The 64,232-nt window shown below is 33.6% G+C and overlaps 3 protein-coding genes across 3 annotated transcripts; all 3 read left to right on the top strand.

Annotated features, from left to right (window-relative positions):
• The first annotated feature begins 5,093 nt into the window (after positions 1-5,093).
• Positions 5,094-10,527, top strand: LOC137828350 (protein YLS7-like). The gene is made up of 4 exons (XM_068634875.1): positions 5,094-5,358; positions 5,549-6,463; positions 8,026-8,300; positions 9,538-10,527. The coding sequence occupies exons 2-4, from the start codon at positions 5,695-5,697 to the stop codon at positions 10,339-10,341; spliced, it is 1,848 nt and encodes a 615-aa protein (XP_068490976.1). The 5' UTR covers positions 5,094-5,358; positions 5,549-5,694; the 3' UTR covers positions 10,342-10,527.
• Positions 10,528-24,319: 13,792 nt separating this feature from the next.
• On the top strand, positions 24,320-29,394 carry LOC137828538 (65-kDa microtubule-associated protein 3-like). The gene is made up of 13 exons (XM_068635155.1): positions 24,320-24,592; positions 25,251-25,337; positions 25,433-25,639; positions 25,887-26,132; positions 26,250-26,459; positions 26,562-26,717; positions 26,806-26,965; positions 27,047-27,198; positions 27,304-27,391; positions 27,794-27,867; positions 28,011-28,085; positions 28,199-28,472; positions 28,781-29,394. The coding sequence occupies exons 2-13, from the start codon at positions 25,266-25,268 to the stop codon at positions 29,254-29,256; spliced, it is 2,190 nt and encodes a 729-aa protein (XP_068491256.1). The 5' UTR covers positions 24,320-24,592; positions 25,251-25,265; the 3' UTR covers positions 29,257-29,394.
• Positions 29,395-53,022: 23,628 nt separating this feature from the next.
• LOC137828349 (AT-hook motif nuclear-localized protein 3-like) lies at positions 53,023-61,047 on the top strand. The gene is made up of 5 exons (XM_068634874.1): positions 53,023-54,587; positions 56,530-56,597; positions 57,395-57,526; positions 59,869-60,030; positions 60,374-61,047. Exons 1-5 carry the CDS (start codon positions 54,248-54,250, stop codon positions 60,665-60,667), a joined length of 996 nt encoding a protein of 331 aa, XP_068490975.1. The 5' UTR covers positions 53,023-54,247; the 3' UTR covers positions 60,668-61,047.
• The last annotated feature ends 3,185 nt before the right edge of the window (positions 61,048-64,232 follow it).

Below are 64,232 nucleotides of genomic sequence, written 5' to 3'. Positions count from 1 at the left end.
AGTTTGAATATACCCGGTCATAATTGGAGATATGTACATAAGTCCCCTTAGCTCGAAATCCGAAAAGATGTACAGGGGATCAATTTGAAGGATGAACGAGTTCAGCTTGGACCCGTTTGGATTTGGTTTTTAGCTATGCTCGTGGTTGAACATGCTTCGTTCTTGATTAAACTTGCATTATTTTTCTTTGCTCTTGGTTGAGCATGTTGTCGTGCTCTTGGTTAAGTGTTCCTAATTCTTGATTGAACTTGCATTATTTTTCTTCGCTCTTGGTTGAACAAGTTGTTTTTTCTTGGTTGAGCGTTTTAGTTCTTGATTAAACTTTCGTTATTTTTCTTTGTTCTTGGTTGAATGAGTTGTTGTGCTCTTGGTTTAGAGTTTTTATTGAACTTGCATTATTTTGCTTTGCTCTTGGTTGAGCGTGTTCTTGTGCTCTTGGTTGAGCATTATTAGTTATTGATTGAACTTGCATTATTTTGCTTTGCCGTTGGTTGAGCGTGTTGTCGTGCATTTGGTTGAGCGTCTTTTCGTGCACTTGGTTAAGCGTTTCTAGTTCTTGATTGAACTTGTATTATTTTTGCTTCGCTCTCCCACAGGTTGTTAGAGGCTAGGGATGGTAAGCGTACCAACTCTAAGTTGTAGGCCTCTTGTAGCATAATCTCCCTTGAAGCGTTCAAAGGGTATAATTTTCAAATCTCCCCTGCTTTCTTTTTTTGTGGCCGAGAAAGTCGTCATGGTCGGCGTCTTCATTGACTTCCTCCGTGCATCGGTATTTTCTTCGATGTTCATGTAGTTTGCTGCTCTGGCCCGCCACTGATCCATATCCTCGGGAGGTTCTGCATATAAGGTGTCCAAGAATTTTCCTGGGCATAGCCCCACCAGCAGTGCATGCATGGATACCGCTAGGTGCAAGTTAGGAATGTTTAAAGTGGCCTGAGCAAATCGAGCCATGAAGTGTCTCAAGCTTTCTGCCTCCCTCTGCATGAAATTTTGAAAAGATGTCGAGGTTGCGGCCACGGTCTTGCAATTAGCAAACCTAACGAGGAACCTGTCACAAAACGTGTCAAAGGAATTTACTAAGTTCCTGGATAAAGAGTAATACCATTTCAAGGCCACCCCTACCAGGGTGGTGGAAAACAGTGTGCATTGCATGTCCATGTCCTCTGAGAACAGCTAAGCCAGGGTTAGGTAGGCTTTAACGTGTGCCTCAGGATCTAAGGTTCTCGAGTACTTCTCCAAGCTAGGCCAATTCCACCTTTGGGGCATATGTGCCCTCGTGACCTCACTCGTGAAAGGGTGAAAACCCCTTAAGTTGGCCCTCATAGTGCGATTGAGCAATGAGTTAAGAAGCGTCCTAAAAGGCTGGTGCTCGTGCCCATGAGTCTCCTGCTTTGTCCCACCTTGCATGGAACTCGGGGGAGTTCCCCTCCAAGATGACCTTTTGGTGGTAGAGTGAGACTTTTTCCTCTTTTGTCGATCTGAGTTTTCGAGGGGACTTTTTGGGACTCGGCGGTACGTTCTGAGTGACCTTGGTTATCCTGGGTGTTGTTGTTGTTGTCCATACGAGCTATCTGATCATGTAGTACCAACAATTTTGCCCTGTGTTGCTTTCTTAGGGATGCCACATCTCGTTCCATTTTTCTCGGATTTGGCCCAGGACATCTCTCACAGTTCTAGGTAGGTTTTCCTCATTTGTTTTGGGGGGATCCCCTATCGTTTTCCTGTTGGATACTCATATTGAGTGTTGGATACTCATATTGAGAGTGTATGTCTGGATTTTTATAGTGGTCCAGGGAAAAGTTTTACCAAGGCCCCATGGTGGGCGACAAATATTCCCACCGGAAATGAACTCGGGGATTGCAACTCGGTAAGGACTGTGTGTTCCTCGGGGAACGAGTTTTCAATTGGTCTCTGATGAGAGAGGAAGGTCCACCTGCAAAAGACTCTACGATGTTTAAGTATGTTGGAGCACAAAGATGATGACAAATTCTTAACAAAAAGCTAAGAGCAAGAGTATAGAATAAAATTTTGTGTGTCCTGTTACTGAGAGAGTCGTCACCTATTTATAGGTCTTGCTGGACTCAGATCATTAAGAAAAACATTGAATGGTTATCATGAGATATAAATGGATTTTATAACAGTAACATATAACCACTTTATGGTCTAATTTATGTGTCTTAAATATAATACGGTTAGTTTTTGTCTGATTTATGTGCCTTAAATATTATATTAAATAAGCAATTATTGGTCTAAATGTACCAAATCTAGGATGGACTAGCAAACTTTAAACTTGTCTTCTGAAAGGAACTTGTCCTATCTTATATCATATTCAATCATCCCTTTCTCTTAATACTTTTTTTTAATATCAATTGGGACATTGTTATTAGATACATGATTTAATAGTACTTTGGTTGATAATTTTGGCATTGAGTTTGCCTTGTATAAATATCTACATGCTACTACATCTGATTTTTGTTATACATTGTACATTCAGTGTGCATGTTTCTATTTATAATAATAGAGTTTATATTTTTAGACAAAATTCTAAAATTAGTTATATATCAAATAGCTATGTTTGATTTTGTTAAGTGGATACTTTTGTTAATGGTCAATTCATTGTAAAAGTAGTTTATTATTGGATTAAATATTTACCATCAAATTAGAACATCACAGTTCAATTGGGAATTATTGAAGACAATCTTGAATAATAACTTGATTCACCTAACTTTTATCACATGATACTAGATACAACAATAATAATTTTTTCTCATATTATTAATAATCAAATTTACGACCTTAACTCAAAAGGAGATCTAATCAGAAAAAAAAATAGCTTTAGATTAGGCTGCTTTTATAGCTTCCAGAATGATCCCAAATAATGTAAGCGAGTGTAATGTCTTTGATGAATGAAATACTCTTCTTTCGTGTATGAATAAAGCATGTATTTACAACAAAAGCATCCATGTTACTGTTGAATGGTATTTTCGAAAGATAAAAAATGAAATTAAAAAATCCAGTACTATCAAAATATATTAGAAGTTATTTAATAAATTGTCCAAAAGTTACTTAATTTTTTTAATCGATAAAAAATTAATAGATTAAAAGATATAAAAAAAAGAACTATCTCAAAAGCACCAAAGGAGTAGAGTACCCTCCTAACACACAAAAAAAAAACCCTGACGAGAAATAACACATCTAAAAATCAAAGGAAACCAACTTGGTAGCCTCATAAAATTGCAACTACCCCAAAAGTTACTTAATAAATACATTATTGCAGTTAATAATTAAAAAATCTAACTGCAATTTACTAATTTAATCAAAATTAAATTAAGGCAATAGAATTTTCAAAATATAAATTTTATTTGATTGTCATTTAGTTATTTTAGTAATGTTGCTTTATTTTATGCAATGAGTACATCCATTGTTTATCTTAAAAATATAAAAAAAGTCATTTATATGTGATTTGTAAATATTTTGCTTAATTAAGTAAGATAAAATATTTTAAAATTTCTTTATTGTTCGCTAATATATTTGTAAGACAATAATTATTTATATATTAAAAAAATCCAGTAACTTTACTCCGAATAACCTTGAACTCAGATAAGTATTTTCTCTTTCAACATTTATTTCGTATTTAAAATGGTTGAACAAGAAATCCAGCTTAGATATATAATATGATTGATTGAGGATACAAACTGATGTCACTTTTGTCCATTAATTTCAATACACATTACAAGATATTTAATAAATAATTGTAAAAACATTTTGACAAATATACTATACTTAGGATTTTAAAAAGTTAACAATGAACCAAATCATAAAAAAAATCTAAAAGAAATTTAAACAGTTAAAATTATAAATATTTAAAATATCAAAATTCTGGCTAAATATATTATTTACTCGTTATTAAAACGTTCTTTTATTTCATGTAATGAAAGTAAATGAAAATAATTAACATATTTTAAAAAAAGAAATTTTAAAATAAGATCGCTCATTAAATAAGTATAATTTAAAAGAAATTAAATTAGAATTATTTAATAGGACAGCTATACTAGGACACTGTGGAGAATATATATTTTGTATGGTATATTGGAATATATATATATATATATATTCCAATATACCATACAAATAATTTTCATAAGATTTGTGTGAATAACCTAACACAGACCCAATAAAGCATAACAAATAAAAGATATATAAATATGAACAGCAATTAGAATTTAATAATTATATATTTTCAAAATCCAATTCATTTTGTGAAATCTAACATTTCTTCTTTTATATTACGCAATTCAGCTGTTACTACAAGTAAGTATAATTTATGTACATTTAATAGAACTTTCTATATTATTGTTATAGCATTCCAAACAATAATTAAGTTTATCTTTTATATAAGTACCCATTATCTTATTATCAGCATTAAGACTAAATACTCATAGAGTTACTATTCATTACTTATTTTGTTCCTTTTTAAATGTTCTTCATTACTTATTATGATGTAAAAATGAAAATAAAAAAATCTTATAAATATTTTATTAAAATCAATAAAATTTATTGTACTTTTTTTAATTTTTCAAAAAATCTTAAACAACACTAAAATTTAATTCAAAGAAAAAATAGCAAGAATTCATTAGTAAAATTTGCATATAAGATAAAACAAAGTCATTCCACTACCTCATCCTAACAAAAACAAAACAAAATCAATTTCACGCAGTTAAGCAATAGATTATTTAAAGAATTTGAGTTAAATATTACTTAAACCAATAACTTAATGGATAAAATTTTATTAAAGAGAAATAAATGAAAGATAAAAAACTAGATTCTGTAAATTGTCAAACATAACCTTAACGGGATATTTGGCTCCATTATTCCTAGTACTTCGAATTTGAAAAACTTTGCTATATATATTTTTATAAAATATGTTATGGATTTTTGTTGAAATGGTTAAAGATATTTTCTTTTTTTAATTTTTGGTTAAAAAAGAATGCATTTTAAAGTTGGAGAGATTAAAAATGGATTTTTTTTTAAATATTAAATTTAAAGTTTTAAACTTTTTTAAAGGGGAAAAAACTCATTTGACCTCTTTTCTTATTATGAAGAAGCATGGGCAGGTAAAAAATCAAATGTAACCTAGAACTTAGAAGTTGGCATGAATTTTAGGTAAGATCCTGTTGTCGATAAATTACATCTGAGACTCTTTCTCTCTCTTTGTCTTCTTCAATTACCTTCCATTCCTTGCGCACTGCGTCTAGCATCAGAAACACAGCCAAAACTTGCTGTTATTCCTTGTTCTTTCGGTGATCCAGCACTTTTACCATTCTCTTCACTTTATACCCGGAAAATCTCCTCACGAAGGTTTATGCTTTTCTTTCATTATGTGTTCCAAATCTGTTTTTCTTGGTACATTTTCTTTTTAGGTATGTTCATTTGCTTGAATTCTGTTTCCTATTTCAAAAACAATATTTTAGGTATTTCTGCTGCCTCTTCATATTTTCGGTCACATTCTTCGTATCCTATTGATTTGTTTTTTTTGCGGTTATGACAGGATTTCTTCGGGATTGATCTAATCTCGGGCACTAGTTACCTAATCTTTGTGTTTTTCATCGCTGAAAGCTTAGATATTTTGTATGGTTTTGAAAGATTTCGTGCTTGGGAGTTTAGTGCTGAGCTTGATTGTATTGATTGAATGACATGGCTTGGACTCCTCTCAAAGGTTCTCCCAGAGCGTCTTCCCATCCAAGGCCTCTTTCTTGGATTGCAGTTGTGGTAGGAGCACTGGCTGTTTTCTTATTTTGTGCTTCCTGGGTTCTTGTATCATCCCCAATTGGTGCCACGGTTCAGGGTTATTTTTATAGTGTAGGTAGTTCAGAAAAGTTAGATTTACCTGTGTCTTCAGGGAATGAGTATTCTATTGATGATGGTCACTTGAATACAAGTTTAGATCAGGTTAATAATAAATCTCCGTCGGAGAATCTGCAGTCTTCCTCAATTTCCAATGAGGTGTCTAATGATAGTGAGAAAGAACAAACTAATACTGAAACAAACTCGCAATCGGACTTGACTGAGTCTACTCCAGTAAACCTGCCAATGACCGAGGAAGTGAAACAAGATCCCGCAGTTTCTAGTTCAGGAGAACCAGTGACTACGGTTGGCGACAATGTGGATGTATCCAATAGTAGCTTACCTGCTCAAGAAAGTGCAGATATAGCCAATAGTAGCTTGCCTGCTCAAGAAAATTCACAAATTGATTCGAATTCAAGTGAAACTATGCCATTGGCAGGTTCCAACTCTTCCAATGAGACAGATAATATTAGAATGCAAGAACCTGCTCCGGTGGCTTTGATCAATCAGTCCACAGTTGTAAGTACCGCATCAAATGAGACCTCTCCGTCTTCTGATGATTCCAGATCAACTGCTGTTCCAGCTTCCATAGAGAAGCAAGAAAGCACATCTCCTGTAGGTAAGCTGGTTTGGTAAATTCAGGTTGCACTTGTAATCTTTAACCTACACTAGCTTGTTGTCCATGTGTCAATGTGTATTAACCTTCCTTTTATTTTGATCTGTGTGGATTTTCAGTAAGGTTAATTAAGAGTGAAGATTTTTTCCAGTTTGCACGATTCATAACTTGGATGATGATGATTCCTATCTAGGAAACTTGTATTTGACTTTTATTTGTATTTTACTTGTATGTTTTGTTTAAGACGCATGATTTTATATTGTTAGTCATAAAATGATTGTTTTATAGGTTTTATCATTTTTAAGAATTTATTGTATATAGATAGTATAAATTATACGGACTGTATGTCAAATCTTACATTAGCAACTATCTTGCTATCTGCTATCTTGTAATAGGGCTTTTGGTTTCAGCCACTGTGTTTCTTCTCAAGATTTAAAACACTTTTTACTGCTAAATATTGTTGTTTAAGGATATTTTTGGGTAAAATTTTGATTTTTCCCTAATTTTATGTGCAATTTGTTGGATCAAATAATAAGTGTGATGTTATTTATCACGAGTTTCTTTATTTTTTAGTATTTCTATATGTAGTATAAATTATGTATCTTTTGTTGTAATATTTAAAGTAACAGCCATCCCACTTCCTACCTTAGAGTTTTTAGGGTTGGTTAAATATGATGGGGAGCATAAAAGTGATTATGTTGTGAGTTGGAATTTTGCCACTGTGCCTTGAGTAAGAGAGTGCTGTCTGAATCATAGTATTATGGAGCTCCAGCTGTCAATGACTTTACCATAGTGGTATATCGTTATACTGATACATTAGAACTTTACTCTTTTAAGGAAAAGGTGATTATGAGGGCTTGCAGTCACATGCATCAGATGCAAATTGTTGAACTCAATGGCCCATTCATTCCCATGGAGATTCATCATTCAGTTCCAGCCAATTTTACCCTTTTTATGGTTACAAGGTTATATGTTTAGACCATAATTATTTTCTGAGTTCCCATTAATTTACCAGCTTTATTGGGTGGTAGTGAAAAATAGAAGGATTTGAATCTCATTGTCAACAGCACTGAAATGCCTAAAAAGAACTTACCAGAATTCTCATAATAAGAATGTAAAGAAAGTGAATTGTTGGAGATCAATGAATTAAAAATATGATCAAATTATAATATATAAGTGAATGTAAATTTTATCTTGCAACTCACTTTTGTAGGGTTAAATTAAGACTAAATTCATTTTCTAAGATAACATCAAAGTCTTATTTGGGCATATCATATTACTTGATGATGGTCCACTATAGGACTACCCACAAATATTGGTCAACACATACAGAGAGACATAGAGTCCGAACCATTGATCTTGCTCTTGTACTTTTTGAAGTGAAGATATTTCATTTGTGTTGCTTCATGTTTTTAAATGTTCTCAAATATATTAATTGTTGGTTATTGGATCTTGTTACTACAATTCCTCATATATATAGGGATAACCTTTTTTCTCAATAATATCGTTTGGTATTACTGTATATTGTGTATTTTTTAATTGTTCCACATTCTTATGTGTTGTAGGTTGCGATCTGTACCACGGACATTGGATACATGATCCATCGGGACCATTATACTCAAACAATTCATGCCCTGTATTGACACAGATGCAGAATTGTCAGGGTAATGGGAGGCCTGACAAGGATTATGAAAATTGGCGATGGAAGCCCTCTCAGTGTGACCTCCCACGGTTTGATCCCAAAAAATTTTTGGAGATGATGAGAGGGAAGACCTTGGCTTTCATTGGAGATTCAGTAGCCCGAAACCAGATGGAATCAATGTTGTGTATTCTGTGGCAGGTTATTTTTTTATTCCTTATTGATCTGATTTGTGTGGAAAATAAAATGATTCCAAGATGATACATATTTTCAGTGTTTTGTTGACTTGTCAGATTAATATCTTCTTAAGGGTGCTACATATTTTTTGTGATTACAATCTTTTAGATACATGTTACTGTATGGACCTAGGTCCATCTCTTTGTAATTCAATGTACATTCTATATATAATATGTTCCTTGGTTGTGCTTGTGAGATACAAGTATTCCATCATATGACTATCTATCATTTATTTATACATGGTAACTAGAGCCTAGTCGAATCCTTGCCCGCCTGGTGGACCTTCATTAGTGCCAAAATTTTTTCTTTCCAAAAATCATGTTTCTTTCTGATTTCTAGCATTCTCTCATCACCGAGACTCCTTTTTTGGCCATTTTACACCATTTCCACCACATCCCTGTCGCAAGTTATAGACAATCTAAAGGCAATAAACTCTTTCAAGGGAAGGACTTCAACATAATAATTCTTTAAAGAAAGATATGGATTGGATAGCTTTAAAGAAATTTGTATCTGGAATTATTGACTTAAACATAATAATTCTTTAAAGAAACAGATGGGATTGTATCATCAGCATGTGAGCATAGTTTTGAGTTTATATTTGTTTGGTTTGGGGTCACCTGAAGAAATAAATTGTCTTTCTTATTGTGATAGATGCTTAAAAAGTCATACAATACTAGTTTAGATTTTAAAATTTCAAGAAAATCTCGCGGCACTCTTCAAATACATCCTTTTTGCATCTTGAAGCAACACCTGATTTCTTTTATTTGAGAAATCTATCTGTGATGCTTGTCCTTGATAAAAATATTTAGAAAGTAAAACAGCTTCAAGTGCATGGAGTATATTTTTCCGAATATTTTTTTGTTTATAAAATTTCAGGAGATGGTCCTCCAGTCCTTGGTTTCGTCCTGACTTTGTTTTCAACTTTTATGTCTTCCATAGTCTTACCCATCCAAATAATATTAAAATTAAAAAAGAGACCTTTTTGCGCACTAGTTGAAGAATTGTCATCGTTTGGTCGTGGTGCTGCACCTGCACCATGCCATGTTCATGATAAAAAATGGTTTGTTGTTGGCAGTCAGTTTCATGCATTTCATCTTTATATATTCATATACACATACGTAGGTTTCTGGATATCGGGAATTATGTGTTAGCCATCCATTTTATGACGGTGAGAAGCTTAACTAAAATTTTGTACTTTCAGGTAGAGACACCGAAGAATCGGGGAAATCATAAGATGCAACGATATTACTTTAGGTCCAGTTCTGTTATGATTGTCAGGATATGGTCCTCGTGGCTTGTAAAACTAATATCCGAACCATTTGATTATGCTCCAGACGGTGTAGATAAGCTCCATCTTGATGCCCCAGATGAGAAGTTAATGGAGCACATCCCAAACTTTGATGTGGTGGTTCTTTCTTCTGGTCATTGGTTTGCCAAGAAGTCTGTGTATATTTTGAACAATGAGATAGTGGGGGGACAGTTGTGGTGGCCAGACACGTCTCGGGAGATGAAGGTTGACAGTGTTAAAGCTTATGGTATATCTGTTGAAACAATTCTAACTGCTATTGCTACCATTCCAAATTACAAAGGGCTTACAATTGTGCGTTCCTACTCACCTGACCATTATGAGGGTGGGGCATGGAACACTGGTGGATCATGCACCGGGAAGGTTAAGCCTCTTGCACCTGGTGAAGGGGTGGAAAACGTGCACACAAACATAATGCATGAGCAACAGGTGACAGGTTTCAACCGTGCTGTTGAAAAGGTGACAAATGGATCGAAGTTGAGGCTAATGGATATTACTGAAGCTTTTCAGTTCAGGCATGATGGTCACCCTGGCCCCTTCAGGAGTCCTGACCCAAATAAGATTACAAAACGTGGCCCTGATGGAAGGCCACCACCACAGGATTGCTTGCACTGGTGCATGCCAGGCCCTGTTGATACCTGGAATGAACTTGTGTTTGAAATTATTAGGAGAGAATATGAAGGTGGAAGTGCATCATGAGATTTTTTATTTTATTTTTACTATTAAGCTGTGGTGTGCTTCTGCACTCGAGTCAATAGGGTGTGACTTGTGTAGAAATGTAACTGTCTTTATTAGAAGGATAAAGGTAGTTGTACCACCACTGGAATCTTTTCATAGAATGATATATATATTTATTTATTATACATAATTTAATTTATTTTTAAAGATTGGGATGTTTCCATGCTGTTTTGAAGGTCAAATCTAAATATTGTTCTTCTTTGGAAAATTGTCTGAAGGGCGAAGAGGAAAATGGTGAATTTCCAATAACCTTTCAAAATATTTTGCTCCCTTTTTAAGCTATCCAACTTTTCGATAATTTGGCAAAAGAAGCCAAATTAAGTTATTCCTTGGTAGTGTTTGATATAATCTATTCTTTGTTTCTTTTCAATAAAATGAGAGGTGAGATCAGGTAAAGGTAATTTGTTTTATGAGAAAATGAGTACTTTTTGTAACAATTTTTTTATTTTTAAAAACTAATCTTAGGAGTTTCTAACTTTAATGTTTTTATATTTTAAATCTTGAGGTATAAAACCTTTACCCAGTAATTATAAAATTTAATTATATATTTATATGTATTAAAATTATCAAACATATTTTTTTAACTTAATTTCTTACTTTTTAAATATAAGTTTCAAATTAAAAAAGAAGTAAGTCAAACATTATTTTATTATTTAAATATGATTAATATAATGTTTTATTGATAAATAATAAACATATAAAAAAATATTGTTTATGTTTTTAATTAAGCTTTGTTTTAAACATCTTAATATGCTGAATGAAAATCAATTGCTTTTTTGTTATCAGTTATCAGTCAATTGGAAATTATTACATGTGTAACTTTTAATAGACAAATTCTTCCTACAGCGAGTTTGTTGAACCTGCATCCTACACATTTTTAAATTTTAAAAAATGTCCTTTATTTCAATTAATGAAAACCTAGAATTGAAAAAAAAATATTTCTGAAATAAAATTTAAAAATTAAAATCTCATTTCAAAAAAGTAATTCCAAAATAAAAAAATACAGTTTGAAAAAGAAAATGAAAAAAAAATCTAAAAAGTATTTTTGTATGTATCCTTTTATTTAAGAACATTTTTATCATTTCAATAAAAAAAATGATGAAGTTTCAAATTTGATAGGATGCGAGAGTAATTGCACTTTTAAAGATGATTGTAAAAGGTAAATAAATTTACTATTATGATAATATGTTAGGATCCAACAGAGATTCATTAATTTATTGCCTCCTGAAAGTTGTTAGACGTTACTTAGTTATCTCTTACTCTCACCTATAACTATTTGAAATTCTTTCAGCTACATTTTCACTGGCCACATGCTATAAATTGCTTCTCATTTTTCATCACTTCGTCTGTTTATTTCAATGAGTGGATTTGATCCAGAAGAATAGGATGGAAATAAGAAAAAAAGTGTTGCAATTTCAATTAAGGAAAAGAGAATGAAAAATAATGGGAAAATTGATAGAAATTTTTAAATGATATGAATAAGTGTAATTGATAAAACGAATTATAAAATTGTAATTTTTGTGATTAAAATTAATTTAAAATCAAATATAGTTATTTATATATAGAAGGTGTGTGATTAAAACATTTTTTTGGTTATGACATGTGAATTTAGTTGAAAAAATATATATAAATTGTGTGATATTGTGAAAAAATGAAGGTAAATTTTGTAAATAATTTTATTGATATAATAAATAAATAAAAAATTATCTGATAAATGTCTAAGATTACTATATTATCTTTGTATTTAAAATAAATGATGATAAATTATTATACATACTGTCTGTATATTTGATTAAAGCATTATTTCCGACCGTGAATTCGGTTATAAAAGACATGCAAATTATTGTGCATATAAAATGTAGAAAAAAAATCATAAAATGAAATTAAAATGAAAATAAGAATAATTATAACATAAATTTATTGACTAAATTATCTTTAATATTATATATGAATTTTAATTACATATAAATTATAATTTTATTATTATTATTATTATTATTATTATTATTATTATTATTATTATTATTATTATTATTATTATTATTATTGTACTGGTAGGCTAAAACCGAGAGGTTCATGCCGAGAACTACATAGTATAACAATTAAGATGTTAGGTTAAAATCGAGAGGTTTTGACCGAAAGCGATGAAGACAAGAATAAAACAAAAATATAAATATTATAAAAGTCCAATTAGATAAAAACTTGCAAGAGGGGTGCACAAATAATAAAAAAGGTGCAGAAAGAAAGCCCAAGAGTAAAGGGGAAAGCCCATTAAAGAAACTCTATAAATAGGAGTTCAGAGATAGAAAGAGGTAAGAGTGATTTTATCTGATAAATATTAAACCTTTTCTGACTTTGGCATCGGAGCGACTTGCAGGTACCCCCCACCTGTTGTGAGGAGAAGCCGAGAGCACCAGCTTAGAGGAGAAGCCGAGAGCACCAGCCTAGAGGAAAAGCCGAGAGCACCAGCCGAGAGCACCAACCGAGAGGAGAAGCCAAGAGTTCCCATCAAGGAGAGAAATTAAGTACCCAGCCCAAGATAGTGTTCAGCCCAATATTGAAGGATTTGTCTTGTTAACCCATTTCGAGTGTTCTTGGTCCCTGTTGTAAGAACATTTTGGCGCCCACCGTGGGGCCGAGGGTCAATTGAGAAGGGTTAAAGGCAAGATGAGTCAAGGAGGGGAATAAGGTGGAGACCGGGAAGACAATGTTAACATGCCAATGGCGATGTTGGTCCAATTACAAAAAGAATTCGAGATGTTAAAGAAGAATAATGAAGAAGAATTAAGTATGTTGAGAGCCAAAAACGCACACATGAGGAGAAAGTTACAAGAGGAAACGGTTTTGAATTCATCTTTCGAAACTGTTCAACCTAGGATACAAGTGAATGAAAGGCTGTTCACAACGAAAGTTCCCAAACCAGAAGAAGATGGCTTGAAAATTCTGGGGTTTGTGTAGGGACATCTTCTAGAAAACATCCGTTTTATGATGTTATAATCGATACTCCGTTGCCTGACAATTGGAAGAACTTGACCATTGACAAATATGATGGGAGTACAGACCCTGATGAGCATATTGCAATATATACTACTCAAATCAGCTTGTATACATGGAATGATGCTGTTATGTGCAGAGTATTTCCTACAACTCTGAAAGGGGCAGCATTGAGTTGGTTTACACGCCTCCCACCTTTGAGTATAGATTGTTTTGATACGTTGATAGAAAAGTTCGGTGCTCAATTTGCAACTAGTCGTTCTCATCATTTAACGTCAATCGCCTTAGTGAACATAAGACAAGAGAAAGGAGAGTCCTTAAGAATGTTCATGGAACGTTTTGGAAAGGTTGCTTTGGGAATCCGAAATCTTAGCCCAGAAGTCACCATGCATCATATGATAACGGCATTAAAACCGGGATCGTTTGCCGATAGTCTTTGCAAGAAACCAGCGATCAATTTGGATGAACTAAGGCAACGAGCATCAAAATTTATGCAAATGGAAGAATTAAGGGAGTTTCGAAACCAAGTAAGGGTTGATGGAGGTGAGAAGAGGGTGATAGAAAGAGAACACCCACCTGCTGCAAGAAGAGCCCGAGAAGAATTCAGAAGCCGAAAATTCCAACAATACACACCTTTGAATGCAAACAGAGCTAGAGTTTTACAAGAAGCTATGGCAACAGAAATAATACCACCACCAAGAAAAGCACGAACACCAGAAAGAGCAGATCATACCAAGCGTTGCGAGTATCATAAAAATCATGGCCATCATATAGAAGAATGCATCGGGTTGAAGGATAGAATAGAAGAATTAATTCAAGCTGGGCAATTGAAACACTTCGTCCAAGGAGGAAATGCCAGAATAAGGTTAAGTCCTGAGAGAGGATCGAGAGGGGGAGAAATGGGCCAGAGAAGAGTTGAAAGATTTGAAAGAAGAGATGAAAAAAGAGTTGAAAAAAGAAATGATAGAAGAGATGGGAGGTTAGAAAGAAGAAGTGATAGGGATCATCATAACACTCAATCAGTAAGGCGGAGTCGAGAACGAAGTCTGGGTAGGCCGGTCAGAGGATTTATAAACACAATTTCAGGAGGTTTTTCAGGAAAGGAATCCTCATCAGCAAGAAAGCAACATTGGAGAAGTATCAGAACCATTAATCATATTTTCAAAAGAAGAACCTTGCCACCAATGCTTTTCACAGATGAAGATTTTCAAGAGATTGATCCCGATCACGACGACCCCATGGTGATAACGGTAGAAATAGCCGAATACGCCGTTATGAAAACCTTAGTTGATCAGGGGAGTTCAGTTGATATTTTGTTTTGGGATACTTTCAAAAGATTACATTTAAGAGAAGAAGATATTGTACCTTTCCGAGAGCAGATCATTGGCTTTTCGGGAGAAAGAGTTAATACTAAGGGGTACATTGATTTGATGACCACGTTTGGAAGAGGTAATAAAACTAAAAAGATCAAAATCAAATATTTGGTGGTGGATGCTACTACATCGTATAATGTGTTATTAGGACGATCCTCTTTGAATAAACTGGGAGCAATAGTTTCAACACCGCATTTGGCTATGAAGTTCCCAACAAAAAAGGGTGAGATAGCAACGGTTTATGTCAATCAAAAAGATGCTCGGGAATGTTATGCAGCAGGTTTAAAGATGAATTTAAGAGCAAATCATGATACTGAAAGAATGGTGGCAATGGCCGATTTGGACCCAAGAATAAATGACGAAAGGATAGAACCAAAAGAAGAGACCACAACTGTGGTATTGGGTCAAGACGAGAAGCAATGCACTTATGTAAGTGGAAGTTTGCCCAAAGAATTATTGAGTAAATTCATCACAGTGTTACGTAACAACAAAGATTTGTTTGCTTGGAAACCATCCGATATACCTGGGATTGATCCGAAAGTAGTTTGTCATAAATTGTCTGTATGTCAAGAAGCAAGACCGGTGTCTCAAAAAAGAAGAAAGTTGGGAGAAGAAAGACGAAAAGCAGCAATGGAAGAAACTGAGAAGTTAATGCAAGCTGGTTTCATAAAAGAGGCTCAATACACAACATGGTTATCCAATGTAGTGCTTGTCAAAAAACCAAATGGAAAGTGGAGAATGTGTACAGACTATACAGACTTAAACAAAGCTTGCCCGAAAGATACATACCCATTACCCAACATAGACCGATTAGTGGATGGGGCGTCTGGACAAGAGATGATGAGTTTTCTTGATGCCTATTCGGGGTATAATCAAATACAAATGTATGAGCCAGATGTTCCAAAAACGGCTTTCACCACAGATACCGCGAATTATTGTTACACAGTCATGCCTTTTGGTTTGAAAAATGCTGGAGCAACATATCAAAGGTTGATGGACAAGGTGTTCAAGGATCATATCGGAAAGAATATGGAGGTATATGTTGATGATATGGTTGTGAAATCAGGGGAGATAGAGAAACACTTGGAAGACCTTGAGGAGGTGTTTGCACAGATAAGAAAATACGAAATTCGGCTTAATCTAGAAAAATGCGTTTTTGGGGTAAGAGGTGGAAAATTTATGGGTTTCATGTTGACAAACAGAGGCATTGAAGCGAACCCTGACAAGTGCGAAGCAATAATGAAGATGGGAAGCCCAAAGAATTTGAAGGATGTACAAAGACTAGTGGGAAAACTTAACTCATTATCAAGATTTTTACCAATTCTGGCCGAAAAAACCAAACCAATAGTAAACTTACTAAAAAAATCTGAAACCTTTGAGTGGGATGAGCGATGTGAGCAAGCCTTTTCTCAAATCAAAACTATAGTGGCCGAACCACCAATCTTGGTTAAACCAGTGTTAACCCAACCCATCATAGTCTACCTAGCAACCTCAGCTGAAGCCATAGGAGCGGCCTTGATACAGGAAACCCCAGAGCAAAAACCAGTATATTTTGTGAGTAGATCCCTACAGAGTGCCGAAACCAGATACCCCAAGATTGAAAAAGTTGCCTTAACCCTGGTGTATGCTGCAAGACGTCTTCGACCATATTTTCAGAATCATCAGATAATTGTGAGAACAGATTATCCAATATCCAAAATTTTGAGAAAACCAGAACTTGCAGGTAGGATGGTGACGTGGTCGATGGAGCTATCAGAATTTGGAATCAAGTACGAGCCAAGAGGACCTATCAAAGCCCAATCCCTTGCGGATTTTATTATTCAAATGCCGAAAACAACACAGCAGGAGCAATGGACATTGTATGTAGATGGCGCATCAAGCAAACGAGGCAGCGGAGCAGGAATAGTGCTTGAAGGACCAGATAACTTCCAGGTGGAGATGGCGCTAAGACTTGAGTTCAGAACATCCAACAACCAAGCCGAATATGAAGCTCTTGTTGCAGAGTTACTATTAGCCAGAGACATGGGAGTTGAAAATGTCATTTGCAAAAGTGACTCTCAACTTTCGGTGGGACAGGTGCAGGGACAGTATCAGGTAAAAGATCCATTACTGATGAAGTATTGTCATAAAGTGTTAAATATTATGCAATGTTTTAATAAGGCCGAAATGAAATATATTCCAAGAGAACTAAACATGAAAGCAGATTCATTATCTAAGCTAGCAAGCCAACAACGACAGGGGCAACACAACTCCATCATACAGCAAACTCTTAGTCAGCCGACAGTGAGTGTGGAAGAATGCTTGAATATTGCAACTTCAAAAGATGAATGGATAAAGACGTACATAGAAGTAATAAAGAGCCAAGAACAAGGAGTTGAACCGGATGCAAGAATGGCAAAGAAAGTAGTTAGTTTTGTGTTAATTGGTGATGAATTATACAAAAGAGGATACTCTGTGCCTTTGTTAAAATGTCTTTCAAAAGAACAAGCTGAATACGTAATTAAAGAACTCCATGAAGGAATTTGTGGGTTACATTGCGGAGCTCGAACAATGGCAACAAAGGTTTGTAGAGCCGGTTACTATTGGCCAACAATCCGAGAAGATTGTGAATTTTATGTTAAAGCATGCAAAAAAATGTCAAGAATTTGGAAGTTTGAATCACATACCGGCACAGGAGTTGCGCGAAATTGTTTCCCCATGGCCATTTGCAAAATGGGGAATGGATATACTTGGACCATTCCCACTTGGACGAGGACAAACCAAGTTCATGATAGTAGCTGTCGATTACTTTACAAAGTGGATAGAAGCAGAAGCATTAACTAAGATAACAGCTCAGCAGGTCCAATCGTTTGTATGGAAAAATATAATATGTCAATTCGGAATCCCACACACCATTATAACTGACAATGGCAGACAATTCATTGACAAAAAACTTATGGAATTTTATGCAGATTTGGGGATCAAGTCAACAAGCACGTCAGTTGAGCATCCACAAACAAATGGACAAGCTGAAGCCGCAAACAAGGTTATTCTCGGACAGTTAAAGAAGAGGTTAGGAAGTGCTAAAGGACTATGGGCTGAGAAGTTACCAGAAATATTATGGGCATACAGGTGCACACCACAAACATCAACAGGAGAAACACCATTCAATCTCACGTACGGAACAGATGCAATGTTACCAGTAGAAGTTACTGAACCAACACTACGAAGGCAAATGGAAGATTGGAATATCAACAATGAATGCTTAAGAACTGACCTTGATCTTATTGAAGAACTCAGAGAACGAGCAAAAATAAAAGAAGCAGCAGTAAAAAGAAGAGCAATGAAGAGGTTTAATGCGAAAGTAAAGTTCAGGGATTTTAAGGAGGGGGATTTGGTCTGGAGAATGCGTACTGATGCTCGGAAAGATCCACGACATGGAAAGTTGGCATCCAACTGGGAAGGACCATTCAGGATAATGGAAAACTTACACAACGGAGCTTATAGATTAGAAACTCTAGAAGAAAAAGTGATACCAAATACATGGAATGCGAGTCATTTAAAGTTCTATTTTAGTTGAAACAGAAGATGTAAGCCAAAAACTTGTATACATACCGATCATCTAATCAAGAAGAATTATCCAGTAACATCATCTTATTAGACTCATGCTTTTCTTTTCGGTCTTGGATGTTTTCACTACAAGTGAAATCCCTTCCGAAACAATACTTACTACTTTTCGGTCTTGGACGCTTTTCATTTCAGGTGAAATCCCTCCCGAAAAAATTTACATCATTCTTTTCGGGCTTGGATGTTTTCACTTCAGGTGAAATCCCTCCCGACAAAATTATTGACATAACTCTTTTCGGTCCTGGATGCTTTCACTCCAGGTGAAATCCCTCCCGAAAAAAGCGGTCTTTTCGATTCTTTCTTCAATTAGTTCACAAGACATCTCCAAGCAATGGATATAAAACCAAGAGAATCATAGCGTTTAATTCAAACATCGGCAACTAAAGACAAGAGTTAGATCTATCCAAAATAACATTAAGGTCAAGCCCCAAGCTGGTCCACGTTTTTGGTTACTCGCAACAAATTGCAGAGTAGGAAAATTCTCTATTTTGCACTAAAAAATAAAAGCCGAAAAGTAGTTTTTTACTTTTTACGTAATAAAAACCGAAAAATAGTTATGATTTTCAAGCAACAAAAACCAACAGATAGTCATGTTACTTTAAAAGTAGTACAAACCGAAAGGTAGCAATTATTCCAAGGCAATAAAAAACCGAAAGATAAACTTAATGCTTGACGGTAATAAAAACCAAATAATAATCTTGTTACGTTTCTAAATTAACATTTAAAACATTTAACTAAAATAACCGAAAGCACAATCCCAATAGCGTTCGACCGAAAGGTTTATCATACAACCGAGAAGACAAAACCAAGAGGTTCTAATAACATTCAGTACAGTGCCAAAAGTAAGAGTCAACAAATAATACCTAGTGAGTAACAAACAATAACTCAAGGGGAATAATATTCTTTAATTTCTGATAAGATTCCAAGAGGAGATTACAGAAAGGACTCAAACTTCCATATATAAGTTCAACATTTCAAAACCAAATCAGTCTCGTCATGTAAACCGAGAGACTATAAACAAAACATTAACATCTATATCTTTCTAATTTTCGATATTGATATCTTCGGCATCATTATCCGGAATTTCATTAGCAGGAATTAATTCACCATTATAAAAATCCTTCTTAACATCAAAATTCCCTTCATCAATAGGAATCTTGTAAAAATATTTTGCTTGTTGAAGAGCCTTCTCGAAACCCAGTTTATGTTGTTCAAAGATAAAGCTTTCGGCTTCAAAAACGTTAGTCCTCAACTGATGTATCTCCTCATCCATAGCTTTGATGGTGTTTTTGTCGGAATCATTCGCAGAAGATAATGCCGATACCTTTTTGTTCAAGCCTTGATTTTCTTTACACAGTCGAACATTCTCTTCGATAGATTTCAAGTTCTCGTTCTCCAAATCAGAAATTTTCTTCCCAAGACCTTCTATTTCGACTTCTCGTTCTTTTTTATGCTTTTTAATCTCTTCTAACTGCACCGATAAAGAGCTCATTTTTTCTTTATACTCAGCAAAATCATTCTTCAATTTGTCAAACTCAGATAAAGCCACACAGTTTCCATTCTTCTCCTTCATCATCTTTCCAATCAAAAGATTTCTGCTTGATAATTCAAATAACAGAATCTGCCAAAGAAGCAACATCCATAGTCTTCAGCATGTTGTAAGACGATTCACCAAAAGATGTCTGAACAAACTTCGCATATTTAGTTGTAGCACTAAATATCGTTTCCGAGAGAGGTTCGGAAGAAACATTTTCACTATGGCGATGGCGCCGAGAAGACGAATGCGACCTCTTGCTATTTCTATCACGTTTTTTCGATTTCTTTGAAGGACCAGCAGCCTCAACATTACTTACCAGTTCAACCACTTCAACATTCACAATGGGTTCCACGACTTCTTCCACCACAGGATTCACCACACTTTCACGACGGGGAGTTACATCACCCACCTTGTTCAGCAATTTCGAAAAATACGAGCGAGCTTTCGGATTAGTGCTCGCCATCAAAGCTGAAAATCAATAAACATTTAGCTAAGTTAAAAAACTCATCCTATAAAGAGCGAAAATGTGGAACAACCACGTACCAATCAGATCTTCTCGAGGATTTGGTGAAGTGTACAGTTGTAGTAAGGCGCGAGTGGGAACCTGGTACGAGAGCCGACTAAAAACTTCGATAACATGACGATCGGCCACACCCATTGAATGAAACGAAATTGAGTTAAACTTCACAGGATCTTTTGTCCAGTACAGAGGAAACCTTGGAGAATCTCCATCAAAAAAATACTCTCTTCCTACAGGCTCTATTAGAATTTTAAAAAAACTCCCCTTAAAATTTTTGTATGATGATGTAAAAGGTTTAAGGAAACAAACATTGGATTTACTAATAAGGGATAACCACCCTGGCCGCTTCCCAGGCCGAGAGCTATAATAGTACAAGAAGGAAGCAGGACTGGGAGAAAGCGATAATAATTTACACAAAATGCTAAATGCTTGCATCGCAGCCCAACCATTCGGATGAAGCTGAGTAGGCGCAACATTAAGAAAGTTAAGGATGCCTATTTGAAAGTTGTTCAAAGGCAACCGAATATGAAGATCTCTAAAAAAGCAAGCATAAAAATAAAAAAAAATTCATAACTATCACCCTCTCGACCATGACAAACATTATCGGCATCTCCAACACGCCGAAAAGAAATAATATCATTTTCAATGTCAGAATAATAAATCTGAGAATGGGAAAGGAAACTACGAAGTTCGATAGCAGAACGGTATTTGGACAAATACTCTCGGACTTTAGGATTAACCCATTGGTAACCTGGACGAAGATTTCTCTAAGGCAATACAATGCCGAATTCTTGAGGAGCATCAACAGTCGGTGCTCCATTTGAATCATTCATACAAGAAGGGGTAGCAGATGAAGACTTCGAGTCTTGACGATCCTCTTCTCGCACCACTCGCCCAGTTGATTCACCACCCGCGCTTGAAAAATCATCAGAAGCAGAAAAACTTGAAAGAGACATTACCTTTGCAAGAACTGGTTACAGATTGAAAATAAGCTTCTTTTCTCAATACACAACGAAACACATTCGTAAAAGTTTGAAAGAAGACCCTATTTATAACCCAAAGATACACCCTAGAATTTGAAACGTTGCAAGCAATCTGAAACCGTTCAAAAATGTATAATCTAACGATTGCAACAACAAATTCACGTCAAATCAACTTAAATCGGCAAGTTAAAGCACAAAAACCGAGGCATTCAATATCAAATCAAATCAAATGTCAAATTTACTATAATTTATTAAGACACGAATATTTTTTAAAAAAAGCTTAAAATATTTTTGTCTTGGGGGGCTAGTGTACTGGTAGGCTAAAACTGAGAGGTTCATGCCGAGAACTACATAGTATAACAACTAAGATGTTAGGTTAAAACCGAGAGGTTTTGACCGAAAGCGATGAAGACAAGAATAAAACAAAAATATAAATATTATAAAAGCCCAATTAGATAAAAACTTGCAAGAGGGGTGCACAAATAATAAAAAAGGTGCAGAAAGAAAGCCCAAGAGTAAAGGGGAAAGCCCATTAAAGAAACTCTATAAATAGGAGTTCAGAGATAGAAAGAGGTAAGAGTGATTTTATCTGATAAATATTAAACCTTTTCTGACTTTGGCATCGGAGCGACTTGCAGGTACCCCCCACCTGTTGTGAGGAGAAGCCGAGAGCACCAGCTTAGAGGAGAAGCCGAGAGCACCAGCTTAGAGGAGAAGCCGAGAGCACCAGCCTAGAGGAAAAGCCGAAAGCACCAGCCGAAAGCACCAGCCGAGAGGAGAAGCCAAGAGTTCCCATCAAGGAGAGAAATTAAGTACCCAGCCCAAGATAGTGTTCAGCCCAATATTGAAAGATTTGTCTTGTTAACCCATTTCGAGTGTTCTTGGTCCCTGTTGTAAGAACAATTATTATTATTATTATTTTATAAACATGTTTTTATTGTTATAATTATTTTAATTTTAATTTTATTATTATTATTTCATTACTAATATTTCTAAAATTAATATTATTAATATTTTATAAAAAAAATCAAATTTATTAATTTTATTATTAATATTAATAATAACATGATTACGTTTAATTATTTATTATTATAACTATTTTTAATACTTTTATTAATATTATTATTATAATTTGATCTTATTTTTAATTTTTTTTTCTTATTATTATTTTTAATTTTATTTGATCATTATTATTTTTAATTATTATTATATTATTATCATTTTTTATTATTTAATAATATTATTATTTTATTATATTATTATGGGAACATGTCTAGAGAAAAGGTTAAAGATTATATTTTTGTATAAAGATTGAATCACCCTATGATTTATATTTATTCATTTTTTATTACTGATAAAAAAAATGTTATATAACATAATCAATCATCAATTATCTTACTGTAAACTAGAATAAAATTATTTTAGAATCTAAAATAATATTTAATTTAGTTAATATTATAATTAATTAAAATTCATCTCTATTTAATGATTTTTTTTAAATTGATTTTTATTTAATAAATTTTTTTTAGTAATAATTGATTATCTTCACCCATTTGTTTTTCTTTATATTTCATTTTCATGTTGTGTTTTAACCACAACATTTACCTATATATGGTCAATCAAGTTAGTAAACTTAATTCTTAATGTAGGTCAATGAAAAAGCCTACCTGAACAACAATTTTCTTTAAATTGAATTCCACGAACCTTAGCTCACCTTAATTTTACCCACAACACAAACTCAACTCAAACCAAGAATCATGAATATCTACATACATGGTACTTTTGTCTTTAGATATAACTTTACCTGAATTTTTTTCCTCTAATTCTTCACACAAGATCAAGATCCTCGCTGAAATATTTCTTTACAGTTTCACGCTTTCACATTTTCGAAAGTTATCATATACAACATGTGAGTATGTGAGTGTAACCCAAATCCATCTATATAAATAGTTCTCATTTGAAAATAAGCAAAGTGTAAATTATAATGATTTATGATTGAATATGATAATATAATTTTTTATATATTATCAATAAATTTCAATTAAAAATATATTTATTCTAATGTTTATAAATATATAATGAATCATAAATGAAAGTTATCTATGTTGCTATAGTGAACTATTTATTATATTTTCTAGAATACGTAATATGATAATTCAACAATCATTTATAATTCCACTTAACTTCATTTTCTTATAATTTACTATAATGCATGATTTAGTATATTGTAAAAAGTACCAAATACAAATTATACAAATATATTAAAATATAGATCTGGTTTTTAACAACAAAATATACATCTAGATATTATGCTTTAACTTCGATATAAATTCCACTGGAATTATCCATGAATGAACAATTGTACCACTTTAGTTATCAATCTAATTTCAAAAGGTTAGAAATATCAATAGTCTCATATTTAACTTTTACTTCTATTTCAAGAAAAATTAAACAAGTGTAAAATTGAAATTTGAAATAAAAATCATTAAAAGTTCGAATGAACATTTTACACCGTTAATAGCTCAACTTCAATATGTTAGAGTGACAAATTACACAGTAATAGTTTTTAGGTAAATATTGAAAATGTGCAAACACAACTAACAATTATTCCTTAAAAAACCTAAAAAATATTAATATCTGTTTATTTAACAACAATACCTTAAAATAAACAAATCAAACGTAGTCCATCTTACAGCAAAAACCTATGCCACTGCAAAACATGACCAACCAAATTAAATGATTCCTAATTTTTTATGTCTATTTAGTTTAGTTATCAATAAATTCAAAAGAATCCCAAATTCGATCCTTTACGTTGCAAGTGTTTAATTGTTATTATTATTATAGTATTAATCCAAGTCAAAACTTAATAACTTTCTCTCTCTTATGAATTTCAAATTCAAATGTCTTCTCTTTAACAAATTTGATTACTTTTTATATTATTTTTTTCAAAGGCAGATAGAGAGAAGAAGGGGCAACAATAAATCCAAATCAAAATCAAATCCTCAACGAGCGCTTTTCAAAACGGTCCCTTTCGTCAAAACGGCTATATTCTCTCTCTCTCTCTCTCTCTCTCTCTACAATTCAAACTTCAAACTCATTTTCATTCTCTAAAGGAAATCAACTCATTCCTCTTCTCACTCAGCACCGACGACGGAAAATCTCAACACGAAGCGATTCTCAGATCCCTTGCGTTCTTCAGGTCAGTTCTCGGATCAGTGAAAATTCTCGCTCGCTCTTCACATTCTCATGAAATGCGTCTAGTCAAATTCCTAATTCGAAACTGAACCCTCTGTGTAAATCTAGATACGTGGAAATTCACTTTATGTGTCCTTGTCTAATCTGTTACTCTGTTTCTTGCTTCTTGAACCCACACGAGTTTATGATTCGTTTCTCGCTGTTTTGCAATTTGAACTGCGTAGCTGCTTCCACTTTCTTCTAGCTGAGATCGATGTGGCTCTTATCTGAATCGGATTAGTACGATATATTTTTGTGGTCTTCTCTCCGTTTCAAAAATTTGAGTTCTAATTGGATTCCGGGTTCACTTAAGTTTTTTTTTTCCCAATGTTGTTTAGTTGTTTCTATTTCTAAATTTGAGAGGATGGATTGAGAAAATAACGTGCTACTTCAGCAATGGTAGTAATTTCACTCATATAGTGTGTCCTTGTGATAAAGGTGTGGATTTTAGGTTTTGGGGGTCGTTGTAATATATTTCTATATTGCTTTCGAACGTCAATCAAAATTAAAAATCCTTCTCTCTCACAAGTTTTTTGTTAGTTTCTATAAATATCTAGTCAAAATTAGACAAAGAGTTGTTTTGGAATTGGTGTTTCTGAATTTTAATGGAACGTCTCTGGCAGATACAAGTGCCCAAAATGTCCAAACCTCGAAATGATCCCCTTCTGCAATCGGAAACAAGTTGTGGAACACTTCTCTATGAACTTCAGGTACATATTAAGTTTTGCTGTAATCATCCCCTTCCTCACATCTCCATCAGCAAGGTTGCAAAAAAATTTCATTGTTTGCCTCATCTTTCTTTTAGATAATATGGGACGAAGTTGGGGAGTCTGAAACTGACAGAGATAGAATGTTGTTTGAGCTTGAACAAGAGTGTCTAGAAGTATACAGAAGGAAGGTAGACCTGGCAAATCGGTCTAGAGCTCAATTAAGGCAGGCAATTGCTGATTGTGAGGCAGAACTTGCAGCCATTTGTTCATCAATGGGAGAGAGACCAGTGCATATTCGTCAGGTTAGATATTTTAAGAATTGCTATAATTTGTTTGCTGTTGGTTGTAAGGCGTGTCTGTGTATTACTCGAATGGGGTCGAAAAAAGTCCTAAAGTACACACTTTAAGTGGTAAAATCCACATTAGAGAAACTGCATCCCTAAGTGGATTACCATTCTATAGCTTAAAAGCTTGATTTTTTTTCAAGATAATTTGTTTTCCAGTTAGACTGCTAATTGGATTGTACACTATCTCTTTCGTTTTTTCTAGACTGATCAAAATGTTGGAAGCCTCAAGGAAGAGCATGCAAGAATTCTGCCGCAGTTGGAGGAGATGCAAAAAAGGAAATCTGAGCGTAGAAATCAATTCGTAGAAGTTCAAGAGCAGATTCAAAGCATTTCAATTGAAATACATGGTCCTAGAGAGTATATTCCTGCTGTCATAGATGAAACTGATTTATCCGTGAGAAAACTTGAAGAATTGAACAGGCAGCTACATGCACTTCAGATTGAGAAGGTCAATTATCTGCTTATACTTTAGTTTTTTTTAACTGTTTCACTGACTCGTATCATCACCTTATTTATCCTTCCTTTTTGCTATTTGTAATTATGCTCGTATATTATCCTCATGCAGAGTAGTCGCTTAAAGCAAGTCCAGGAGCACCTGTATACATTAAATTCTCTATGTTTAGTGCTTGGTTTGGACTTCAAGCAGACAATTAACGGAATTCATCCCAGTTTATTGGAATCAGAAGGACCTAAGAGTGTAAGTAATGACACCATTCAACAATTGGCCATTGCTATAGAAGAACTGAGGGAGGTTAAATTACAGAGAATGCAGAAGGTAAAGATTGAGTTAGGAATTAATTGCCATTTGTATTTAGTATTTTATGAATTTTGTTGTTTTCCCCTCTGGTTATATTTGTAATAACTTATGGTTTCGTAGCTCCAAGATCTTGCTACTACAATGTTGGAGCTCTGGAACTTAATGGATACCCCTGTTGAAGAGCAACAGTTGTTTCAGAATGTTACATGTAATATAGCTGCTTCAGAACACGAAGTAACTGAACCAAACACCTTGTCAATGGAGTTCATCAATTTGGTGAGTTACAAGTTGCTTGAGTGTAATAGTCTTATATTTCTTGATTTTTATGGTTCAAAATTCATGGAGAAGTGATAATGTCATCCAGGTTGAGGAGGAAGTAGCTAGGTTAGAAATGTTAAAATCAAGCAAGATGAAAGAGCTTGTATTAAAGAAGAGAACAGAGCTGGAGGAGATTTGTCGAAAGACTCATTTAATTCCAGAAATCGATAATGCAGTGGAATATGCTGTTGAGGCCATAGAATCTGGTAACTTTCTACTTTCTACCAAGTTGATTGCAATTATTTTCTTTGCGAACTTAAAAGTATGCCTAATCCTTTTTTATGCAGGTTCTGTGGACCCTGCTTGTGTGCTTGAACAAATTGAACTTCAGGTTGCCCAAGTCAAAGAAGAAGCTTTTAGCAGAAAAGAGATACTTGAAAAGGTTGAGAAATGGTTGGCAGCATGCGATGAAGAGTCTTGGCTTGAGGAGTACAACAGGGTTAGTAATTTGTAACCTGCTTCAACACTGCCAATTTTGACCCACTTTTTAATCATAGCTACATTTGACAATTTAACTATGTATTTTGTGTTGTTTACCCTCCAGGATGATAATCGATACAATGCAGGGAGAGGTGCTCATCTTACTCTCAAGCGAGCTGAGAAAGCTCGTGCCTTGGTCAACAAAATTCCAGGTATTCAATAGTTACCATATTTGTCATGATTTTGTTATTTGTTGCATTATGGCTTAATTTATTGCAACATCAAACTGAATTACGAACTAGGATAGTATTATAGTGGATTACGGATTAAATTGTAGTGTAGTGAGACAAACTAAATTTTGCATGGAGCGTCATCAAAGGTGCCAATTTGGATGTGAAGTTACTGTTTGTGAGTTCCATAAGAAATTGTGGAGTAAGGAGCGCTAGTTTAGTTGTTTTTTTGGTTTGATATTGTTTTCTTCACGCTAAACTATATTCGTCTTTCAACTTCATTTCTCTACTGAGCCATCTGATTCTGTTTGTTGGATGAAACTTATTTTTCCCGCATCTGTGCTTTTATATAATTTTAAAATGGCCTCTCTTTTTTTCGTATAGCACTGGTGGATGGTCTGACTTCAAAAACTATTGCATGGGAGAAGGAAAAAGGCGTTGAGTTCACATATGATGGTGTAAGTGCTCTTTCCAAGAAGCTAGTTCATTATGGTTTTTTAGATATATATTGTGGGGTGTGGGGAGTGAACTGAATATTAGTTTCTTCATAGTTGGTTGTTCAAGCAAATCTGCTTCTAAGTGTCCTGTTTGTGGTTTCCAGATTCGTCTACTTTCTATGCTTGAAGAGTACAATATATTACGCCAAGAGAAAGAGCAAGAACGTCGTAGGCAGCGGGTAATGTCTTCAATATTTACCCTAGTGCAACATTTTTGTGTGTGTATCATTCAAGAAATAGATGTTTCATATTACTAAACAAAACTTGTTAAGATGTTAATTTTTTTTTTCAGGACTTGAAGAAACTCCAGGGACAAATGATAGCGGAACAGGAGGCACTATATGGGTCCAAACCAAGCCCTTCAAAGCCCCAGAGTGTAAAAAAGGGGCCTAGGATGTCAACAGGAGGAGCAACTAGTAGAAGAGTCTCGCTTGGGGGAGCAATGCTTCAAACTCCAAAGCCTGATTCAAAAGCTACTCACTCACGTGCCATGAGAAAGAATGAGAAAGGGCACCAAATTGAGCATTTAAATTATCTGGATGATGGCATTTCAGGTTTATCATCAGGTTGTTTCATTAAACTCTACTAAAAAACATAACCAGTATCAAACTTTTATCCAACTTGTCCCTAAAAACCAGCCTCAAAATTGTTGGTCCATTTATATTCCTTTGTTTTAGTAGAAAAATGCTCCATCTGAACAAGTCAGAACAACATCACAGCCTTGCTGTCTTATACGGAACAGCTCATTCCATTTATGTTTTGTCTTTCACGCTAAGTTGCACAAACATTCGGCATGATGTATTGTTATCTATATGCATTTTGTAACTCATGAACTCGTTTAGAACTAATTGTTTCTTTCCCTATGTTTGAGCAGCTAGAAGAGGGTTGGATATTGCTGGGGTTCCTGTTAAAAAGCACTCATTTGGTGCTGGGACTCAAATCATAGAATCTCCTCTTATACGACAACCTTTTTCTCCCATCTCTTCTAACAATGTAGCTTCAAAAGCTAATGTGGCAAATGCTACAGATGAACTGAATAAACAGGGTGAGAAGTTGCAGAGAACACTGTCGCTTAACAATGTTCCATTCACTACTCCATCCAAGACAGCTACTTTGGTAGATGAAGAGAATAGAACTCCGAAGACAATAATGCCTATTCCTTTCCCAGCTACCCCATCGACAGTATCAGTTCCAATGAATATGGCTATGACTCCAGCTCCTTCTTCAATTATGAAGAATATAAACTTGAATTCAACTCTCACCACATCAGTTCCTTGTGGAAATGACTTGATTCAAGAGATTGAATATTCCTTTGAGGAAAAAAGGCTCGCTTTTATGATGTTAGCATGATTTTTTCTTAGGTGTTTCATTTTACTTACTGTGATGGATTAATCATAAGTCAATTGTAATTGGCTTCCTGATTTTGGTGATTGTTGTGTACATTTGGAGAAGTGAAACAGACGTACTAATTTGAGATTCTGCGGTCTAGTTCTCATTTAGTTTTCTTCATCATTAAGATTGTTTCATTTAAAAATAGCCTTGCTGTATTTTGAATTCAACAAAAATCCACCTTCATGGAGATAGATTATTATTAACAATTTGAATTCAAAATATTTCATCATGAGATTTAGCATTTACTTGCCTTATCGTAATTCTCTTCCGGTGTTTAGCATTTACTTGACAAGGGGTCATATAGGTGTTTGGCAAGCTAACTCCTATCATATCATTCTCTAGCTTTTTCTTTGTCTTCCCACTTTCTCGACTTGTTTCATCAAAATTATTTATTATTGACTTCAACCAATGCTGATTATAATGGCATAGAACATATTCATTTTTCATGGGCTCTTCATTTGTCGCCTTGAAAGCTATGTAAAGTGCTCATATTAGACAACTCCTTAAATTATTGAAAAGAAAATATGTGTGGACATAAATAAAATCGAATAGATTTTTTTTCGTCATTTCCACACATAAAATTTGTTAATGAATTTAGGTAAAATTTCTCCAATAGAATATCATTTGAGTTTTTCAATATAGTAAAAATCTTGCACTTATATTCTTGGTTTAGGGTTCATGTTCTTGCTAGCACATCCGTTAGTGCCCAAAACGTAAGTCAATATTCTATAATTATTATTATTTATTGCAATTACTAATTCTATTCTATTAATCATAATTAAAAATTGATTTTCATATTTTTTTTCCTTTCATGTAAAAATAACACTTTCTTATGACAACTCACCAAATATATTAACAATTAGGAATGAATTTAAATACGTTTCTGCTCTTCAAATTTGAGGTAAATTTGCTTACAGTTCCTTAATTTTAATTTTGTTTTCTTGTATTTTTTAAAATATGTGTTTTTGGTTTTTTTTTTCCATAAAAATTTCAGTTATATTATTAACAATTAAAGTTATTTACACTAGGGAAAAATACGCATATATATTCATATTTTTATTACATTGAAGTATAATGGTATAAATAATTTTATTTTTTATGACTAATTAACAATAATTTTACCATTCACGTATCAATTTTACCATAAAATAATTTCTATCAATAATAGTTCTTATAATGTTTATTTTACTACTAGGACCGAGAGGTATAACTGAGAGAATATACCGAGAAGTTATACCGAGAACTATATATATAAAGAATAAAATAAATAAATATATATATATATATATATATAATCACTGTAGCAAGGTCCAAATTAATAAGAGTCCAAATTAATGGGTGTGTATAAAATAATAAAGAGGTACAGAAAGAAAGGCCCAAACAAGGTATAAGCCCAATAAGAAAACCCTATAAACAGAGGATCAACCCAAGAGGTAAGGTAGAGTGAATTTTATCTGATGAATGTAAAATTATTTCTGACTTTGGCATCAGAGCGTCTTGCAGGTACACACACCCATCTGTGAGGAGAAGCCGAAAGCCCAACCTGGAGAGAAGCCGAAAGCCCAACTTGGAGAGAAGCTGGAAGCCCAAATCCGAGAGATCATCTAGTGAAGTCTGTGTTGTCAGCTTGTTTGAGTGTTCTCGGTCCTTTTTGTAAGAACATTATGGTGCCCACCGTGGGGTCGAGTGATAATTAAAGAAGTTGAAGCAGAGATGAGTAGAAGGGAAGAGCAAGGTGGAGAGCAGAAAGATAACCAAAATATGATGTCAATGGCAATGTTAATGCAATTACAAAAAAATATTTGAAATGTTAAAAAAAAGTAATGAAGAAGAATTAAGTATGTTGAGAGCAGAAAATGCACATATGAAAAGAAAGTTGCAAGAAGAAACAGTTTTTAATTCATCCTTTGAAACTGTCCAGCGAAAGTACCAGCAAATGAAAGAGTTCATAATAATGAAAGTTTTCAAACAAGGAGAAGGTTACCTGAAACATCTGGAACTTTTACCAGAATATCTTCTAGAAAACATCCATTCTATGATGTTATAGTGAATATTACACGTCTACCACCTTTATGTATTGATTATTTTGTCACATTGGTGGAAAAGTTTGGAGCTCAGTTTGCAACTAGTCGGCCTCATCATTTAACATCGATTGTGTTGGTAAACATAAGGCAGGAGAAGGGAGAATCGTTGAGAATGTTTATGGAATGATTTGGAAAGGTGGCTTTGGGTATTCAAAATCTTAGTCCAGAAGTCACAATGCATCACATGATAACAACACTAAAACCAGGACCATTTGCCGATAGTCTTTGTAAGAAGCCAACAACTAACCTTGATGAATTAAGGCAACGAGCATCGAAGTTTATGCAGATGGAAGAGCTAAGAGAATTTCGTAATCAAGCAAGAACAGATGGAGGCGAAAAAAGGATAGTTGAGAGAGAAAGCATACCTTTTGCCAGAAGAGCAAAAGAGGAGTTTCGAAGCCGAAAGTTCTAACAATATACACCATTGAATACCAACAGGACGAGAATTTTACAGGAGGCAATGGCAGCAAAAATCATACCCCCCTAAGAAAAGCAAGAACACCTGACAGGGCAAATCATAGCAAGCACTGTGAGTATCATAAGAATCATGGTCATCATACAAAAGAATGTATCGGTTTGAAAGATAGAATAAAAGAGTTTATTCAAGCCGGACAGTTGAGGCGTTTTGTCAAAAATGGAAACGTAAGAACAAGACAAAGTCCTGAAAGAGAACCGAGAGGTGGAGAGTTAGGAGAAATGAGGCTAGAGAGGTTTGAGAGAAAAGATAACATGAGAGTAGAAAGAAGAGATGAAAGAAGAGGAGGTAGACCGGAAGCAAGAAATGAAAGAGGTTACCAAAATACGCAATCAGTAAGAAGAAGTAGAGAAAGAAGTCTAGGAAGACCAGTAAGAGGTTTCATTAACACAAACTCAGGGGGATTCTCTGAAAAGAAGTCATCATCGGCAAGGAAATAGTATTGGAGGAATGTCAGAACAATTAACCATGTCTTTAAAAAGAGAGCGTTGCCACCCATGCTTTTTACAGATGAAAATTTTCAGGAAATTGATCCTGATCATGATGACCCAATGGTAATAACGGTGGAAATAGTAGAGTATGCAGTTATGAAAACTCTTGTAGATCAAGGAAGCTTAATGGATATCTTGTTTTGGGATACTTTCAGGAAGTTACATCTAAAAGAAGGAGATATGGTGCTCTTTCGAGAACAGATTATTGGTTTCTCAGGTGAAAGGGTAGATACAAAAGGCTACATTGACTTAGTAACAACATTTGGAAGAGGAAGTGCAACAGGGAAAATTAAAATCAGGTATTTGGTGGTGGATGCTCGAACATAATATAATGCTTTGCTGGAAGATCCTTTCTAAACAAGTTGGGAGCTATAGTATCAACATCGCACTTGGCCATGAAATTCCCAACCAAAAAGGGAGAGATAGCAACCATTTATGTTAATCAAAGAGATGCACGTGAGTGTTATCCAACTGGGTTGAAAATGAATTCAAAAACTAATAGAGAAGATGGCAGGAATATGGTGGTTATGGTGGATTTGGATGCGAAAATGAATGATGAGAGGTTAGAACCGAAAGAAGAAACAACGTCTATCATACTTGGAGAAGATGAGAAACAATGCACATATATAGGTGGAAGTATGCCTGAAGAATTATTAAGTAAGCTGATTGCAGTGTTACGAAGAAATAAAGATTTATTTGCATGGAAAGCAGCCAACATTCCAGAGATAGATCCTTATGTAATTTCTCATAAGTTGTCTATTTGTCAAGGAGCAAAGTTGGTGGCACAAAAGCGAAGAAAGCTAGGGGAAGAGAAACGAAAGGCAGCAATTGAAGAAATCGAGAAGTTATTACAAGCTGGTTTCATTCAAGAAGCTCAATATACAACATGGTTAGCCAATGTGGTACTTGTTAAAAAGCCAAATGGTAAATGAAGAATGTGCACTGATTACACTGACTTAAATAAAGCATGTCTGAAAGATTCATATCCATTACCAAGTATTGACCGATTGGTTGATGGAGCATCTGGACAGGAGATGATGACTTTTCTTGATGCTTACTCCGAATATAACCAAATAAAAATGCATGACCAAATATCTCTAAAACAACTTTTACAACTGACACGGCTAACTATTGTTACAAAGTTATGCCTTTTGGCTTAAAAAATGCTAGAGCCACATATCAAAGGTTGATGGACAAGGTGTTTCGGGAGCAAATAGGGAAGAATATGGAAGTTTATGTTGATGACATGATTGTTAAGTCATGTGAAGTGCATCGACATGTAAAAGACCTTGAAGAAATTTTTGCACAAATAAGAAAGTATAACCTACGCTTGAATCCTAAAAAATGTGTTTTCGGTGTGAGGGGAGGAAAATTTGTAGGCTTCATGCTTACGAATAGAGGAATTGAAGCAAATCCTGATAAGTGTGAGGCAATATTAAAAATGAGAAGTCCAATAAATTTGAAGGAAGTACAAAGACTGGTGGGGAAATTAAATTCGTTAGCAAGATTTCTACCAATTTTAGCCGAGAGAACTAAATCAATAGTGAAATTATTGAAAAAAGCTGAAACTTTTGAGTGGAATGAACAGTGTGAGCGGGCCTTTTCCCAACTAAAAAGTCTGATAGCCAAACCACCTATTCTAGTCAAACTTGTGCTAGCCCAACCTATCATAGTCTACTTAGCAACCTCACATGAAGTTATAGGAGCAGCCTTAATACAAGAAAATCCAGAGCAAAAACCAATATACTTTGTAAGTAGATCCCTCCAAAATGTCGAAACCAGATACCCCTTGGTTGAAAAAATAGCCTTAACACTTGTGTACACAGCAAGACGTCTTCGGCCATACTTTCATAATCATCAGGTAATTGTGAGAATTGATTATCCAATATCTAAAATCTTAAGAAAATTAGAACTTGCAGGTAGAATGGTTTCATGGTCGGTGGAGCTTTCGAAATATGGAATCAAATACGAACCGAGAGGAGCAATCAAGGCACAATCTCTTGCTGATTTTATTATTCAATTGCCTACAACAACAACCGAGTGGACGTTACATGTGGACGAATCATCAAATAAGAAAGGAAGCGAAGCAGGGATAATACTTGAAGGACCAAAAAAATTTCAAATAGATATGGCATTAAGACTTGAGTTCAAAACATCCAACAATCAAGCCAAATATGAAGCTCTAATTGCAGGATTACTCTTGGCCAGAGATATGTCATATGCAAAAGTGATTCTCAACTTACAGTACGACATATACAAGGAGAATATCAGGTAAGAGATCCATTGTTAATGAAATATTATCATAAAGTGTTAAAAATTATGCAATGCTTTGCTAAGGTCGAGATAAAATACATACCGAGAGAACTAAATTCAAAGACAGACTCGTTATCCAAGCTAGCAAGTCAACAACGACAAATTCAACATAACTCAGTCATACAACAAACTCTTAACGAACCTACGGTTGGTTTAGAAGAATGCTTCAATATTACAACAACAAAAGATGACTGGATCAAGGCATACGTAGAAGTGATAAAAAAAATTAAGAACAAGGCATTGAAGTAGATTCTAAGATGACAAAAAAAGTTGTCAGTGTTGTTCTAATAGGTGATGAGTTGTACAAAAGAGGGTTTTCAACGCCTCTATTAAAATGTCTTTCACAGGAACAAGTTGAATATGTGACAAAAGAACTTCATGAAGGAATTTGTTGATTACACTGTGGAGCCCGAACAATGGCGACGAAGATTTGTAGGGCTGAATATTATTGGCCAACAATCCGGGAATATTGCAATCAATATGTCAAGGCATGCAAGAAATGTCAAGAGTTTGGAAGTCTTAATCATATACCAACACAAGAGTTGCAAGGAATTATTTCTCCATGGCCATTTGCTAAGTGGGGAATGGACATACTTGGTCCATTTCCACTTGGACGTGGACAAACTAAATTTATGATTTGTTGTGGATTACTTCACTAAATGGATAGAAGCAGAAGCTTTTACTAAAATAACTGCCCAACAAGTCCAAACTTTTGTATGGAAAAACATAATATGTAGATTTGGAATCCCACACACTATCATAACTGATAATGGTCGACCATTCAATGATAAAAAGCTTATGGAATTCTATGCAGATTTAGGGATTAAATCCACAACAACTTCAGTTGAGCACCCACAAACAAATGGACAAGCAGAAGCAGCAAATAAAGTTATTCTCAGACAACTAAAAATAAGATTAGGAAGTGCGAAAGGATTATTGGCAGAGAAATTACCAGAGATATTGATGGAAGAGGGCCAAGCACAACCTTCCATGAAAGGCAAGAGCCAAGTCAAGAGCATCTAGACCCCAAGGCAAGAGCGTCTAGACCCAAGCCAAGCATCCAAGACCAAGCTAGGAGCGTTTAAGATCAAGCTAGGAGCGTCTAAGCCCAAGCTACTAGCGTCTAAGACCAAGCTAGGAGCGTCTAGGACAAGAAGACTTGGATCAAGCTATGAATGGGAAAAGGCCTAATAGCACATATTCCGTGAAGGCCCATCAAGTGTAGTTTAGCTTTAAATGGGGTGTAAATAGCATAACCATGTGGACAATTGTTTAATTTTCTGCACATTAGAATTAAGGAAGCATTAACCTTGATTAGCTAAAGGTTTCTAGAAACCTTTACTAATAAAGGACCATGTGCACCCATGTGCCATGTGCACCCATGTGCTTCACATTTACATTGCATTTAGCTTGCATTTCATGTACACTTAGCCTATAAAAGGAGATGCCTAGCTATTGTATTTTAAAGATTATTGTGAGTAAAGTTATGCTGTCAACATTGTGCCATGCTTTGCTTCTACCTAGTTTCTAGGCTCTAATCTTCATCTTCCTTCACTTACCATAGGGCTGGCCGAACCTCCCTAATCCCATACATATCATGCACCTTCAAGATCACCATAGCTCCTAGGAGGATCTTGCACATACACATCCATGGCTTTCGCACCATCTTTCACAAATCCGAGAAGAGCTCCATGAATTTGCCATAAGATATTATGAGCATATAAGTGTACCCCGCAAACTTCAACTAACGAAACACCATTCAATCTTACATATGGTACTGATGCCATGTTACCCATAGAAATTAATGAGCCAACATTGCGAAGACAAATAGAAGACTGGAACATCAATAATGAGTGTTTAAGAACAAACTTAGATCTCATTGAAGAACTTAGAGAAAGAGCAAAAATAAAAGAAGAGGCAATAAAGAGAAGAGCATCTAAGAGGTTTAATGCTAAAGTAAAACTTATAAGTTTTAATGAAGGTGGTTTGGTTTGAAGGATGTAGACTGATGCTCGAAAGGATCCACAACAAGGAAAGTTAGCATCAAATTGGGAAGGTCCTTTCAGAGTTTTAGAAAACTTGAAAAATGGAGCTATTGGAAACATTAGAAGAAAAGGCAATACCAAGAACGTGGAACGCGAGTCATTTAAAGTTTTATTTCAGTTGAAAGATGATGTAAAGGACTTTTTGTGTATAAGATTATTACATAATGAAGATATTTTGCAAGCAACAAAAAATTTGTCTCAATAAAATTCAGTCTACGAGTCTCTCGGTCTTGGATGATTTCACTCCAGGTGAAACCCTCCCGAGAGAAATATCATAATATTTTGGTTATGGACGATTTCATTACAAATGAAACCCTGCCAAAATAAAATACTCTGAAAATCCTTTGGGCTTGGATGATTTCACTACAGGTGAAACCCTCCCAACAGATATATCATCAACGTATCTCAATTTTGAATGCATTAATGCCTCATAGTAACATAAAGCGTATATTATGAATAAAAAAATGACTTATAATAAACCATTACCCGAAAAAGTTTAACCGAAAGGTTACCATGCATAATGAAACATGCCTTTAGTTAATCACATTAACCGAGAGGTATAACCGATAACAGGTAAGTTAGGAACTTATGTTTATAATCACATTATTCAAAAAGTTTTGACCGAAATGTTACCATGCATAATAAAGAACACTTTTAATAAATCACATTAACTAAGAGATATAACTGATAACATGTAAAGTAAGTTAGAAACTTATGTTTTTCATCGCATTGCTCGAGAAGTTTCGATCAAAAGGTTATCAAGTACAACAAAGCACATCTTTTTAATCACATTAGCTGAAAAGTAACACAAACCCAAAAGTATAACCGAAAGTGGTTCTTAATCAACTTAGTTAAGTCATTTAAATTGATTAAGTTGTTTATGGTAAAAACAAGAATAATAAAAAATAAACGATAAAGCCGAAAAGTTTTATATTAAACTGAAGGTATTACATTAGTGTGGCCATAACGGCACTCAAAATGATTTAATTTCCGATAGGTAAGCGGGATCTATAACAAAAAATTGAGCTAATAACTCATTCAGTTCATGATGTTAATATCTGTTGCATCCTCCTACGGAATCTCGTTGATGGGAACCAGTTCACCATTATAAAAGTCCTTCTTCACATCAAAATTTCCTTCGTCAACAGGAATTTTATAAAAATGTTTGGCTTGTTGAAGAGCTTTGTCAAAACCTAACTTGTGTTGCTCGGTGACAAAACTCTCGGCTTCAAACACGCTTGCCTTCAGTTGATTTATTTCTTTCTCCATGAGTTTGATGGTGTTATTGTCAATCTCTTTAGCACTGGATAACTCCAACATTTTTTCCTTCAGGTGTTGATTCTCAGTTTGAAGTTGGTGTTTTCTCTTCATCACTCTTCAACCTTTCGATATTCAACTCAGTAATCTTATTTTCAAGATTCTCCTTTTCAGTCTCACGTTGAGTATTCAAAGCATTTATTTCTTCCACCTGAAGGGTCAAAGACTTGATCTTTTCATGTGCTTCAGCAAGTTCAGTCTTCATTTTGTCAAACTCAGCATAAGAGATACTAATTACACTTTTTTTCTTTCATCATTTTCCCAATTAGAAGAATTCGACTTGAAAGTTCAATAATAGAATTAGCCAAAGAAGCGGCATTTGATGCCTTAAGCATGTTATACGAAGATTCGTTAACAGAAGTCTGGATGAACTTTGAAAATTTAGTAGTAGCAGCAAAAATTGATTATGGAAGTAACTGTGTTGAAACTCCCTCAACATGACGATGACGTCGAGAGGATGAATGAGATCTCTTGCCACTTCGATCTCTTTTCTTGTTTTTCTTTGAAGGACCAGCAGTACGATCATCATTCAAAGGTTCAATGGCTTCAACCCGAGAAATAGGTTCAACCACTTCTACTTCCATCGCATGCTCAACAACCGGTTCAGGACGAGGAGTTACATCACCCGTTTTGCTTATAAGTTTTGAGAAGTAAGACTGCGCTCTCGGATTAGTGGCTGCCATTAAATCTGAAAATCAATAAAACATTTAGCAAAGTTAAGAATATCTTGTTATGTAGCAAAAGTGTGAACAAATACATACCAATGAAATCTTTTCGCGACGTTTTTGAAGTGTATAACCGTAACAGAGCGTGAGTGGGATCTGGTAAGAGAAGTGACCAAAAACATCAATTACACGACGATCATCAGCATCCATAGAGTGGTATGACCAAGAGTTAAATTTCAGAGGTTCGTTAGTCCAATAGAAAGGAAATTTAGGGGTATCACCGTTAAAGAAATATTTCTTTCCATCTTCCTCTATCAAGACCTTGAAAAACCCTCCTTTAAAGTCCTTATATGAAGAAGTAAAAGGCTTGAGAAAACAAGTTCTAGGTTTACTAATTAAAGATAATCAGCCTGGTTGTTTACCAGGCCGAGAGCTATAATAACACAAAAAAAGATTTTGGGCTAGGAGAAAGTGATAATAATTTACACAAGAAGTTAAAAGTTTGTATAGAAGCCCAACCATTCGGATGGAGTTGGGTGGGAGCAATGTTAAGAAAATTGAGTACACCCATTTGGAAATCATTCAATGGAAATCGAATGTGAAGATCACTAAAAAAACAAGCATAAAAATAAAAAAAAAATTCACTTTTTTCATTTTCACGACCATGCAAACGTTATCAACATTCCCGGCACACCGAAAAGAAATTATATCCTCATCAATATTAGAATAATAGATTTGGGTGTTAGAAAGAAAATCACGAAGCTCATCAGAGGAACGATACCAAGAGAAAAATTCTCGGACTTTAGAATTAACCCAGTTGTAACCAGGATGAGGGGTTCTTGTGATGCAATCCTTTCGACTCTGTGGGGTATGACAGCAGTAGCGGCTTCATTCGAATCTTCCATACATGAAAGAGTAGCAGATGAGGACTTGGATTCTGGATTTTGCTCAGTTCCTACTCCTCCAGTAGATTCACCACTCGCGCTCGAAAAACCTGAAAATTCATCAAAAACGGAAACAGAGCTCAAAATAAACATTATACCTTTGAAACAATTTGTTGGATCTCTCATAAAAGAACAAGATAAGATCTCTCAAAATAGCAAATGAAGCAAAGTATTTACAGTGGAAGTAAAACCCTAAAATTTGAAACTGTTGAACCAAGTGGTGTTCAAGCTTTGAAGAATCCAAATCCTTTGAAGGATGTTGAAGCCTTTGCTGTGTTTGTTGTTGCTGTGCTGTTTTAGTTTAGTTCTGGGGTAGTTTGGGTGTTGTAATCCACCTTTTAATTAAATCTAAAGCATAGGCATTCTCAATCTTTTTGAAAGTAAAATGTTTTCAAACTAAGTTAAAACAATCGATTGTTTTGTCGAAACAACCGATTGTTTATACTTAGATGTTTTGAGAAAATATTGAAAACTGTTTTTCAAATGGTTGAGCTATTAAAACCAAAACAACCGATTGATTTGAGGAAACAACCGATTGTTTGTTTTGGGACCATAACAAAAAAATTGTTTTATCTTTGACTGAGCTTTAAATGATTTAACTGCTTACGCTCCAGTCATTAAATGCTTTGACCAATCTTTAAATGCAATTTAAGAGTTTGTTAAGATTTGATAACAAACAACATTTTTGAATATATTCAGAAAAACAGTTTTGAGTAACAAGATTTTGAAAAGAGTTTTTGAGTTTTTCAAATAGCTGAGATTGCTTAGAGTTTGTGATTGATCAAAGTGTATGGAATAGGATTCTGCTTGTATTGATTTCAGATTATCTTCTGTAACAAGTGTAATCCTTGTACTCTGCTGAACAAGTTTCGTTTTTGTGTTTGTTGAGATTGGTTGTGTGTTCTTGAGGGGATCAAGATCAACAATCTTAGTGTTGGTGTGTTGGCCAAGAAGATTGTGTGTCTTGAGGTGTTCAAGGTCACTTTCTTGGTTGTGGTGTAAGTGATCAAGTTGTGATTGCTTCGTGGATTTCCTCAGAGGGTTTCTGAGAAAACTAGATGTAGCTCTAGATTTGGAGTGAACCAGTATAAACATCTATGTGCATTCTCTCTATCCCTAACTCTTTAAATTCAGTTTTGATATTTGTTAACTGGTATAAACAATCGATTGTTTTAGTAAAACAACCGATTGTTTTTACTAGTGTTGTGCCTTTTGCTTTATGTTTTGAAAAACTGATTTCTTAATCAAGGTTTTTTTGAAGTAATTTCATTCAAGGTTGAAAAGTTTTTGAAAACTCTCTTTAAACAATTCACCCCCCCCCCCCCCTAGTTTAAAGCCATATAATTTAACAATTGCCATCAAGAGCTTGGTTCTTGAAAGTTATTCAAGTTGATCCAAAAATCATTTTTCTATGGCTGGAAAATTATCTTTTGAGGAAGGTGCTTCAATCTACAAACCACCTTTATTCAGTGGATTGAATTACAAATATTGGGAAGCAAGAATGAAAATCTTTATGGAATCTATTGATCAAGGAATTTGGGATTCAATTGAGAATGGTCCTTACATTCCAAAGTTTAAAAAAAATGGTTCTTTCATTGCAAAACCTTGGTCTCAATGGACCAATGATGAATGTAAGATGACCAAGCTTGATTGTACTGCTCAAAACATAATAGCTTCTGCACTAGATACTAATGAGTTTTTCAGGATATCAAAATGCAAAACTGCTAAGGATATGTAGGACACACTCAAGGTTGCTCATGGACACAATGAACCAAAGGAGGCAATGACAAAGAGTCAAGCAAGAAGGAAAAGAAGGCAAAATAATAAAAGCCTCAACCTTTGCTTCATGACCAGAAAGGAGGATGACTCAAGTAGTGTAAGTTCATCAAACTCCTCAAACTCTGAAAATTATGGTCAATTGCTTCAAGCCTTTCAAGAAACACATGAAGAAGCCAACCGATTGGCTCTCTTGAACAATCGGTTAAAAGAAAAGAACAGCTGGCTTGAAAACATAGTAAAGACACTGGAAGAGGAATTAGAAAATTCAAAAACAGATTTTGAAAATCTTGAAATCATTTACAAAAACTCCTCGTGCAAGTGTGATACTCTAGTTTTTGAAAATTGAGAAAATCTTGAAAAGAAGGTTCACTATCTTGTTAAAACTGTGGATAAGCTTTCTAAAGGCCAATCCAACTTTGAGAGTGTTCTAGCATCTCAAAACTGTGTTTTTGGAAAATCTGGATTGGGTTTTAATCCACAAAACAAACAAGATAGATTTTCAAAATCATTTTCGAAAATGCCAGAAAAATAATCGATTGGACCATCGAAACAACCGATTATTACATGCTTCTATTGCATGAAAAGAGGCCATTTTGTGAGGTTCTGTAAAATCAGAAAATATGTTGTTCCTAAAGGTCTTATGAAGTGGATTCCTAAGGGTAATAAAGCTTTAATTGATGAGTGTAAACCAAATGGACCCACATTCATAAGGGGACCAAATCTTTGTACTTGAAAATCTTTTTTGTAGGAAATCTTGGAGGAGAGCAAGCAACTGTGGTACTTGGATAGTGGATGCTCCAAGCACATGACAGGGGACAAATCAAAGTTCCTGAGTATCTCCTTTAAGCAAGAGGGTCATGTCACCTATGGAGACAACAACGAAGGAAGCCTAACATCAGTCATCTCAAAGTCTTTGGTTGCAGCTGTTTCATTCTCAACAATGGAAAGGAAAACTTGGGAAAGTTTGATGAGAAAGCGGACCTTGGTATCTTCATAGGGTATTCACTCACAAGTCATGCATATAGAGTCTATAACAAGAGGTTGATGACTGTAGAAGAATCAGTTCACGTTGTCTTTGATGAGGTAGATCGCAGAATCAATCAAATCCCAAAGACTAGTGCTAAAGAAGATGAACAGAGCATCAGTTTGGAGAAGCTGGAAATCTGTGCAGAAAAACAACCGGTTGATTCGCAGAAACAACCGATTGAAATTCTGCAACAGAGTGAGCTGCCCAAGGAGTGGAGGATTCCTAGAGATCTGTCAGTGGATAACATCATACGGCAGATAAAGGAAGGTGTCTCCACACGTAGTTTCATCTCAAACTTCTGCAGGCACACAACTTTTGTCTCTCAAATTGAACCAAAGTCAATTGAGGAAGCTCTCAAGGATGAGAAGTGGGTTGAAGCTATGCATGAAGAGTTGAATCAGTTTGCAAGGAATGAGGTATGGTTTCTTGTCCCTAAAACTAATGAAATGAATATTATTGGTTCGAAATGGGTTTTCAGGAACAAGCTAGATGAGGATGGTGTGATCACAAGGAACAAAGCAAGGCTAGTTCCAAAGGCTACAATCAAGAAGAGGGCATAGATTATGGTGAAACCTTTGCTCCTGTTGCTAGATTGGAGGCTGTGAGGCTGCTGCTGGCTTTTGTGTGTATGAGTGGTTTCAAACTCTTCCAAATGGATGTCAAGAGTGCCTTCTTGAATGGCTACATCAATGAGGAAGTCTATGTAGATCAACCACTGGGCTTTGAAGATCATAAGTATCTCAACCATGTCTTCAAGTTGAAGAAAGCTTTGTATGGACTGAAGCAAGCTCCAAGACAGTGGTATGAGAGGCTTAGCAACTTCCTGCTATCTCATGGATATGAAAGGGGAATGGTAGACAAGACTCTCTTCATCAAGAAGTCAAATGCAGAAATAATTCTTGTGCAAATCTATGTTGATGATATCATCTTTGGTGCTACACAAGATAGTTTGTGTGAAGAATTTGTGGCTGCAATGAAAGGTGAGTTTGAAATGTCTATGATGGGAGAACTGTCTTTCTTTCTTGGATTGCAGGTTAAGCAAACAAAGGATGGGATCTTCTTAAGTCAATCAAAGTATTGCAAGGAGATTCTCAAGAAATTTGAAATGGAGAGTTGCAAAGAAGCAAGCACTCCAATGCCATCAAGTTGTTACATGGATGCGGATGCTGCTTGAAAGGGTGCAGATCAAACAAAATACAGAGGATTGATTGGATCTTTGCTTTATCTAACAGCTAGTAGGCCAGACATCATGTTTGCGGTTGCAAGCTAGATAGAAAGAGCACGAGTGGCACTTGCCACCTTCTTGGCTCAAGCCTCATCTCATGGCATAGCAAGAAGCAAGTATGTGTTGCTCTCTCTACTGTTGAGGCTGAATACATTGCTGTTGGAAGCTGTTGTGCACAGATTATGTGGCTCAAACAACAACTTGCAGAATTTGGATTACAAATCAGCAAGGTTCCTTTGATGTGTGATAACACAAGTGCCATCAATCTTACCAAAAATCAGATTCAGCCCTCAAGGACCAAACATATTGAGATATGGAATTATTTCATAAGAGATCATGTAAACAATGGGAACTGTGAAGTGAAGTTTGTGGAGACCAAACTGCAGTTAGCTGACATCTTCACAAAACCTTTACCAAAAGAGAGGTTTTTCTTCTTAAGAAATGAGTTAGGTATCCTTGATCTTAATAATCTCTCCTAAATTTGTTTTGATACATGCTAAAGTCTATTTGTGAAGACAAATAGAGGGAGAATTAATTGGTTCTTGTATATCTTTATCTGATACTGTATAATCTGTTAAAATCTTTGATATAAAAGTGTTTTTTGCTGCTGCTGATAAAAACAACCGATTGTTTCGTGTAAACAACCGATTGTTTATCATGTTTTATGCTTTGAATATATAAAAAATCTAACCTGCTATTGTAAGAAGCATTGGATAGTATAAATGCTATTTTTGCAGGTACTGCTTCAGATTCAATCAGATCAAACACAAGCACCAGGGATTTGTCTTCATCAAATAGGGGGAGATTTTTGAACCAAGTGGTGTTCAAGCTTTGAAGAATCCAAATCCTTTGAAGGATGTTGAAGCCTTTGTTGTGCTTGTTGTTGTTGTGTTGTTTTAGTTTAGTTATGGGGTAGTTTGAGTGTTGTAATCCACCTTTTGATTAAATCTAAAGCATAGGCATTCTCAATCTTTTTGAAAGTAAAATGTTTTCAAACTAAGTTTTCAAACAAAGTAAAATGTTTTCAAACTAAGTTAAAACAACCGATTGTTTTGTCGAAACAATCGATTGTTTATACTTAGATGTTTTGAGAAAAGATTGAAAATTGTTTTCAAATGGTTGAGCTATTAAAACCAAAACAACCGATTGATTCGAGGAAACAACCGATTGTTTGTTTTGGGTCCATAACAGAAAAATTGTTTTATCTTTGACTGAGCTTTAAATGATTTAACTACTTACGCTCCAGTCATTAAATGTTTTGACCAATCTTTAAATGCAATTTAAGAGTTTGTTAAGATTTGATAACAAACAACATCTTTGAATATATTCAGAAAAATAGTTTTGAGTAACAAGATTTTGAAAAGAGTTTTTGAGTTTTTCAAAGAGCTGAGATTGCTTAGAGTTTGTGATTGATCAAAGTGTGTGGAATAGGATTTTGCTTGTATTGATTTCAGATTATCTTCTGTAACAAGTGTAATCCTTGTACTCTGCTGAACAAGTTTCGTTTTTGTGTTTGCTGAGATTGGCTATGTGTTCTTGAGGGGATCAAGATCAACAATCTTAGTGTTGGTGTGTTGGCCAAGAAGAGTGTGTGTCTTGTGGTGTTCAATGTCACTTTCTTGGTTGTGGTGTAAGTGATAAAGTTGTGATTGCTTAGTGGATTTCCTCAGAGGGTTTTTGAGAAGACTGGATGTAGCTCTGGATTTGGAGTGAACCAGTATAAACATCTGTGTGCATTCTCTCTATCCTATCCCTAACTCTTTAAATTCAGTTTTGATATTTGTTAACTGGTATAAACAACCAATTGTTTCGATAAAACAACCGATTGTTTTTACTAGTGTTGTGTCTTTTGCTTTATGTTTTGAAAAACTGATTTCTTAATCAAGGTTTTCTTGAAGTAATTTCATTGAAGGCTGAAAAGTTTTTGAAAACTATCTTTAAACAATTCACCCCCTCTAGTTTAAAGCCATAAACGAGACATTTATTGCAAAATCAAAATGATTTCTAAAACAAGATTTCCTGACACATTTCATAACACACACACGCACACGCACACGCACACGCGCACGCACACACCCACACACGCACACACCCACACACACGCACGCACACACACGCGCACACACGTCCACACACGCCCACACACACACGCACACACACACGCACACGCGCACACACACAGATCAACTAATGAAGTCTGTGTTGTCAACTTGTTTGAGTATTCTCGGTTCTTTTTGTAAGAACATTTATGAATCAAATCAATTAACACCCACACCAATTTATTAGTAGGTAATCTAACTTAAGAACCAAACATAAAATTTCAAATTTTCCATCTTTCATTTATCTTTTAAATCAAAACAAAATTTAACAGATTAAATTGAACACATGTTTTTATTAACTTAATTAAGGTGTTTCTAAAGAAATTACTCCAAAACTTGTAAAATTTGTTGAGATCCTAATTCACTTATAAAATAATTGATTCAAAGGTAAAACGCATAACTACGTACATATTAGTCTTTTTAGCTTAGATTTTAAATGTAGTAACAAAAAATAATATCTATACAAATGAAACTAAAACTAAAGAACTAAAGATCTACGGGAAAAAAACTTATTCTAACCAAAATCTAATTAGGTCAAATTATTTTATACTTTATTAATTTCTAATTCATATGCTTTAATCCAAAGAAACTAAAGTAACTAGAGAAGATTAAAAGATTTTAAAATTTAAAGAATAAAATATTTTAAATAAATAAAAAAATAAATTAATTTATATTATATATAAATTTTGTGTCTTTTAAATAATAAGATATTTATTTTTCGTTTAACTTTTATTTTCCCTTTTTAAAATTTTTAAATCAGTGCTTACAAATTTACTATTTCTTACTTATTTTTATGAATTTTTTTCTTGTTTTTTTAAAGAAACATATTTTATTTTGATTTTATAATTTATTTTTATCATGACTAATTCTCTCATCTTAATAAAACATAACTATTTCATCTCATATTAATAATTCTATAAGGTTAATATTTTTTAAAAAATCATTTAACATTGGAATTTTACTTATTGGTTAACTATATAAAGTTACACTAATACAATAAACTACTTGCAAAATTTACTATATTAATCACATTAATATAATGAACTTAGTGATTTATTAATTTACCTAAATTCTAATAAGTTACTACATTATATCTAAAAACACATCTCAGCGTAGTTATTGGATAGTACCATATTAATAAAGAAAGCATATCAAAATTTTCTATTTTGATAGTTAATTAAATATTTATTTAAAAACTATTTATTAAAAATAATAATTAATTTAAATATCAATAATTTTTTTATTAAAATAATATTTAATTTAATTAATATAATAATTAATTATTATTTTTTTATAAAAAAAATATTTTTTTAAAATAATATTTATTTTTATTTAATATTTTTTATGTAGTAAATTTAGCAACACTACATAATTATTTTATCTTTTCATTTATGTAGTTGGTAAAAGATAATTCAACCATTGATACAATAAATAAGACAACCTATTTAGATATACAACTTACTAAATTCAAATAAAAATAATAAAAATTCTGAAATTTTATAGGGTTAAATAATTTCTTGTTAGCTTTAAAACTGATCCTAGTATTGTCAAAATTTTATTTAATACTTAATAAATATGTAGTTTAGTAAGTATAATTACTCTATTTCTTTTGGATTAATGAAATTGATGTACTACTTTTAATAGTATCATATTAATATAATTGTAAATATCTAATTAAGATGATTAGATGTTAGCACCATTAATTTAATAGTATAACAAAACTAGTATTATTATTATGACTAAATTAATAATTCATTAAATGTTAGATGTAAAAAAAATAGAAATTTTAATACAAATGAAAAAACTTATTTAACAATTTTAAGTCATGGGAATTAAATACAGATATCATGAGTTTACATTAAATCTGCACACGATTTATTATCTGAATTTTATTATAAATATATTGACTCTTAAATAGTTGATGAAACATATGACCAGATCAACAAAATTGTGATAGAAACTGGTTTTTTGTTTTAACATATGTTAAATTTATTTTTAATCTTTCTAAATATATAAAAGTTTTGTTTTTAGCCTCTTTGAAACGTATCATCTAAAAACTATTTGTTATTTTAGGGTCACGTAACATCACTTTCACAATAGTAATAAAGACATATATTTTTTGTTCATTCAACTTAAAAATATTTATAAATGAGTATATTGTAAAAAACTAAGAGATCAAATTAAAATATTTTAAATTGACGTATTAATATCACCAAACGCTTAAATCAAATCATACAACATTACTCTATAACTTAATTAATAATTTTGAGTTTGAGATTATTTACTGCCAAAAAACATGCGATCCATTAAAATAAATACAAACTTTAGATTTTAAAATTGAGTTTAGACTATCGAGAAGGTTAAGACTACATTTCATAAACACATTAAGTTTGGATACTCAAAATTTATTTTTAATTTTTGTACAAAAATAAAGGTTATGACAAAATAATTGTTACTTGTTTCCTGTAGTAGGTAAGTCAGAAATGGGCTTTCAAATAGTCAATTTCTGTGAGACAGAATGACTTTCAGGTGACATGAAAGTTATTGGAATTTAATAATTTGTTTGGATTTTAAAATGGTGGGATAGAATTTAAGAGATTTGAAAAAGAAAGTATAAGAAAATGAAATTGTTTAAATTAAGATAAATAAAGTAAAAAGTAAAAAAGAAATTATGAGATTGTAAGTTAAATAATAGATGTGATTGAAATTATAATTTTTTTTATTTTAAAAAATTAAAATTATAAATTATTTTTTATATAAATATTGTTGAGAAATGAATTTTATTTATTTATTTTATTAAAAAAATTGTAAATAGTTTTACCGGAGGTTAATATAACCTTAGAAAATAATTTAATGAACATAGGTTTTTTTATTCTTCGTTAAGTTTCAAATGTTATTTTAAAGCCTCGATAAAATAATGGAGATTTTATTAATCTTCGTTAAATTTTAAAGGTTTATTTTAAAATCTCAACAAAATAACGGAGGTGTTTTTAACCTTTGTTAAATTCTAAAAGTTTATTTTAAAATTCCAGCAAAAATAATGAGGATTTTTTTTAACCTTTATTAAATTCTAAAGGTTTATTATAAAATGTCAGCAAAATAACGGAGGTTTTTTAACTTTCGTTAAATTTTAAGATTTATTTTAGAACCTCGATAAAACACTCAAGATTTTTCAAACTTCTATAAATAAATATAATTAAATCTATTTATAAATAAATAATTAAAAACTACATAGTTTTAATATATTTTATAACTAAATTCTCTAAAATTTTGGAAGTGTAACTTTACATTACAAATAAGTTTTTTGAAGTTTCAAAAATTTATTTTAAAAACTCAGCAAAATAACCTTGGATAATAAGTATTTCAACAACTATCTTAGATAATAAGTATTTCAAAAGTAATTGCATATTTTTTATGATTGATGGTAATTGGTTTATATTATTCTTAGTTTTTTTTTATGAGTTCATACTTCAAAAAACCTGACTTATTTTGTTTTACCTTTTGATGTACGTATATTTTATTTGAAATTTTTAGTTTTAGTTATAATTGTTAATATTTAATTTTCATAATTTTAAAATATTTTAAATTAAGGTCTTTATTTTAAAATGCATCTAATAATTAATTTATTGTGAAAGTGAGAAGTAATAAAGTTAATTTCTCCTTGCAATATGTTCTTGCAATCTTTTAGTCAAGAACACGCATGACTTTGAAGCCCACATCCGATAGATATTGCAATTATTTAGGATATATAAAACAGTGATAAACACTAATTGTTGTCGAGCTAGGTAACAATGGCTTGTGACCCAAGTTGGGGTAGTAAGGTGATGGAAGAAGCAAGATTGGAGTAAGAAGAAGATAATGTCTTCTTTAGTGTTTCTTCTCCTTAGATATAATAAACATAAGTGTGACTGCATTATGATTCCTTGCTAAGACTGTCGGTAACGACCATTGAGTTTGTGCCGGAGAGTAATGTGTCAATGGTGGAAGAGAGAAATTAGAAGGATTGTTAGAGATGGTGGGAAATAGGGTTGAAGGTTATTTCAAACGGCAAGTCATTTTACGAAAATTTTGAAACTCATGGTATTTTATGAAGGTTCCTAAACTCATGGTATTTTACATAGGTTTTGAAACCCATGGTATTTTATGGAGGTTTTGAAACCTCCATAAACACTAATTGGGGTAGTAAGGTGATAAACACTAATTGTTGTCGAGCTAGGTAACAATGGCTTGTGACCCAAGTTGGGGTAGTAAGGTGATGGAAGAAGCAAGATTGGAGTAAGAAGAAGATAATGTCTTCTTTAGTGTTTCTTCTCCTTAGATATAATAAACATAAGTGTGACTGCATTATGATTCCTTGCTAAGACTGTCGGTAACGACCATTGAGTTTGTGCCGGAGAGTAATGTGTCAATGGTGGAAGAGAGAAATTAGAAGGATTGTTAGAGATGGTGGGAAATAGGGTTGAAGGTTATTTCAAACGGCAAGTCATTTTACGAAAATTTTGAAACTCATGGTATTTTATGAAGGTTCCTAAACTCATGGTATTTTACATAGGTTTTGAAACCCATGGTATTCTATGGAGGTTTTGAAACCCATGATATTTTACGAAGGTTATTAAACTCATGGTATTTAACAGAGGAGGTTATGAAAGACATTTTCCGAGATTTAAAGAAACCTCGGGGAACACGTTCCCAATAGATGGTTTAGCGGGGGAAACTGCAACCTTGGATAAATGACTTAATAGAGATTTTAACTTTGGATAATGTAAAAATAAACCCCGCTAAAATCAATTTTTTTTTTGTAGTTTTGTGGATTATAGTTGTTTGTAGTTAAAACATTATTTTGGGTATAATTATTTTTGGTATTGTGTTATAGCTAATTTTAGAAAAAAATGAATATAAAATATTTAGAACATATTTATGATTATCAAAAAATTTATTTGACTTAATTAAAAAAAATATAATTGTGTATCGTGTTGGAATTAACTTAGAAAAAAATACAAATTATGTCAAATATTTAGAACATATTTATTATTGTAAAAAAAATTATTTGGTTCAATTAAAAATATTATAAATGTGTAAAGGAAAAACGTGTTTGTACAAAATTGGAAATCCATGGATAAATTGCATGTATAATAAATATTAAACATAATAAAAATATATATATATAAAGAATATAAAATTTTAATAATGTTTCAGGAAATAATAACAATGATACATTGAAATATGTATCATTTAAAAGACTCTCTGAAAATCATGAAGTTGTTGTTGTAGGTGGTCAATCCTGTCATGAACTCTATAGAAATGTGTGTTGATATTGAGGTTCATAATCCTAATCAATTCTTGCAATTCTTAAATTTCACTCCAAATTCGTGGTATCATTTTAGATTGATCCTGACTTCGGGCTAAGGTGCATTGCCTCAAAGATCTTTGTCCGAAATGGTTGGGTCAACGTCATCTTCCTCATCCTATAGTTGATATGTCTCATACTATCACACACCTTGTACCTGATGGATATTTAACTTTTTCACTGATTTCCCCCAAAGAAGTGGGACCATCCGAACTTGAGACTTGTTTCGAGCGATAAAGACTTCACACACGTTCATGATCTGTGTGATGTGCATGACAAAGAGAAGAAACATGTTGTTGTCCCAACATTTGATCATGTGCACAATTATATAATAGGGTCAATTAATCAGAATATTATTTTTTGTTGTCCATAACATGAAAACATTTTCATGCAACAATTGAGAATAATCACTTCGTAGTGGACTCAAGATGTGAACAAATGTGTAATGGAGTGGTTTGTTACCCACTAACAAACCACCTCGAATCCTAAATCACCTGGAGAGTTTGCAACATTCACTTTTAGTCCTTGGTACTTCAATTTAGCAAGTGTCATCCAATTAGGAAAGCTAACAATAATCCATCAAATTGTAAGCAATGTGGACTTGGAAAACAAATTTGGCACAACGCATAAACGAAATCAACCTCATAAAATCAAAATCGAAATCAAACAACCACATACAAACGTCTATAATGGATTACCAATGATACCAACATCGATTACCAACTTAAAACACACACAATCAATTATTGGATGTGCATAATCGATTATCTCTAAAAAAAACACTCATAATCGATTATGGAAATATGGTAATTACCATTGGAAAAATAGTTCATAATTAGTTATGGGAACATGATAATTGATTACCCTTGCAAAAATAGTTCATAATCGGTTATGGCAAGATGAACATCGTTTATCCTTGAAATAACTATTCATAATCAATTATGGCTCATTTGTAAAACAGTGATAATCGATTATACGTCTACTTGTTGTCATAAAATCAGTTTTCAACTCATGAAATTGAATTACATTGCTTTGGATTCATCAAATCTGACCTCAATACACCAATAATTATGGTTTCACACACAATGATTGTGTGCAAGGTGAAAGCAACACTTTCACACACAATGTTATGGTTCTCCAACAATTAAGACACCGCTTTCAGAAGTCTTCAACTAACTAGCTCAGTAGAACAACAACACAAACTCAATACATGCACAAGCTCCACATATAATGCACAGTTCAAATTTACAATGTTCAACCATATTTAATACTATTATAAAGACACACTTAAACCCCTCAACCACACATGAGCTAGTCAAAGTGACCAAAAAATCTTTAGTGTTGCATGGTCATGCAACTTTTCTTAGAGAAATCTGCATTCTGTTCTCACACGGGTTGATTCAAAGTGAAAGATAACAATATAAAAGACATATAATCTAGGTGATTTTCTTCATATTTTTTTCTTTCATAGAAAGACATAGAAAGAATTTTTCCACTTTTCCGATCGAACTTTAAAAATAAACTATCAAACTTTGACATGTTTTTAATTTAAAAAATTCAGAAAAAATTAAATATTTAAAAAAATTATTAATTGAAAAATATTTGTATAAATATTAAATTATATTATTTTATAATATTGAAAATTTTATTTAATTTAAAAATTAGTAATAGTAATGATAATAATAATAAATTAAAATGATATTAAAAAATAATAAATGTAAAATATAATGAGAGTGAAATGAAAAAAGAGAAGGGCATGTGAGAGAGAGAGAGAGAAAGAGTGATGAAATGCAAATTGCAATGGGGGAGTTACCTAAACAAGTGGGTTCCATAAAAGTGGTGAGAGTTTGTGTGTGGTCACTGCTACCAATACCTGCCTACTTTATGAGCACAGTAGGTATCAGAGTTTGAAAGACCTGACGTACTGTAACGGGTCCATCAGATCAGAACAGTACCTACCCAGAATTCAAAGCTTCCAGATTTTCATGATCATATAATAAATCTCAACAAAATATTGTGTGAAACATTAAGAAAAACATCATATTGTCTGTCTTTTGATTATATATTTGGTGCGAAAGAGGGAAAAAGTAGAAACAGTGTCTTGGTCAACAGAAGAAGCTGTAAATGGGGAGGAGAAAGCGGAGAAAAGAAGATGCAGAGAGCATGCGTTGTGTTTATTACAGTGGCATTTGCAGTAGATTCACCAAACCAAGAGGGCATTTTCAAACTTCATTTTTTTGTTTTTGTTTTCAGCTCATGAAATTTAGTTTGTTGGTCAACTTTAACTTAATTTAACTGAAAAGACAAAGAACTTGTCAGTAGTTGGGAAAATGTAATGCCTCCTATCTTAGCTTTACAGCTTTGAATATTTATTTTTTAAGAAAAGCTTTAAATAAATAAATGCCGGTTTTATATTAAAAAACCCATTTTCTTTCCTTTTCAAAAATGTTACGTATTTTTTTAATGCATTCAAATTAAGTATCTGCATTCACAGTCATTTATTAAATCACCTTTATTAAATTTCCAAGACGGACGTGAACCAATTTCTTAACCAAATTTTATACTTTCAATTTTATAATTAAAATATTAATTCATAATTAAATTCCCATTATTTAATTACTTTATTTTAATATTTATTTAATTTTCCAGTTTTTTTATCAACTTTATTTATTTACTCCACCTTTTCCTGGAAAACCCTAAATTCACATACCTCTCCGGAGAATTTATGAACCGGAGTTTGTATTTTTCTCTGTAATTCTACAATTTTTTTTCTCTAAATTTTCTGTTAATTTCGAAGCTTTCTGTGTTCTATGCAATGGTGCAGATTTGAGCTTACAGCACTGCGATTTTCTCGGAGGCCAAGCTCAAACTGCTCCAATTTCGTTTCTGGGTTTCATTTTGCCATTTCATACAACAATTTTTGTGTGCCTTGAAGTTTCCTGTGAGATTGTAAATTTTCCCTGCACCCGAATCCGTTTTCTCTTAAATAAGTTAGCATTTACCCCCTTTGAAAATTTCATTTTTTTTTGTGATTTTTTTGGGTGATTGGGCGTGGAAGAGTTTGAATCTTCAATGGGTAGGGTTTAAGTAAAGTTGTAAGGTTTTGGGGTGTCTTAGTTTTTCTTTGATTTGCATAAAATGGAGGGAAGAGAGAGTTTTGGTGTCGTGGTGGGTGATGAAGCCCCGGAGAGCTTCCATGTGGCTCCTAGAATAATTGAGAACAACTTGGACTTTTCAAGGGCCGTCGTGCCGGTGCCTTCGCCGGCGACGGAGGGGAAAAAGAAGAGAGGGAGACCCAGGAAGTATGGGCCGGACGGGAAGGTGGCTATGGGGCCGGTGACGGCGCTTTCGCCGATGCCGATTTCTTCGTCGATTCCGTTGACCGGCGAGTTCTCCGCTTGGAAGAGAGGTAGAGGAAGGCCAGTTGAATCTATCAAAAAGTCATCCTTCAAGTTTGAGGTTGAAAGCCCTGTTCAAGGTATTATATAGTTCTTCGATCTTTTCAATTGAAGACTTTGAATTGTAGCCTTTTAATCTTTAGTCACCGCTGATGTTTTTAATCTTTTTGGCATGGTTTTATTTTTAGTTTTTTACTGTTACATTTGCAGTATTTTGAGATATGAGAGTATCAGAGTCATAATAAACGAGTGAATCCTTCTAACCCGGTGGCCCTTGTCATTTAGCTATTTAATGGAAGAGTATCGTAATGTTTTTTTTTTTGGGAGTTCTAATTGATTTGATTTTGGGGTAAATCATTTGGACGAGTTAGTTATTTACTCTGATATTGTGTTTTAGCGTGCCGTGAACTTTTTGGACTTGGTTTTTGCTTTTGTGAGAGGTTATATAGGGGTGGTGTGGGGGGTGTGAGTGGACCCTAAGCTCTGATTCCTTTTCAGATCTGAATACAAATTGTGAGGTGGATTGGGATATTTTGTGGTTGACAAGTGAGGTTGGTTTTGTTTCAGGGTAGCATATGGTACTCTTTATTTTCCTTTGTGAGGGGAAGAGGATTGAATTATCTGACCATAGAAAAACGGTTAGAGTAAATGAAGGGACCATCTTATTTAGTAGGTTGAGTCCAACAGTGTTTGATAGCTGATGTGCCACGCTTGAACTGGTCTAAGGTCTACTCTAATAATTATTTCTAGCAGCTTCTAAGCTTCCTTGTTGAATATTGGCATGATTGGAAAATGGATTTCGTAATTGAAATCTTGGTCGGAAATATTTTTGAAAGTGGAACTTATTCATTAAGGGACGCGAGAGCGGCTTCTGAGACTGATAGTAACCATTTATATAACATTAAAATGCAATGAAATGATTTTTCAAAGTGCATGCAGGAGATTTGGGGTCTCGTAAGTTTGGAAAGAGGATTATTGAAGGTTTTTTGGGTGGACTTTCCCATGTGTTGACATTTTTATAAAACAAGAGTTAGGACATATGGGATCTTCATTAGGTCATTATTAATTCTCATCATTCAGTTTTTTGAACAATAAAATGTTCTCCCAAATTTTGGGTGATTTTAAACATTGAATCATAGGGAAATAAATAAATCATTACTTAATCCCTCTTTCTCTTATTTTTTGTATTTTATTCTATTTTGCTTTTCTCGGGGGACACCCAAACATATCCCTATGTGCTGTATATAGTTCCACATATGACAGGAGATATGTGAACACTAATTGTCTTGATCAAGATGTTAGACATACTTGTGCTTCATGTAGGTTGGTGGTGAACATGACTTCCATATCTTTCCTGATTCATCATTTACCCTGAATCTAATTCCAGATTTATCATTGTCCTGAACAGGATTGGAGATCAACAAAGGTTTATAGGTTTGGCTCTCTTTAGATTTGATGGTTCTGTATGAGGTCTAGAATATGACATAATGGACTTGATAGGTGAAGTAGAATTCCAGGGTTGGGACGTGTCTTGTGTGGTGACTGGATAGGTGTGCCTTCTAGGATCTACCATATGATGGCATAGTTAACAGTGGTTTAGAATGTCATAAACAACACATAGAAAGACAGTTGTTTATAGACTTACCTGGTGGCACAGAATAGATTAAGGGTAATGATGAATCTGAAACTAATGTTATTATAGGGTGCATTATGTGGCTAAGTCTCTATCGTGTAATATTTTGATGTGTGGGATTCACTATTCTTTCCATTTAATACGAAAGAGGTAGAGGTAAGACGTATGTGGTTTGTTGAATGCATCTTCTATTTCTGGCTAAAGTGTATCAACATAATTTATTCCCCCAAATTTATCTTGTTATTTTGAAACTTATTTCTTTAATTTCATCAATTACTTCATATGACGTTTTGATTATTGCATTTTCTTTCTTTCTTTTTGAACTACATAGATCAAACGTCCGGGACTATATATATAAGTATATTTATTCCCATGTATGCATTTTATAGGTGATGGAATAGCATACTCAGTTGGTGCCAATTTCACACCACATGTGCTCACAGTAAATGCTGGCGAGGTATTCTTCTCATTCTCTTAGGTCTATCTGCTGAAGTTTATTAAGGTAGTTTTAATCCAGTCAATTTGTGTATGAATGCAATATATACATTGTGAATGCGAAGTCCATTAATTTTGGTTACACTTTAATTTTGTTTTCATGAAAACAATTTTTTTTATGTAAATGAGCCAGCATAAAATTATCTAATGAATGTAATAGCTCAAAAAAAGTAATGTGTTCCTTTCTCTATGTTAATTGTCTAAATTCCATACTCGTTTTTGTGCTGTATGTGTGTTCATTGCTCATTCCCTTAATAGTGTTTATTTTATTGTCCTTTACTTTTAATATCTAGTAACATTCCTTGTGATCATTTCTCTGCTCAGTACTAATTATAAGGAACTATAATATAAACTAGATTATTTGATTTAAATGATAATTGTCTGTCAGAGAATTAGCTAGACCTTTTAAATAAACACTTGACAGGTTGTGAGCTTCATTTGATTGGAAGTTGTGTAAAAATAAATGAAACAAGTTATGATTTTATTTTTCATTTCTAATGATCTCTAAGTTACAAGTATGTATTGTACAATTTATCCATAAATTGCGAATAGAATTGTAAGCATATTAACTTTATTACAATGTTTTTATTGTTTTTTTTTTCAAATCTGCAACAGCGACGAGACTAACTTGTGTGGATCATATTTGTAGTTGTGTACAGTGTCATTATGATTGAATTAAACTATTGACTACATGCTTTAATTTCGTTTTTGTGCTGTGTGCTTACTTGTTTTTGTGATTTTCTTATGGTCTTATACCAGGATGTCACCATGAAAATCATGTCCTTCTCACAACAAGGATCACGTGCTATATGCATTCTCTCTGCAACTGGAACAATTTCAAATGTTACACTTCGTCAACCATCTTCTTGTGGAGGTACTTTAACATATGAGGTGAGTTGCATCTTATGTCTTCAGCATAACAAAATAAGTTAAGAAATTTGTTTTTCTACAACAAGTCGGCTTTGTAGTATTGTATTACTAGTTACCGATTCATGTGTTTTGCATGCTGCTCTGCTTATATGGCATTGTAATATATTGATATTAGATATAACATGCTAATTTTTTTAAATATGCCTTTTCTACTTTAAAAAGAAGTGTGTAGTTAGATGGAAATGCAAATGGATGCATCAAATGCTGTTTTTTTTTTTAAAACAATTTTAACAGAAATTAATTAAAGAATCAGGGTTTTGCTGGCTAAACATTTTTGTTATATTTTAAAGAATCAAGGTTTTGCTGGCTAAACATTTTTGTTATATCTAATTTGGGCTAGTGTACACAGATAAAACCCTTTTTATTTGATTAAGCTTGTTTGTTGTGCAAAATTATCTGAAAGTCATGTTATTCATTGCATCATTCTTATGCGAGGTGTTTGGTACAAGAGATGTTTTTTCAGGTTTTTGGCAATCATGAATCTTGTGAATCATGATTCTAAGAATGACTAAAATCTGTTTGGTTAGCCAGAAGTATTTTTACGAATACATATACCAGCTTCCCAGAAATTAAAGAGGAATTCCAAAATTATTTGATTGAGTTTCTCTTGCAAAATTATCTGAAACTGATGCTATTAACTGCATTATACTTATGAGGTGTTTGCTACAAGAGAAGTTTTTTTGAGGTATGGCAATCATGAATCTTGGAAATCATGATTCCTAAGAATGACTAAAATGTGTTTGGTTAGCCATAAGTACTTTTATGAATACTTGTACAAGCTTCTCAGAAATTAAAGAGTAATTACCAACAATTTTAGTTTACAACTTAAATCATTTAATAAGTGTAACATACTAACATGGTATTTTTATCATAATATTTTTTAAATTCGGGAAATTTAAATTCACACTTCCCCCATTAGAACAATTTTTTGGTAAACTTAGCTAAAAGTATTCGTGGGAACATTGTTTGGCAATCATGAATCTTGTGAATCATGATTCTAAGAATGACTAAAATCTGTTTGGTTAGCCAGAAGTATTTTTACGAATACATATACCAGCTTCCCAGAAATTAAAGAGGAATTCCAAAATTATTTGATTGAGTTTCTCTTGCAAAATTATCTGAAACTGATGCTATTAACTGCATTATACTTATGAGGTGTTTGCTACAAGAGAAGTTTTTTTGAGGTATGGCAATCATGAATCTTGGAAATCATGATTCCTAAGAATGACTAAAATGTGTTTGGTTAGCCATAAGTACTTTTATGAATACTTGTACAAGCTTCTCAGAAATTAAAGAGTAATTACCAACAATTTTAGTTTACAACTTAAATCATTTAATAAGTGTAACATACTAACATGGTATTTTTATCATAATATTTTTTAAATTCGGGAAATTTAAATTCACACTTCCCCCATTAGAACAATTTTTTGGTAAACTTAGCTAAAAGTATTCGTGGGAACATTGTTTTGTGGGCATATTATTTGTTAAAGCATAAACTAACATAACATGGTAAAGAAATATTTCCAACTTCCGATTCTAGGAAAACTAAAAATTTCCCTTCTATTTCAGCTAATCAGTTCCTATGATAATGTTGTTAACTAATTTTGAAGTTACATGTGTACAAGGGCTATTGTAATTTGTAACTATTCTTGCTTCTTAACTACACATTCTAGATTTGAGATGCTGTTATGTTTTTACATATTCATGATTTCTTGGTAATTTATTTGTTTGAGTTACCCTAACTGGATAACATAATATCTCTGAAGAGTTTGTCTTTAACTGAATCAAATGGTGTCATGTGATTCATGTAACTAATCTCTCCTAGTGGGATAGGACAGGACTTTGTTGTTGCTTTACCTCTATAGCTCAACACTATTAGTGTCGTGTTTGGCATCATGTTAGTTGAAGACTGTGGATGAATCCCCTTGTAATGTATTTGTTTTTGTATCCACCTGTCCCAGACTTTCACTTTATTCAACCCACCAAGACATGCTAACTTATGACCAAACACACAATTAATTTTAGTTTCCATGCTCTCCACATCTCAAAAGCCACTTTAGACCTCTTTTTTCTTTTTGAAAACTAATGTCTCTTTGAATGTTATACTTGTTATGAGGATTAATTACTTGGTTTCAGGATAAAACTTTTGATTAAATCACTAATTTCCTCAACAAAGATAACTCATCCCTTGTGATTTATTCACTAATATCAAACTGATGTTGCAAATATCTTCAAATTTTGTTTGAGCTATGACCGAAGTGAATTGATTAAGTATGCTCAAACTTAATCTTTTGCTTTTACAGGGAAGGTTTGAAATTCTTTCCTTGTCTGGTTCCTTTATGCCAACTGAGAATGGAATTACAAGAAGCAGATCTGGTGGAATGAGTGTCTCTTTGGCCGGTCCAGATGGTAGAGTAATGGGGGGTGGACTTGCTGGTTTGCTGGTAGCTGCTGGTCCAGTTCAGGTAGGCCTCATGCTACATAGGAAGGGATATTTAATAAAATATTCAAGAACCTTATGAATTGTTAATCTGAGATTTTTTAACCTTTGTAAGGAAACATGATCATATTAATTCAGTGTAGATACTTGTTGTTTCAATTATTCCCATCATCATAAAGCAAGTTTTAATTTGTTTTATTGGTTAGATTACCAATGCTTTTGGATAGAGATTTTGACTTGCTTTTATGCTATGTCAACTTCCACAGAAAAGTAGGAATTCAAAAAAAAAAAAAATGCCGTGAACATCAAAATTATGTGTACGGTGGGCATATTTCAGTAGTCACTTTTCTCACGCTCTTCTGCATCAGGTTGTGGTGGGGAGCTTTCTTCCTGGTCACCAGTTGGAGCATAAAAACAAGAAGCAAAGGGTGGAGTTTATATCAACTATTACCCCTTCACCTGTTAATATCATCTCTAGTGAGGAACTAAAAGTCAGTTTTGGTGGAGTAAAGCCTATTATGACACCTGCTGCTTTTCAAGAAGAGAATATTGTTTCTTTTAACAATGGTCAAGACTCTAGGAACTCATCTGCTGATGACAAAGATCCTTTGCCCGACAAGGAGTCTAATCTAAGCCAATCAAAAGCTGAGGCTGCATGCTAAACATATTCCCTGTGAATTATTTGATAACATGCTGAATCAACTCATTTAGGCTCCTCACTCATGCTTGACTGACTGCTGACAGTTAACTTACAACACAACTCTGACGGTCAGATGGGTGTCACGCGATGGTTTTGACTCAAAAGTTGCAATCTTTGGTACTAGGTGTTAGTTGGCAAATCTGTTTGTTAGGTTTCCACGTGTCCTTTCTCCAAATGTATCTTTAGTATTGTTTACTCATTGGTGTAGCAATTAGATATAGGGTATATGTTGTGCCATTTCACCCCTTATTTACATTCTATATGTATGTTAAAAATGTGAGTGGATGTGAGTGTTTCTGAACTGTAACTCTATTATTTGTTGTGAAAGAAATTGCATATCAACCTCCTAGTCTTACCTTGTGGTACTGTGATTTTTTGCTCAAAATTATTATATCAAGGAACGGCCAAACGGGAACTAATAAATATCTCCATTTGCTAGCAAATTTTTTTGTTTCTAATTGAATTATTATACTTTATGTATGTAATTTTAACAGGGATGAGATTCTGTTATTTGTTTTCAAATTTTATGTTTTCATACAACTGCTCAATTTTCAAACTATGAAGTCTGTTTGTTTTCTTGCCTTAACTTGATGAAGACTGCCTAAAATACAACGACATTGAAACTTGAAACAATCTTGTGTATCCGCAACCAAATAATTAGTGGATCAGTCTATTTAAATTTATATTTTTACAACCACTTTAATTTGTCTAGAACATTTAAATTTTATTGGATTATAATAGGTGCAGCAATTTCGCTGCATTTCTTGCTATGCTTGATGCTCTACTACACCTTTGAACTTCTTTTTATCTACTAGACCCAATAACAACACCCTTTCGGCTTAGAGCATAAAGTATAAGGGGAAAAAAGGAAATGAATGTCATGGAACTATTTTCTTAGTGATAACATTTGAAGCTAAGATGAAAAGGAATACATGTTTTTCCATGACATTCTTTTTCTTTCTTTCTGCATATAACTGACTCTAAACTAGCTAGAATAAGCTTCCTAATAGAAAAGATCTATTTATCCTTTTATTGGTGGAGCTCACTCTCTATTTATACACTAAGATTTTAGTTTTCATACATTCTTATAATGAAGAATTTATATTAATTAGATGATAAGTATAAAAATTATTGTAATTATCATATGAAACTCATCAAACTTAGTTTCAGTGTTTACAATATTTAGTTTTTACCAAATCACCAATTCACATTCTGTGAAAGGTATTTCCAAAACAGAAGTAAGGAATTTTCAGCCAGAAAAGTGTAAAACTTTCAATTTCGCTTCAAATGTTTTAAGAATGAGCGGAGTAGATAAACAGAATGACAGATCAAAACTCTCACTCCAAAAGTTCCTTATTATTATTATTTTCACCCCATAACAAACTTGATGAGTTAAAATGCTCTGCTTTCCATCCTTCATTAACTCTCTCTATAAACTCTTCCACTCTTCTCCTCAGCTCATCGTCTTCCTCAGTACTGTTGCAATTGCAATTATCTTTACCTTCCATTTCAACTCTGTCCACCACCACTTCTTCCTTGACATGTGCCACTTCCCTTGCTTGAGGAGTTAGTGTGCTTTTGCTGACTAAACACTTCGATTTGGCTGCTTCTATGCCCTTGTTTGTGATCAGGGACAGAGGGATTTCTTCACTCCCTTGATTAAAACTGAGCTTGGGCTTCAAGTCGACTAGGATAATGACTATGATCAAATTGCAGAAGCAGAAAATGAAAGCATAGCTGGAAGCTGCCTGAGTGATGTACTCCATCAGAGAATCCAACATGGCCAAGTAAGAAGGGGCAAACACAGATGAGAAAGAGAGGGTGAGGGTGGTGGTGGTTGTTGTTGGCTTGAGTTAGACGCAGGTTTAGGCCTTAAGGTGTATTTAAAGTGGTGTTTGGATAGATGCAAACGTGGACAAAGCCTTCTTTTTAATAGCAAAATTTGAGGTGAATGGTGACGGGTGAATGATATCAGAAAAGCACAGGACAACATTTGTTTTAGGGTTGATGATGCATAAATGTACGTGGGATGTTTCATCAACTGTACGTGGAACTTTTATTACATTAAACTAATCATCAAAAGTCTGTTGTAGCAGCGGAGAGCATCACATGCAACTTTATTAATTGGTCACAGCTACAGTGTTCCATGTCATCAACTTATACATAAGACATCACCCACCAAACTTCTATGCAGCATTCATTTTTCTATCTCTAGATCCTTACCCTGATTGGCTAACAAGCCCCTTTTTCCCTTAATAATCATGGGCAGTTAGGACGATAATACTAGATTGATGGCCTTTTTCTGGGTTGTTGAAGATCTTGGACATTTGGACCATCCCCCACTGAAAGGGACCAAGGACCTACCTAACTAATCCTTTTAGATGTTGCCGAATTGTTTTGTCTTGTTTTGTTTGCTTGAAAATGTTTCAGATGATGTTCATATATAGCTTGTCTATAATTGGTGTTCATGCAGTATCTTCATATGAAAGATCAAGACAAACATAACATAATCCCATTGAAGAGATGAAATAAAAAATAGGTATTTAGTGAAGTTAACTTCTGTAAGAAATAAAAGCAGATAGAGATCATAAAAAAAAGAAACAGTTTTTTATCATTGAGGAATGTGTGAGAATTTAGGAACAAGTTTTTCTCCGTTGTCTCACCGAGTCATTGTCATCATAGGAAAAGTCCACACCGTCACTCTTTAACATTTCTTTCTTTTTCTAGATAACTATCTTCAATTTTGATTTCATCTTAATTAGTCTTTTCACTCAAGTATATTCTTAAGTAAGAAAATATTGGAAGATTAAGAAAGCATTTATGAACAAACTTAATTGTGAACCGTGGAATTTTCTCGAAGGAGTGTGCCACGCAAAGCAGCAGTTATTTTTGCTTGAAACGCTATCTGTGGCCAAAACAAACGTTGTCAATTGTTATGCGCTGATTAGGTTTTTCTTTACAGTTCAAATGAGACTCCAACGCTTTATTTTTGTACTATTTCTTTAACGTAATAAAAGAAAAAACAAATTTGATCTTTTGATCAGTTATTATCCTACAACACGTATTCTGGAATGGTTAGCTGAGAATACCAAATTAATGTACACCAGAAAAATGTTCAACGCCCATTTTCAGCAAATTAAAAGAACAAACAAAAAAATAGGGAGGGGTTTGTTGGATAGTGTGTTAGTTGCCAACAAAGTTTTAGATGAGATAAAAAGAAGGAAGAAAATGTGTGTTTTCTTCAAAGTGAATTTTGAGAAGGCGTATGATTATGTAAGATGGGAATTCATTTATTATATGTTAAAAAAAGAAAGTTAACTTCTGCGGTAAATGAATTAGTTGGATAAAGGGATGTTTAGAGTCACATTCGTTCTTGTGAACAGTAGTCCGACTAAGGAGTTCTTACCAAAGAAAGGACTTCGACCCATTAGTTCCATTATTGTTTCTTATAGTGGCAGAAAGTTTAGTGGGAGTGTCTAGGATGACGGTTGAGAAGAAACTGATTGATATTTTGGAGATTGGAAGGG

Source organism: Phaseolus vulgaris, chromosome 7, assembly GCF_000499845.2.
Source record: "Phaseolus vulgaris cultivar G19833 chromosome 7, P. vulgaris v2.0, whole genome shotgun sequence".
Taxonomy (NCBI): Eukaryota; Viridiplantae; Streptophyta; class Magnoliopsida; order Fabales; family Fabaceae; genus Phaseolus; species Phaseolus vulgaris.
The sequence above is the reverse complement of the archived record's forward strand: the minus strand, read 5'-3'. Positions and strand labels throughout refer to the sequence as shown.

Excerpts from the sequence above, each read along its gene's own strand:
- LOC137828349 (XM_068634874.1), top strand. The coding sequence starts at position 54,248 with ATGGAGGGAAGAGAGAGTTTTGGTGTCGTGGTGGGTGATGAAGCCCCG. Across the intron at positions 54,588-56,529 it reads GGTTGAAAGCCCTGTTCAAG|GTGATGGAATAGCATACTCA; the intron begins GTATTATATAGT and ends TGCATTTTATAG. Across the intron at positions 57,527-59,868 it reads GAGGTACTTTAACATATGAG|GGAAGGTTTGAAATTCTTTC; the intron begins GTGAGTTGCATC and ends TTGCTTTTACAG.
- LOC137828350 (XM_068634875.1), top strand. The coding sequence starts at position 5,695 with ATGGCTTGGACTCCTCTCAAAGGTTCTCCCAGAGCGTCTTCCCATCCA. Across the intron at positions 6,464-8,025 it reads AGAAAGCACATCTCCTGTAG|GTTGCGATCTGTACCACGGA; the intron begins GTAAGCTGGTTT and ends TATGTGTTGTAG. Across the intron at positions 8,301-9,537 it reads TGTTGTGTATTCTGTGGCAG|GTAGAGACACCGAAGAATCG; the intron begins GTTATTTTTTTA and ends TTGTACTTTCAG.
- LOC137828538 (XM_068635155.1), top strand. The coding sequence starts at position 25,266 with ATGTCCAAACCTCGAAATGATCCCCTTCTGCAATCGGAAACAAGTTGT. Across the intron at positions 25,338-25,432 it reads CACTTCTCTATGAACTTCAG|ATAATATGGGACGAAGTTGG; the intron begins GTACATATTAAG and ends TCTTTCTTTTAG. Across the intron at positions 27,868-28,010 it reads TTGAGTTCACATATGATGGT|ATTCGTCTACTTTCTATGCT; the intron begins GTAAGTGCTCTT and ends TGTGGTTTCCAG.